The following is a 61,000-nucleotide window of genomic DNA, read 5'->3' as shown; positions in this document are numbered from 1 at the left end:
GAGGATCTCACTACGCTTACCCTGACTCTGACCCTAACCCTAACCCTAACCCTAACCCTAACCCTAACCCTAACCCTAACCCTAACCCTAACCCTAACCCTAACCCTAACCCTAACCCTAACCCTAACCCTAACCCTAACCCTAACCCTAACCCAAGCCCCATGGACCCCCCCCCCGGTGAGCCCTGCAAATGCGTCCCCCCGGCAACCGCACCCCGCACACTTGGTTCCCCCTTCATTTTGGTTCCCCCCCCGGTGCGCCCTGCAAATGCGTCCCCCCGGCAACCGCACCCCGCACACTTGGTTCCCCCCTCATTTTAGTTCCCCTCCTGGTGCGCCCCGCAAATGCGTCCCCCCGGCAACCGCACCCCGCACACTTGGTTCCCCCTTCATTTTGTTCCTCCCCCGGAGCGCCCCGCAAATGCGTCCCCCTGGCAAGCGCACCCTGCACACTTGGTTTTCCCCTCATTTTGGTTCCCCTTAACCCTTGGGGTCCCCCCAAGCCCCATGGACCCCCCCCCCCCTTGGTGCCCACCCCCAATTTTGTACCCCCCGCCGTCCTACCCGTGCCCGCAGCAGCCGCTCGTGCTCCGCCAGCGCCTCCCACACCCGACGCTGCATCTCGGCCAGGTGGAGGCAGGCGCTGGGGGGGGGGAATAAATTGGGGGGGGTCAATTTGGGGGGGGTCTGGGGGCATTTGGGGGGCTGAGGGCGCCTTTAGGGGGCGGAGGGGACTGGTTTTCACCTGTAGGACTCGGCGTCGAGCCCCCCCGGGGGCCGCTGCAGGGCCAGGATGCCTGGGGGGCTGCGGGGGGGGGCATGTCAGCACCCCCCAGACCGAAACCCCAAAACCACCGCCGTTGACCCCAAAACCGCCGCCGTTGACCCCAAGGTGGCCGCTGGTGACGCCGGTAGGGCCACCGGGCGCCCCGCGGGCCACTGGGAGCGGAAGACGGGCATGAAGCTGCCGGTGGACGGCGGCCACGCTAAAATGCTAGGTCAGCCGCGGGTTGGGGCTCTGGGGGGGGGGGCACCCCATAGGGTCACAACCCCCCAAACCCCCCCCAGCCCCATAGAGACCCCCCCCAGCCCCACAGATCCCACCCCAAACCCTGTAGGTGCTCCCCCAAACCCTACAGGCACCTTCTCCAAATGTTCCCCACAACCTCCCAGCCCCACAAGTACAATGTGTCCGGGCGGCGCCGCGCTAAAATGTGTCCGGGCGGCGCCGCGCTAAAATGTGTCCGGGCGGCGCCGCGCTTAAATGTGTCCGGGCGGCGCCGCGCTAAAATGTGTCTGGGCGGCGTCGCGCTAAAATGTGCCCTAACCCTAACCCTAACCCTAACCCTGCATTTCCAGGCATGCTCTGGGCACCCAACATGGCCTCCCGGAAGCCTGGTGCCGGAAAACTATATTTACCAGCATTCCTTGGACAGCCGGCACAGCCAAGCACGGGCCGAGTTTTCAAGAATTACATTTACCAGCACGCACTGTAACCCTAGCCCTTACCGCCTTTACAAAAAAGCCTCAAGCCCTAACCCTAAAAATCCTCGAAACCCCTACAGACATAACCCAAAATATTTACCACACTAAACACCTGAAGACCTATGCCTAAAACTCCTAACCCAATAAATTAAGACGTTCAAATCCAAAGCCCACAAAATTAAGACGTTCAAAACCCAAGCCCAAAAAATATGAATCTCAAAACCTCAACCCAAAAACTAAAACCTAAAAACCCAAAAACCTAAACCCAAAAATGCTCCAAACACTAATCCAAAAAAATAAGACGCTCAAAGCACTAACACAAAATATTAAGATGCTCAAAACCCTAACGCAAAAAATTAAGATGCTCCAAACCCTAACCCAAAAAATTAGGACACTCAAAACCCTAACCCTGGAGAACCTAACCTGAAAAAATAAATAAATTAATTAATAAATAAATAAATAAATAAAAATAAAATTTAAAAACCCTAACCCTAAATAATTGACCAACAAGAAAACCCTAAGACCCTAACCCTAAAAAACCTTTCAACACTACAACCCATAAACTCTAAAACCCTAACACACAAACCCTGAAAAACTTAAAACCTTAACCCCCAAATCCCTAAAATACTAACCGTTAAAAATCCAAACCTAAACAACTTAAAATCCTAAACATAAACCCTGAGAACACTTACCCTGAAACCCAACCCTAGTGCCCTACCCCTGAAACCTTAAAAGCGTCAATCAATCTTTGGAAAATAACATAGGCTCAGGAGAGGATCTCACTACGCTTACCCTGACTCTGACCCTAACCCTAACCCTAAGCCTAACCCTAACCCTAACCCTAACCCTAACCCTAACCCTAACCCTAACCCTAACCCTATCCCTAACCCTAACCCTAACCCTAACCCTAACCCTAACCCTAACCCAAGCCCCATGGACCCCCCCCCGGTGCGCACCGCAAATGCGTCCCCCCGGCAACCGCACCCCGCACACTTGGTTCCCCCCTCATTTTGGTTCCTCCCCCGGTGTGCCCCGCAAATGCGTCCCCCCGGCAACCGCACCCCACACACTTGGTTCCCCCCTCATTTTGGTTCCCCTCCTGGTGCGCCCCGCAAATGCGTCCCCCCGGCAACCGCACCCCGCACACTTGGTTCCCCCTTCATTTTGTTCCTCCCCCGGAGCGCCCCGCAAATGCGTCCCCCTGGCAAGCGCACCCTGCACACTTGGTTTTCCCCTCATTTTGGTTCCCCTTAACCCTTGGGGTCCCCCCAAGCCCCATGGACCCCCCCCCCCTTGGTGCCCACCCCCAATTTTGTACCCCCCGCCGTCCTACCCGTGCCCGCAGCAGCCGCTCGTGCTCCGCCAGCGCCTCCCGCACCCGACGCTGCATCTCGGCCAGGTGGAGGCAGGCGCTGGGGGGGGGGGAATAAATTGGGGGGGGTCAATTTGGGGGGGGTCTGGGGGCATTTGGGGGGCTGGGGGCGCCTTTAGGGGGCAGAGGGGACTGGTTCTCACCTGTAGGACTCGGCGTCGAGCCCCCCCGGGGGCAGCTGCAGGGCCAGGATGCCCGGGGGGGTGCGGGGGGGGGCATGTCAGCACCCCCCAGACCGAAACCCCAAAACCGCTGCCGTCGACCCCAAAACTGCCGCCGTTGACCCCAAGGTGGCCGCTGGTGACGCCGGTAGGGCCACCGGGCGCCCCGCGGGCCACTGGGAGCGGAAGACGGGCATGAAGCTGCCGGTGGACGGCGGCCACGCTAAAATGCTAGGTCAGCCGCGGGTTGGGGCTCTGGGGGGGGCACCCCATAGGGTCACATCCCCCCCAAAACCCCCCCGGCCCCATAGAGACCCCCCCCAGCCCCACAGATCCCACCCCAAACCCTGTAGGTGCTCCCCCAAACCCTACAGGCACCTTCTCCAAATGTTCCCCACAACCTCCCAGCCCCACAAGTACAATGTGTCCGGGCGGCGCCGCGCTAAAATGTGTCCGGGCGGCGCCGCGCTTAAATGTGCCCGGGCGGCGCCGCACTTAAATGTGTCCGGGCGGCGCCGCGCTAAAATGTGCCCTAACCCTAACCCTAACCCTAACCCTGCATTTCCAGGCATGCTCTGGGCACCCAACATGGCCTCCCGGAAGCCTGGTGCCGGAAAACTATATTTACCAGCATTCCTTGGACAGCCGGCACAGCCAAGTACGGGCCGAGTATTCAAGAATTACATTTACCAGCACGCACTGTAACCCTAGCCCTTACCGCCTTTACAAAAAAGCCTCAAGCCCTAACCCTAAAAATCCTCGAAACCCCTACAGACATAACCCAAAATATTTACCACACTAAACACCTGAAGACCTATGCCTAAAACTCCTAACCCAATAAATTAAGACATTCAAATCCAAAGCCCACAAAATTAAGACGTTCAAATCCCAAGCCCAAAAAATATGAATCTCAATACCTCAACCCAAAAACTAAAACCTAAAAACCCAAAAACCTAAACCCAAAAACGCTCCAAACACTAATCCAAAAAAATAAGACGCTCAAAGCACTAACACAAAATATTAAGATGCTCAAAATCCTAACGCAAAAAATTAAGATGCTCCAAACCCTAACCCAAAAAATTAGGACACTCAAAACCCTAACCCTGGAGAACCTAACCTGAAAAAATAAATAAATAAATAAATAAATAAATAAATAAATAAATAAATAAAAATAAAATTTAAAAACCCTAACCCTAAATAATTGACCAACAAGAAAACCCTAAGACCCTAACCCTAAAAAACCTTTCAACACTACAACCCATAAACTCTAAAACCCTAACACACAAACCCTGAAAAACTTAAAACCTTAACCCCCAAATCCCTAAAATACTAACCGTTAAAAATCCAAACCTAAACAACTTAAAATCCTAAACATAAACCCTGAGAACACTTACCCTGAAACCCAACCCTAGTGCCCTACCCCTGAAACCTTAAAAGCGTCAATCAATCTTTGGAAAATAACATAGGCTCAGGAGAGGATCTCACTACGCTTACCCTGACTCTGACCCTAACCCTAACCCTAAGCCTAACCCTAACCCTAACCCTAACCCTAACCCTAACCCTAACCCTATCCCTAACCCTAACCCTAACCCTAACCCTAACCCTAACCCTAACCCTAACCCTAACCCAAGCCCCATGGACCCCCCCCCGGTGCGCACCGCAAATGCGTCCCCCCGGCAACCGCACCCCGCACACTTGGTTCCCCCCTCATTTTGGTTCCTCCCCCGGTGTGCCCCGCAAATGCGTCCCCCCGGCAACCGCACCCCGCACACTTGGTTCCCCCCTCATTTTGGTTCCCCTCCTGGTGCGCCCCGCAAATGCGTCCCCCCGGCAACCGCACCCCGCACACTTGGTTCCCCCTTCATTTTGTTCCTCCCCCGGAGCGCCCCGCAAATGCGTCCCCCTGGCAAGCGCACCCTGCACACTTGGTTTTCCCCTCATTTTGGTTCCCCTTAACCCTTGGGGTCCCCCCAAGCCCCATGGACCCCCCCCCCCTTGGTGCCCACCCCCAATTTTGTACCCCCCGCCGTCCTACCCGTGCCCGCAGCAGCCGCTCGTGCTCCGCCAGCGCCTCCCGCACCCGACGCTGCATCTCGGCCAGGTGGAGGCAGGCACTGGGGGGGGGGGAATAAATTGGGGGGGGTCAATTTGGGGGGGGTCTGGGGGCATTTGGGGGGCTGGGGGCGCCTTTAGGGGGCAGAGGGGACTGGTTCTCACCTGTAGGACTCGGCGTCGAGCCCCCCCGGGGGCAGCTGCAGGGCCAGGATGCCCGGGGGGGTGCGGGGGGGGGCATGTCAGCACCCCCCAGACCGAAACCCCAAAACCGCTGCCGTCGACCCCAAAACTGCCGCCGTTGACCCCAAGGTGGCCGCTGGTGACGCCGGTAGGGCCACCGGGCGCCCCGCGGGCCACTGGGAGCGGAAGACGGGCATGAAGCTGCCGGTGGACGGCGGCCACGCTAAAATGCTAGGTCAGCCGCGGGTTGGGGCTCTGGGGGGGGCACCCCATAGGGTCACATCCCCCCCAAAACCCCCCCGGCCCCATAGAGACCCCCCCCAGCCCCACAGATCCCACCCCAAACCCTGTAGGTGCTCCCCCAAACCCTACAGGCACCTTCTCCAAATGTTCCCCACAACCTCCCAGCCCCACAAGTACAATGTGTCCGGGCGGCGCCGCGCTAAAATGTGTCCGGGCGGCGCCGCGCTTAAATGTGCCCGGGCGGCGCCGCGCTTAAATGTGTCCGGGCGGCGCCGCGCTAAAATGTGCCCTAACCCTAACCCTAACCCTAACCCTGCATTTCCAGGCATGCTCTGGGCACCCAACATGGCCTCCCGGAAGCCTGGTGCCGGAAAACTATATTTACCAGCATTCCTTGGACAGCCGGCACAGCCAAGTACGGGCCGAGTATTCAAGAATTACATTTACCAGCACGCACTGTAACCCTAGCCCTTACCGCCTTTACAAAAAAGCCTCAAGCCCTAACCCTAAAAATCCTCGAAACCCCTACAGACATAACCCAAAATATTTACCACACTAAACACCTGAAGACCTATGCCTAAAACTCCTAACCCAATAAATTAAGACATTCAAATCCAAAGCCCACAAAATTAAGACGTTCAAATCCCAAGCCCAAAAAATATGAATCTCAATACCTCAACCCAAAAACTAAAACCTAAAAACCCAAAAACCTAAACCCAAAAACGCTCCAAACACTAATCCAAAAAAATAAGACGCTCAAAGTACTAACACAAAATATTAAGATGCTCAAAACCCTAACGCAAAAAATTAAGATGCTCCAAACCCTAACCCAAAAAATTAGGACACTCAAAACCCTAACCCTGGAGAACCTAACCTGAAAAAATAAATAAATTAATTAATAAATAAATAAATAAATAAAAATAAAATTTAAAAACCCTAACCCTAAATAATTGACCAACAAGAAAACCCTAAGACCCTAACCCTAAAAAACCTTTCAACACTACAACCCATAAACTCTAAAACCCTAACACACAAACCCTGAAAAACTTAAAACCTTAACCCCCAAATCCCTAAAATACTAACCGTTAAAAATCCAAACCTAAACAACTTAAAATCCTAAACATAAACCCTGAGAACACTTACCCTGAAACCCAACCCTAGTGCCCTACCCCTGAAACCTTAAAAGCGTCAATCAATCTTTGGAAAATAACATAGGCTCAGGAGAGGATCTCACTACGCTTACCCTGACTCTGACCCTAACCCTAAGCCTAACCCTAACCCTAACCCTAACTCTAACCCTAACCCTAACCCTAACCCTAACCCTAACCCTAACCCTAACCCTAACCCTAACCCTAACCCTAACCCAAGCCCCATGGACCCCCCCCCGGTGCGCACCGCAAATGCGTCCCCCTGGCAACCGCACCCCGCACACTTGGTTCCCCCCTCATTTTGGTTCCCCTCCTGGTGCGCCCCGCAAATGCGTCCCCCCGGCAACCGCACCCCGCACACTTGGTTCCCCCTTCATTTTGTTCCTCCCCCGGAGCGCCCCGCAAATGCGTCCCCCTGGCAAGCGCACCCTGCACACTTGGTTTTCCCCTCATTTTGGTTCCCCTTAACCCTTGGGGTCCCCCCAAGCCCCATGGACCCCCCCCCCCTTGGTGCCCACCCCCAATTTTGTACCCCCCGCCGTCCTACCCGTGCCCGCAGCAGCCGCTCGTGCTCCGCCAGCGCCTCCCGCACCCGACGCTGCATCTCGGCCAGGTGGAGGCAGGCGCTGGGGGGGGGGGAATAAATTGGGGGGGGTCAATTTGGGAGGGGTCTGGGGGCATTTGGGGGGCTGGGGGCGCCTTTAGGGGGCAGAGGGGACTGGTTCTCACCTGTAGGACTCGGCGTCGAGCCCCCCCGGGGGCAGCTGCAGGGCCAGGATGCCCGGGGGGGTGCGGGGGGGGGCATGTCAGCACCCCCCAGACCGAAACCCCAAAACCGCTGCCGTCGACCCCAAAACTGCCGCCGTTGACCCCAAGGTGGCCGCTGGTGACGCCGGTAGGGCCACCGGGCGCCCCGCGGGCCACTGGGAGCGGAAGACGGGCATGAAGCTGCCGGTGGACGGCGGCCACGCTAAAATGCTAGGTCAGCCGCGGGTTGGGGCTCTGGGGGGGGCACCCCATAGGGTCACATCCCCCCCAAAACCCCCCCGGCCCCATAGAGACCCCCCCCAGCCCCACAGATCCCACCCCAAACCCTGTAGGTGCTCCCCCAAACCCTACAGGCACCTTCTCCAAATGTTCCCCACAACCTCCCAGCCCCACAAGTACAATGTGTCCGGGCGGCGCCGCGCTAAAATGTGTCCGGGCGGCGCCGCGCTTAAATGTGCCCGGGCGGCGCCGCGCTAAAATGTGCCCTAACCCTAACCCTAACCCTAACCCTGCATTTCCAGGCATGCTCTGGGCACCCAACATGGCCTCCCGGAAGCCTGGTGCCGGAAAACTATATTTACCAGCATTCCTTGGACAGCCGGCACAGCCAAGTACGGGCCGAGTATTCAAGAATTACATTTACCAGCACGCACTGTAACCCTAGCCCTTACCGCCTTCACAAAAAAGCCTCAAGCCCTAACCCTAAAAATCCTCGAAACCCCTACAGACATAACCCAAAATATTTACCACACTAAACACCTGAAGACCTATGCCTAAAACTCCTAACCCAATAAATTAAGACATTCAAATCCAAAGCCCACAAAATTAAGACGTTCAAATCCCAAGCCCAAAAAATATGAATCTCAAAACCTCAACCCAAAAACTAAAACCTAAAAACCCAAAAACCTAAACCCAAAAACGCTCCAAACACTAATCCAAAAAAATAAGACGCTCAAAGCACTAACACAAAATATTAAGATGCTCAAAATCCTAACGCAAAAAATTAAGATGCTCCAAACCCTAACCCAAAAAATTAGGACACTCAAAACCCTAACCCTGGAGAACCTAACCTGAAAAAATAAATAAATAAATAAATAAATAAATAAATAAATAAAAATAAAATTTAAAAACCCTAACCCTAAATAATTGACCAACAAGAAAACCCTAAGACCCTAACCCTAAAAAACCTTTCAACACTACAACCCATAAACTCTAAAACCCTAACACACTAACCCTGAAAAACTTAAAACCTTAACCCCCAAATCCCTAAAATACTAACCGTTAAAAATCCAAACCTAAACAACTTAAAATCCTAAATATAAACCCTGAGAACACTTACCCTGAAACCCAACCCTAGTGCCCTACCCCTGAAACCTTAAAAGCGTCAATCAATCTTTGGAAAATAACATAGGCTCAGGAGAGGATCTCACTACGCTTACCCTGACTCTGACCCTAACCCTAACCCTAACCCTAACCCTAACCCTAACCCTAACCCTAACCCTAACCCTAACCCTAACCCAAGCCCCATGGACCATCCCCCGGTGCGCACCGCAAATGCGTCCCCCCGGCAACCGCACCCCGCACACTTGGTTCCCCCCTCATTTTGGTTCCTCCCCCGGTGCGCCCCGCAAATGCGTCCCCCTGGCAACCGCACCCCGCACACTTGGTTCCCCCCTCATTTTAGTTCCCCTCCTGGTGCGCCCCGCAAATGCGTCCCCCCAGCAACCGCACCCCGCACACTTGGTTCCCACCTCATTTTGGTTCCTCCCCCGGTGCGCCCCGCAAATGCGTCCCCCTGGCAAGCGCACCTTGCACACTTGGTTTTCCCCTCATTTTGGTTCCACCCAACCCTTAGGGTCCCCACAAGCCCCATGGACCCCCCCCCCCTTGGTGCCCCCCCCCAATTTTGTACCCCCCGCCGTCCTACCCGTGCCCGCAGCAGCCGCTCGCGCTCCGCCAGCACCTCCCGCACCCGACGCTGCATCTCGGCCAGGTGGAGGCAGGCGCTGGGGGGGGGGAATAAATTGGGGGGGGTCAATTTGGGGAGGGTCTGGGGGCATTTGGGGGGCTGGGGGCGCCTTTAGGGGGCAGAGGGGACTGGTTCTCACCTGTAGGACTCGGCGTCGAGCCCCCCCGGGGGCAGCTGCACTGACTCTGACCCTAACCCTAACCCTAACCCTAACCCTAAGCCTAACCCTAACCCTAACCCTAACCCTAACCCTAACCCTAACCCTAACCCTAACCCTAACCCTAACCCTAACCCTAACCCTAACCCTAACCCTAACCCTAACCCTAACCCTAACCCAAGCCCCATGGACCCCCCCCCGGTGCGCCCTGCAAATGCGTCCCCCCGGCAACCGCACCCCGCACACTTGGTTCCCCCCTCATTTTGGTTCCCCTCCTGGTGCGCCCCGCAAATGCGTCCCCCCGGCAACCGCACCCCGCACACTTGGTTCCCACCTCATTTTGGTTCCTCCCCCGGAGCGCCCCGCAAATGCTTCCCCCTGGCAAGTGCACCCCGCACACTTGGTTTTCCCCTCATTTTGGTTCCCCCCAACCCTTGGGGTCCCCACAAGCCCCATGGACCACCCCCCCTTGGTACCCCCCCCAATTTTGTACCCCCCGCCGTCCTACCCGTGCCTGCAGCAGCCGCTCGCGCTCCGCCAGCGCCTCCCGCACCCGACGCTGCATCTCGGCCAGGTGGAGGCAGGCGCTGGGGGGGGGGGGAATAAATTGGGGGGAATCAATTTGGGGGGGGTCTGGGGGCATTTGGGGGGCTGGGGGCGCCTTTAGGGGGCAGAGGGGACTGGTTCTCACCTGTAGGACTCGGCGTCGAGCCCCCCCGGGGGCAGCTGCAGGGCCAGGATGCCTGGGGGGGTGCGGGGGGGGGCATGTCAGCACCCCCCAGACCGAAACCCCAAAACCGCTGCCGTTGACCCCAAAACCGCCGCCGTTGACCCCAAGGTGGCCGCTGGTGACGCCGGTAGGGCCACCGGGCGCCCCGCGGGCCACTGGGAGCGGAAGACGGGCATGAAGCTGCCGGTGGACGGCGGCCACGCTAAAATGCTAGGTCAGCCGCGGGTTGGGGCTCTGGGGGGGGCACCCCATAGGGTCACATCCCCCCCAAAACCCCCCCGGCCCCATAGAGACCCCCCCCAGCCCCACAGATCCCACCCCAAACCCTGTAGGTGCTCCCCCAAACCCTACAGGCACCTTCTCCAGATGTTCCCCACAACCTCCCAGCCCCAAGAGTACAATGTGTCCGGGCGGCGCCGCACTAAAATGTGTCCGGGCGGCGCCGCGCTTAAATGTGCCCGGGCGGCGCCGCGCTTAAATGTGTCCGGGCGGCGCCGCGCTAAAATGTGCCCTAACCCTAACCCTAACCCTAACCCTGCATTTCCAGGCATGCTCTGGGCACCCAACATGGCCTCCCGGAAGCCTGGTGCCGGAAAACTATATTTACCAGCATTCCTTGGACAGCCGGCACAGCCAAGTACGGGCCGAGTTTTCAAGAATTACATTTACCAGCACGCACTGTAACCCTAGCCCTTACCGCCTTTACAAAAAAGCCTCAAGCCCTAACCCTAAAAATCCTCGAAACCCCTACAGACATAACCCAAAATATTTACCACACTAAACACCTGAAGACCTATGCCTAAAACTCCTAACCCAATAAATTAAGACATTCAAATCCAAAGCCCACAAAATTAAGACGTTCAAATCCCAAGCCCAAAAAATATGAATCTCAATACCTCAACCCAAAAACTAAAACCTAAAAACCCAAAAACCTAAACCCAAAAACGCTCCAAACACTAATCCAAAAAAATAAGACGCTCAAAGCACTAACACAAAATATTAAGATGCTCAAAATCCTAACGCAAAAAATTAAGATGCTCCAAACCCTAACCCAAAAAATTAGGACACTCAAAACCCTAACCCTGGAGAACCTAACCTGAAAAAATAAATAAATTAATAAATAAATAAATAAATAAAAAAAAATAAAATTTAAAAACCCTAACCCTAAATAATTGACCAACAAGAAAACCCTAAGACCCTAACCCTAAAAAACCTTTCAACACTACAACCCATAAACTCTAAAACCCTAACACACTAACCCTGAAAAACTTAAAACCTTAACCCCCAAATCCCTAAAATACTAACCGTTAAAAATCCAAACCTAAACAACTTAAAATCCTAAATATAAACCCTGAGAACACTTACCCTGAAACCCAACCCTAGTGCCCTACCCCTGAAACCTTAAAAGCGTCAATCAATCTTTGGAAAATAACATAGGCTCAGGAGAGGATCTCACTACGCTTACCCTGACTCTGACCCTAACCCTAACCCTAACCCTAACCCTAACCCTAACCCTAACCCTAACCCTAACCCTAACCCTAACCCTAACCCTAACCCAAGCCCCATGGACCCCCCCCGGTGCGCACCGCAAATGCGTCCCCCCGGCAACCGCACCCCGCACACTTGGTTCCCCCCTCATTTTGGTTCCTCCCCCGGTGCGCCCCGCAAATGCGTCCCCCTGGCAACCGCACCCCGCACACTTGGTTCCCCCCTCATTTTAGTTCCCCTCCTGGTGCGCCCCGCAAATGCGTCCCCCCAGCAACCGCACCCCGCACACTTGGTTCCCACCTCATTTTGGTTCCTCCCCCGGTGCGCCCCGCAAATGCGTCCCCCTGGCAAGCGCACCTTGCACACTTGGTTTTCCCCTCATTTTGGTTCCACCCAACCCTAAGGGTCCCCACAAGCCCATGGACCCCCCCCCCCTTGGTGCCCCCCCCCAATTTTGTACCCCCCGCCGTCCTACCCGTGCCCGCAGCAGCCGCTCGCGCTCCGCCAGCACCTCCCGCACCCGACGCTGCATCTCGGCCAGGTGGAGGCAGGCGCTGGGGGGGGGGAATAAATTGGGGGGGGTCAATTTGGGGAGGGTCTGGGGGCATTTGGGGGGCTGGGGGCGCCTTTAGGGGGCAGAGGGGACTGGTTCTCACCTGTAGGACTCGGCGTCGAGCCCCCCCGGGGGCAGCTGCACTGACTCTGACCCTAACCCTAACCCTAACCCTAACCCTAAGCCTAACCCTAACCCTAACCCTAACCCTAACCCTAACCCTAACCCTAACCCTAACCCTAACCCTAACCCTAACCCTAACCCTAACCCTAACCCTAACCCTAACCCTAACCCAAGCCCCATGGACCCCCCCCCGGTGCGCCCTGCAAATGCGTCCCCCCGGCAACCGCACCCCGCACACTTGGTTCCCCCCTCATTTTGGTTCCTCCCCCGGAGCGCCCCGCAAATGCTTCCCCCTGGCAAGTGCACCCCGCACACTTGGTTTTCCCCTCATTTTGGTTCCCCCCAACCCTTGGGGTCCCCACAAGCCCCATGGACCACCCCCCCTTGGTACCCCCCCCAATTTTGTACCCCCCGCCGTCCTACCCGTGCCTGCAGCAGCCGCTCGCGCTCCGCCAGCGCCTCCCGCACCCGACGCTGCATCTCGGCCAGGTGGAGGCAGGCGCTGGGGGGGGGGGGAATAAATTGGGGGGAATCAATTTGGGGGGGGTCTGGGGGCATTTGGGGGGCTGGGGGCGCCTTTAGGGGGCAGAGGGGACTGGTTCTCACCTGTAGGACTCGGCGTCGAGCCCCCCCGGGGGCAGCTGCAGGGCCAGGATGCCTGGGGGGGTGCGGGGGGGGGCATGTCAGCACCCCCCAGACCGAAACCCCAAAACCGCTGCCGTTGACCCCAAAACCGCCGCCGTTGACCCCAAGGTGGCCGCTGGTGACGCCGGTAGGGCCACCGGGCGCCCCGCGGGCCACTGGGAGCGGAAGACGGGCATGAAGCTGCCGGTGGACGGCGGCCACGCTAAAATGCTAGGTCAGCCGCGGGTTGGGGCTCTGGGGGGGGCACCCCATAGGGTCACATCCCCCCCAAAACCCCCCCGGCCCCATAGAGACCCCCCCCAGCCCCACAGATCCCACCCCAAACCCTGTAGGTGCTCCCCCAAACCCTACAGGCACCTTCTCCAGATGTTCCCCACAACCTCCCAGCCCCAAGAGTACAATGTGTCCGGGCGGCGCCGCACTAAAATGTGTCCGGGCGGCGCCGCGCTTAAATGTGCCCGGGCGGCGCCGCGCTTAAATGTGTCCGGGCAGCGCCGCGCTAAAATGTGCCCTAACCCTAACCCTAACCCTAACCCTGCATTTCCAGGCATGCTCTGGGCACCCAACATGGCCTCCCGGAAGCCTGGTGCCGGAAAACTATATTTACCAGCATTCCTTGGACAGCCGGCACAGCCAAGTACGGGCCGAGTTTTCAAGAATTACATTTACCAGCACGCACTGTAACCCTAGCCCTTACCGCCTTTACAAAAAAGCCTCAAGCCCTAACCCTAAAAATCCTCGAAACCCCTACAGACATAACCCAAAATATTTACCACACTAAACACCTGAAGACCTATGCCTAAAACTCCTAACCCAATAAATTAAGACATTCAAATCCAAAGCCCACAAAATTAAGACGTTCAAATCCCAAGCCCAAAAAATATGAATCTCAATACCTCAACCCAAAAACTAAAACCTAAAAACCCAAAAACCTAAACCCAAAAACGCTCCAAACACTAATCCAAAAAAATAAGACGCTCAAAGCACTAACACAAAATATTAAGATGCTCAAAATCCTAACGCAAAAAATTAAGATGCTCCAAACCCTAACCCAAAAAATTAGGACACTCAAAACCCTAACCCTGGAGAACCTAACCTGAAAAAATAAATAAATTAATAAATAAATAAATAAATAAAAAAAAATAAAATTTAAAAACCCTAACCCTAAATAATTGACCAACAAGAAAACCCTAAGACCCTAACCCTAAAAAACCTTTCAACACTACAACCCATAAACTCTAAAACCCTAACACACTAACCCTGAAAAACTTAAAACCTTAACCCCCAAATCCCTAAAATACTAACCGTTAAAAATCCAAACCTAAACAACTTAAAATCCTAAATATAAACCCTGAGAACACTTACCCTGAAACCCAACCCTAGTGCCCTACCCCTGAAACCTTAAAAGCGTCAATCAATCTTTGGAAAATAACATAGGCTCAGGAGAGGATCTCACTACGCTTACCCTGACTCTGACCCTAACCCTAACCCTAACCCTAACCCTAACCCTAACCCAAGCCCCATGGACCCCCCCCCGGTGCGCACCGCAAATGCGTCCCCCCGGCAACCGCACCCCGCACACTTGGTTCCCCCCTCATTTTGGTTCCTCCCCCGGTGCGCCCCGCAAATGCGTCCCCCTGGCAACCGCACCCCGCACACTTGGTTCCCCCCTCATTTTAGTTCCCCTCCTGGTGCGCCCCGCAAATGCGTCCCCCCAGCAACCGCACCCCGCACACTTGGTTCCCACCTCATTTTGGTTCCTCCCCCGGTGCGCCCCGCAAATGCGTCCCCCTGGCAAGCGCACCTTGCACACTTGGTTTTCCCCTCATTTTGGTTCCACCCAACCCTTAGGGTCCCCACAAGCCCCATGGACCCCCCCCCCCTTGGTGCCCCCCCCCAATTTTGTACCCCCCGCCGTCCTACCCGTGCCCGCAGCAGCCGCTCGCGCTCCGCCAGCACCTCCCGCACCCGACGCTGCATCTCGGCCAGGTGGAGGCAGGCGCTGGGGGGGGGGAATAAATTGGGGGGGGTCAATTTGGGGAGGGTCTGGGGGCATTTGGGGGGCTGGGGGCGCCTTTAGGGGGCAGAGGGGACTGGTTCTCACCTGTAGGACTCGGCGTCGAGCCCCCCCGGGGGCAGCTGCACTGACTCTGACCCTAACCCTAACCCTAACCCTAACCCTAACCCTAACCCTAACCCTAACCCTAACCCTAACCCAAGCCCCATGGACCCCCCCCCGGTGCGCCCTGCAAATGCGTCCCCCCGGCAACCGCACCCCGCACACTTGGTTCCCCCCTCATTTTGGTTCCCCTCCTGGTGCGCCCCGCAAATGCGTCCCCCCGGCAACCGCACCCCGCACACTTGGTTCCCCCCTCATTTTGGTTCCTCCCCCGGAGCGCCCCGCAAATGCTTCCCCCTGGCAAGTGCACCCCGCACACTTGGTTTTCCCCTCATTTTGGTTCCCCCCAACCCTTGGGGTCCCCACAAGCCCCATGGACCACCCCCCCTTGGTACCCCCCCCAATTTTGTACCCCCCGCCGTCCTACCCGTGCCTGCAGCAGCCGCTCGCGCTCCGCCAGCGCCTCCCGCACCCGACGCTGCATCTCGGCCAGGTGGAGGCAGGCGCTGGGGGGGGGGGGAATAAATTGGGGGGAATCAATTTGGGGGGGGTCTGGGGGCATTTGGGGGGCTGGGGGCGCCTTTAGGGGGCAGAGGGGACTGGTTCTCACCTGTAGGACTCGGCGTCGAGCCCCCCCGGGGGCAGCTGCAGGGCCAGGATGCCTGGGGGGGTGCGGGGGGGGGCATGTCAGCACCCCCCAGACCGAAACCCCAAAACCGCTGCCGTTGACCCCAAAACCGCCGCCGTTGACCCCAAGGTGGCCGCTGGTGACGCCGGTAGGGCCACCGGGCGCCCCGCGGGCCACTGGGAGCGGAAGACGGGCATGAAGCTGCCGGTGGACGGCGGCCACGCTAAAATGCTAGGTCAGCCGCGGGTTGGGGCTCTGGGGGGGGCACCCCATAGGGTCACATCCCCCCCAAAACCCCCCCGGCCCCATAGAGACCCCCCCCAGCCCCACAGATCCCACCCCAAACCCTGTAGGTGCTCCCCCAAACCCTACAGGCACCTTCTCCAGATGTTCCCCACAACCTCCCAGCCCCAAGAGTACAATGTGTCCGGGCGGCGCCGCACTAAAATGTGTCCGGGCGGCGCCGCGCTTAAATGTGCCCGGGCGGCGCCGCGCTTAAATGTGTCCGGGCGGCGCCGCGCTAAAATGTGCCCTAACCCTAACCCCAACCCTAACCCTGCATTTCCAGGCATGCTCTGGGCACCCAACATGGCCTCCCGGAAGCCTGGTGCCGGAAAACTATATTTACCAGCATTCCTTGGACAGCCGGCACAGCCAAGCAAGGGCCGAGTTTTCAAGAATTACATTTACCAGCACGCACTGTAACCCTAGCCCTTACCGCCTTCACAAAAAAGCCTCAAGCCCTAACCCTAAAAATCCTCGAAACCCCTACAGACATAACCCAAAATATTTACCACACTAAACACCTGAAGACCTATGCCTAAAACTCCTAACCCAATAAATTAAGACATTCAAATCCAAAGCCCACAAAATTAAGACGTTCAAATCCCAAGCCCAAAAAATATGAATCTCAAAACCTCAACCCAAAAACTAAAACCTAAAAACCCAAAAACCTAAACCCAAAAACGCTCCAAACACTAATCCAAAAAAATAAGATGCTCAAAGCACTAACACAAAATATTAAGATGCTCAAAATCCTAACGCAAAAAATTAAGATGCTCCAAACCCTAACCCAAAAAATTAGGACACTCAAAACCCTAACCCTGGAGAACCTAACCTGAAAAAATAAATAAATTAATAAATAAATAAATAAATAAATAAAAATAAAATTTAAAAACCCTAACCCTAAATAATTGACCAACAAGAAAACCCTAAGACCCTAACCCTAAAAAACCTTTCAACACTACAACCCATAAACTCTAAAACCCTAACACACTAACCCTGAAAAACTTAAAACCTTAACCCCCAAATCCCTAAAATACTAACCGTTAAAAATCCAAACCTAAACAACTTAAAATCCTAAATATAAACCCTGAGAACACTTACCCTGAAACCCAACCCTAGTGCCCTACCCCTGAAACCTTAAAAGCGTCAATCAATCTTTGGAAAATAACATAGGCTCAGGAGAGGATCTCACTACGCTTACCCTGACTCTGACCCTAACCCTAACCCTAACCCTAACCCTAACCCTAACCCTAACCCTAACCCTAACCCTAACCCTAACCCTAACCCTAACCCTAACCCTAACCCTAACCCTAACCCAAGCCCCATGGACCCCCCCCGGTGCGCACCGCAAATGCGTCCCCCCGGCAACCGCACCCCGCACACTTGGTTCCCCCCTCATTTTGGTTCCTCCCCCGGTGCGCCCCGCAAATGCGTCCCCCTGGCAACCGCACCCCGCACACTTGGTTCCCCCCTCATTTTGGTTCCCCTCCTGGTGCGCCCCGCAAATGCGTCCCCCCAGCAGCCGCACCCCGCACACTTGGTTCCCACCTCATTTTGGTTCCTCCCCCGGTGCGCCCCGCAAATGCGTCCCCCTGGCAAGCGCACCTTGCACACTTGGTTTTCCCCTCATTTTGGTTCCACCCAACCCTTAGGGTCCCCACAAGCCCCATGGACCCCCCCCCCCTTGGTGCCCCCCCCCAATTTTGTACCCCCCGCCGTCCTACCCGTGCCCGCAGCAGCCGCTCGCGCTCCGCCAGCACCTCCCGCACCCGACGCTGCATCTCGGCCAGGTGGAGGCAGGCGCTGGGGGGGGGGAATAAATTGGGGGGGGTCAATTTGGGGAGGGTCTGGGGGCATTTGGGGGGCTGGGGGCGCCTTTAGGGGGCAGAGGGGACTGGTTCTCACCTGTAGGACTCGGCGTCGAGCCCCCCCGGGGGCAGCTGCAATGACTCTGACCCTAACCCTAACCCTAAGCCTAACCCTAACCCTAAGCCTAACCCTAACCCTAACCCTAACCCTAACCCTAACCCTAACCCTAACCCTAACCCTAACCCTAACCCTAACCCTAACCCAAGCCCCATGGACCCCCCCCCGGTGCGCTCCGCAAATGCGTCCCCCCGGCAACCGCACCCCGCACACTTGGTTCCCCCCTCATTTTGGTTCCCCTCCTGGTGCGCCCCGCAAATGCGTCCCCCCGGCAACCGCACCCCGCACACTTGGTTCCCCCCTCATTTTGGTTCCTCCCCCGGAGCGCCCCGCAAATGCTTCCCCCTGGCAAGTGCACCCCGCACACTTGGTTTTCCCCTCATTTTGGTTCCCCCCAACCCTTGGGGTCCCCACAAGCCCCATGGACCACCCCCCCTTGGTACCCCCCCCAATTTTGTACCCCCCGCCGTCCTACCCGTGCCTGCAGCAGCCGCTCGCGCTCCGCCAGCGCCTCCCGCACCCGACGCTGCATCTCGGCCAGGTGGAGGCAGGCGCTGGGGGGGGGGGGAATAAATTGGGGGGAATCAATTTGGGGGGGGTCTGGGGGCATTTGGGGGGCTGGGGGCGCCTTTAGGGGGCAGAGGGGACTGGTTCTCACCTGTAGGACTCGGCGTCGAGCCCCCCCGGGGGCAGCTGCAGGGCCAGGATGCCTGGGGGGGTGCGGGGGGGGGCATGTCAGCACCCCCCAGACCGAAACCCCAAAACCGCTGCCGTTGACCCCAAAACCGCCGCCGTTGACCCCAAGGTGGCCGCTGGTGACGCCGGTAGGGCCACCGGGCGCCCCGCGGGCCACTGGGAGCGGAAGACGGGCATGAAGCTGCCGGTGGACGGCGGCCACGCTAAAATGCTAGGTCAGCCGCGGGTTGGGGCTCTGGGGGGGGCACCCCATAGGGTCACATCCCCCCCAAAACCCCCCCGGCCCCATAGAGACCCCCCCCAGCCCCACAGATCCCACCCCAAACCCTGTAGGTGCTCCCCCAAACCCTACAGGCACCTTCTCCAGATGTTCCCCACAACCTCCCAGCCCCAAGAGTACAATGTGTCCGGGCGGCGCCGCACTAAAATGTGTCCGGGCGGCGCCGCGCTTAAATGTGCCCGGGCGGCGCCGCGCTTAAATGTGTCCGGGCGGCGCCGCGCTAAAATGTGCCCTAACCCTAACCCTAACCCTAACCCTAACCCTGCATTTCCAGGCATGCTCTGGGCACCCAACATGGCCTCCCGGAAGCCTGGTGCCGGAAAACTATATTTACCAGCATTCCTTGGACAGCCGGCACAGCCAAGTACGGGCCGAGTTTTCAAGAATTACATTTACCAGCACGCACTGTAACCCTAGCCCTTACCGCCTTCACAAAAAAGCCTCAAGCCCTAACCCTAAAAATCCTCGAAACCCCTACAGACATAACCCAAAATATTTACCACACTAAACACCTGAAGACCTATGCCTAAAACTCCTAACCCAATAAATTAAGACATTCAAATCCAAAGCCCACAAAATTAAGACGTTCAAATCCCAAGCCCAAAAAATATGAATCTCAAAACCTCAACCCAAAAACTAAAACCTAAAAACCCAAAAACCTAAACCCAAAAACGCTCCAAACACTAATCCAAAAAAATAAGACGCTCAAAGCACTAACACAAAATATTAAGATGCTCAAAATCCTAACGCAAAAAATTAAGATGCTCCAAACCCTAACCCAAAAAATTAGGACACTCAAAACCCTAACCCTGGAGAACCTAACCTGAAAAAATAAATAAATTAATTAATAAATAAATAAATAAATAAAAATAAAATTTAAAAACCCTAACCCTAAATAATTGACCAACAAGAAAACCCTAAGACCCTAACCCTAAAAAACCTTTCAACACTACAACCCATAAACTCTAAAACCCTAACACACTAACCCTGAAAAACTTAAAACCTTAACCCCCAAATCCCTAAAATACTAACCGTTAAAAATCCAAACCTAAACAACTTAAAATCCTAAATATAAACCCTGAGAACACTTACCCTGAAACCCAACCCTAGTGCCCTACCCCTGAAACCTTAAAAGCGTCAATCAATCTTTGGAAAATAACATAGGCTCAGGAGAGGATCTCACTACGCTTACCCTGACTCTGACCCTAACCCTAACCCTAACCCTAACCCTAACCCTAACCCTAACCCTAACCCTAACCCTAACCCTAACCCTAACCCTAACCCAAGCCCCATGGACCCCCCCCGGTGCGCACCGCAAATGCGTCCCCCCGGCAACCGCACCCCGCACACTTGGTTCCCCCCTCATTTTGGTTCCTCCCCCGGTGCGCCCCGCAAATGCGTCCCCCTGGCAACCGCACCCCGCACACTTGGTTCCCCCCTCATTTTAGTTCCCCTCCTGGTGCGCCCCGCAAATGCGTCCCCCCAGCAAACGCACCCCGCACACTTGGTTCCCACCTCATTTTGGTTCCTCCCCCGGTGCGCCCCGCAAATGCGTCCCCCTGGCAAGCGCACCTTGCACACTTGGTTTTCCCCTCATTTTGGTTCCACCCAACCCTTAGGGTCCCCACAAGCCCCATGGACCCCCCCCCCCTTGGTACCCCCCCCCAATTTTGTACCCCCCGCCGTCCTACCCGTGCCCGCAGCAGCCGCTCGCGCTCCGCCAGCACCTCCCGCACCCGACGCTGCATCTCGGCCAGGTGGAGGCAGGCGCTGGGGGGGGGGAATAAATTGGGGGGGGTCAATTTGGGGAGGGTCTGGGGGCATTTGGGGGGCTGGGGGCGCCTTTAGGGGGCAGAGGGGACTGGTTCTCACCTGTAGGACTCGGCGTCGAGCCCCCCCGGGGGCAGCTGCACTGACTCTGACCCTAACCCTAACCCTAAGCCTAACCCTAACCCTAACCCTAACCCTAACCCTAACCCTAACCCTAACCCTAACCCTAACCCTAACCCTAACCCTAACCCTAACCCTAACCCTAACCCTAACCCTAACCCTAACCCTAACCCAAGCCCCATGGACCCCCCCCCGGTGCGCCCTGCAAATGCGTCCCCCCGGCAACCGCACCCCGCACACTTGGTTCCCCCCTCATTTTGGTTCCCCTCCTGGTGCGCCCCGCAAATGCGTCCCCCCGGCAACCGCACCCCGCACACTTGGTTCCCCCCTCATTTTGGTTCCTCCCCCGGAGCGCCCCGCAAATGCTTCCCCCTGGCAAGTGCACCCCGCACACTTGGTTTTCCCCTCATTTTGGTTCCCCCCAACCCTTGGGGTCCCCACAAGCCCCATGGACCACCCCCCCTTGGTACCCCCCCCAATTTTGTACCCCCCGCCGTCCTACCCGTGCCTGCAGCAGCCGCTCGCGCTCCGCCAGCGCCTCCCGCACCCGACGCTGCATCTCGGCCAGGTGGAGGCAGGCGCTGGGGGGGGGGGGAATAAATTGGGGGGAATCAATTTGGGGGGGGTCTGGGGGCATTTGGGGGGCTGGGGGCGCCTTTAGGGGGCAGAGGGGACTGGTTCTCACCTGTAGGACTCGGCGTCGAGCCCCCCCGGGGGCAGCTGCAGGGCCAGGATGCCTGGGGGGGTGCGGGGGGGGGCATGTCAGCACCCCCCAGACCGAAACCCCAAAACCGCTGCCGTTGACCCCAAAACCGCCGCCGTTGACCCCAAGGTGGCCGCTGGTGACGCCGGTAGGGCCACCGGGCGCCCCGCGGGCCACTGGGAGCGGAAGACGGGCATGAAGCTGCCGGTGGACGGCGGCCACGCTAAAATGCTAGGTCAGCCGCGGGTTGGGGCTCTGGGGGGGGCACCCCATAGGGTCACATCCCCCCCAAAACCCCCCCGGCCCCATAGAGACCCCCCCCAGCCCCACAGATCCCACCCCAAACCCTGTAGGTGCTCCCCCAAACCCTACAGGCACCTTCTCCAGATGTTCCCCACAACCTCCCAGCCCCAAGAGTACAATGTGTCCGGGCGGCGCCGCACTAAAATGTGTCCGGGCGGCGCCGCGCTTAAATGTGCCCGGGCGGCGCCGCGCTTAAATGTGTCCGGGCGGCGCCGCGCTAAAATGTGCCCTAACCCTAACCCCAACCCTAACCCTGCATTTCCAGGCATGCTCTGGGCACCCAACATGGCCTCCCGGAAGCCTGGTGCCGGAAAACTATATTTACCAGCATTCCTTGGACAGCCGGCACAGCCAAGCAAGGGCCGAGTTTTCAAGAATTACATTTACCAGCACGCACTGTAACCCTAGCCCTTACCGCCTTCACAAAAAAGCCTCAAGCCCTAACCCTAAAAATCCTCGAAACCCCTACAGACATAACCCAAAATATTTACCACACTAAACACCTGAAGACCTATGCCTAAAACTCCTAACCCAATAAATTAAGACATTCAAATCCAAAGCCCACAAAATTAAGACGTTCAAATCCCAAGCCCAAAAAATATGAATCTCAAAACCTCAACCCAAAAACTAAAACCTAAAAACCCAAAAACCTAAACCCAAAAACGCTCCAAACACTAATCCAAAAAAATAAGACGCTCAAAGCACTAACACAAAATATTAAGATGCTCAAAATCCTAACGCAAAAAATTAAGATGCTCCAAACCCTAACCCAAAAAATTAGGACACTCAAAACCCTAACCCTGGAGAACCTAACCTGAAAAAATAAATAAATTAATTAATAAATAAATAAATAAATAAAAATAAAATTTAAAAACCCTAACCCTAAATAATTGACCAACAAGAAAACCCTAAGACCCTAACCCTAAAAAACCTTTCAACACTACAACCCATAAACTCTAAAACCCTAACACACTAACCCTGAAAAACTTAAAACCTTAACCCCCAAATCCCTAAAATACTAACCGTTAAAAATCCAAACCTAAACAACTTAAAATCCTAAATATAAACCCTGAGAACACTTACCCTGAAACCCAACCCTAGTGCCCTACCCCTGAAACCTTAAAAGCGTCAATCAATCTTTGGAAAATAACATAGGCTCAGGAGAGGATCTCACTACGCTTACCCTGACTCTGACCCTAACCCTAACCCTAACCCTAACCCTAACCCTAACCCTAACCCTAACCCTAACCCTAACCCTAACCCTAACCCTAACCCTAACCCTAACCCTAACCCAAGCCCCATGGACCCCCCCCGGTGCGCACCGCAAATGCGTCCCCCCGGCAACCGCACCCCGCACACTTGGTTCCCCCCTCATTTTGGTTCCTCCCCCGGTGCGCCCCGCAAATGCGTCCCCCTGGCAACCGCACCCCGCACACTTGGTTCCCCCCTCATTTTGGTTCCCCTCCTGGTGCGCCCCGCAAATGCGTCCCCCCAGCAGCCGCACCCCGCACACTTGGTTCCCACCTCATTTTGGTTCCTCCCCCGGTGCGCCCCGCAAATGCGTCCCCCTGGCAAGTGCACCTTGCACACTTGGTTTTCCCCTCATTTTGGTTCCACCCAACCCTTAGGGTCCCCACAAGCCCCATGGACCCCCCCCCCCTTGGTGCCCCCCCCCAATTTTGTACCCCCCGCCGTCCTACCCGTGCCCGCAGCAGCCGCTCGCGCTCCGCCAGCACCTCCCGCACCCGACGCTGCATCTCGGCCAGGTGGAGGCAGGCGCTGGGGGGGGGGAATAAATTGGGGGGGGTCAATTTGGGGAGGGTCTGGGGGCATTTGGGGGGCTGGGGGCGCCTTTAGGGGGCAGAGGGGACTGGTTCTCACCTGTAGGACTCGGCGTCGAGCCCCCCCGGGGGCAGCTGCACTGACTCTGACCCTAACCCTAACCCTAACCCTAACCCTAACCCTAACCCTAACCCTAACCCTAACCCTAACCCTAACCCTAACCCTAACCCTAACCCTAACCCTAACCCAAGCCCCATGGACCCCCCCCCGGTGCGCCCCGCAAATGCGTCCCCCCGGCAACCGCACCCCGCACACTTGGTTCCCCCCTCATTTTGGTTCCCCTCCTGGTGCGCCCCGCAAATGCGTCCCCCCGGCAACCGCACCCCGCACACTTGGTTCCCCCCTCATTTTGGTTCCTCCCCCGGAGCGCCCCGCAAATGCTTCCCCCTGGCAAGTGCACCCCGCACACTTGGTTTTCCCCTCATTTTGGTTCCCCCCAACCCTTGGGGTCCCCACAAGCCCCATGGACCACCCCCCCTTGGTACCCCCCCCAATTTTGTACCCCCCGCCGTCCTACCCGTGCCTGCAGCAGCCGCTCGCGCTCCGCCAGCGCCTCCCGCACCCGACGCTGCATCTCGGCCAGGTGGAGGCAGGCGCTGGGGGGGGGGGGAATAAATTGGGGGGAATCAATTTGGGGGGGGTCTGGGGGCATTTGGGGGGCTGGGGGCGCCTTTAGGGGGCAGAGGGGACTGGTTCTCACCTGTAGGACTCGGCGTCGAGCCCCCCCGGGGGCAGCTGCAGGGCCAGGATGCCTGGGGGGGTGCGGGGGGGGGCATGTCAGCACCCCCCAGACCGAAACCCCAAAACCGCTGCCGTTGACCCCAAAACCGCCGCCGTTGACCCCAAGGTGGCCGCTGGTGACGCCGGTAGGGCCACCGGGCGCCCCGCGGGCCACTGGGAGCGGAAGACGGGCATGAAGCTGCCGGTGGACGGCGGCCACGCTAAAATGCTAGGTCAGCCGCGGGTTGGGGCTCTGGGGGGGGCACCCCATAGGGTCACATCCCCCCCAAAACCCCCCCGGCCCCATAGAGACCCCCCCCAGCCCCACAGATCCCACCCCAAACCCTGTAGGTGCTCCCCCAAACCCTACAGGCACCTTCTCCAGATGTTCCCCACAACCTCCCAGCCCCAAGAGTACAATGTGTCCGGGCGGCGCCGCACTAAAATGTGTCCGGGCGGCGCCGCGCTTAAATGTGCCCGGGCGGCGCCGCGCTTAAATGTGTCCGGGCGGCGCCGCGCTAAAATGTGCCCTAACCCTAACCCCAACCCTAACCCTGCATTTCCAGGCATGCTCTGGGCACCCAACATGGCCTCCCGGAAGCCTGGTGCCGGAAAACTATATTTACCAGCATTCCTTGGACAGCCGGCACAGCCAAGCAAGGGCCGAGTTTTCAAGAATTACATTTACCAGCACGCACTGTAACCCTAGCCCTTACCGCCTTCACAAAAAAGCCTCAAGCCCTAACCCTAAAAATCCTCGAAACCCCTACAGACATAACCCAAAATATTTACCACACTAAACACCTGAAGACCTATGCCTAAAACTCCTAACCCAATAAATTAAGACATTCAAATCCAAAGCCCACAAAATTAAGACGTTCAAATCCCAAGCCCAAAAAATATGAATCTCAAAACCTCAACCCAAAAACTAAAACCTAAAAACCCAAAAACCTAAACCCAAAAACGCTCCAAACACTAATCCAAAAAAATAAGACGCTCAAAGCACTAACACAAAATATTAAGATGCTCAAAATCCTAACGCAAAAAATTAAGATGCTCCAAACCCTAACCCAAAAAATTAGGACACTCAAAACCCTAACCCTGGAGAACCTAACCTGAAAAAATAAATAAATTAATTAATAAATAAATAAATAAATAAAAATAAAATTTAAAAACCCTAACCCTAAATAATTGACCAACAAGAAAACCCTAAGACCCTAACCCTAAAAAACCTTTCAACACTACAACCCATAAACTCTAAAACCCTAACACACTAACCCTGAAAAACTTAAAACCTTAACCCCCAAATCCCTAAAATACTAACCGTTAAAAATCCAAACCTAAACAACTTAAAATCCTAAATATAAACCCTGAGAACACTTACCCTGAAACCCAACCCTAGTGCCCTACCCCTGAAACCTTAAAAGCGTCAATCAATCTTTGGAAAATAACATAGGCTCAGGAGAGGATCTCACTACGCTTACCCTGACTCTGACCCTAACCCTAACCCTAACCCTAACCCTAACCCTAACCCTAACCCTAACCCTAACCCTAACCCTAACCCTAACCCTAACCCTAACCCTAACCCTAACCCTAACCCTAACCCTAACCCAAGCCCCATGGACCCCCCCCGGTGCGCACCGCAAATGCGTCCCCCCGGCAACCGCACCCCGCACACTTGGTTCCCCCCTCATTTTGGTTCCTCCCCCGGTGCGCCCCGCAAATGCGTCCCCCTGGCAACCGCACCCCGCACACTTGGTTCCCCCCTCATTTTGGTTCCCCTCCTGGTGCGCCCCGCAAATGCGTCCCCCCAGCAGCCGCACCCCGCACACTTGGTTCCCACCTCATTTTGGTTCCTCCCCCGGTGCGCCCCGCAAATGCGTCCCCCTGGCAAGCGCACCTTGCACACTTGGTTTTCCCCTCATTTTGGTTCCACCCAACCCTTAGGGTCCCCACAAGCCCCATGGACCCCCCCCCCCTTGGTGCCCCCCCCCAATTTTGTACCCCCCGCCGTCCTACCCGTGCCCGCAGCAGCCGCTCGCGCTCCGCCAGCACCTCCCGCACCCGACGCTGCATCTCGGCCAGGTGGAGGCAGGCGCTGGGGGGGGGGAATAAATTGGGGGGGGTCAATTTGGGGAGGGTCTGGGGGCATTTGGGGGGCTGGGGGCGCCTTTAGGGGGCAGAGGGGACTGGTTCTCACCTGTAGGACTCGGCGTCGAGCCCCCCCGGGGGCAGCTGCACTGACTCTGACCCTAACCCTAACCCTAACCCTAACCCTAACCCTAACCCTAACCCTAACCCTAACCCTAACCCTAACCCTAACCCTAACCCTAACCCTAACCCTAACCCTAACCCTAACCCTAACCCTAACCCTAACCCAAGCCCCATGGACCCCCCCCCGGTGCGCCCCGCAAATGCGTCCCCCCGGCAACCGCACCCCGCACACTTGGTTCCCCCCTCATTTTGGTTCCTCCCCCGGTGCGCCCCGCAAATGCGTCCCCCTGGCAACCGCACCCCGCACACTTGGTTCCCCCCTCATTTTGGTTCCCCTCCTGGTGCGCCCCGCAAATGCGTCCCCCCAGCAGCCGCACCCCGCACACTTGGTTCCCACCTCATTTTGGTTCCTCCCCCGGTGCGCCCCGCAAATGCGTCCCCCTGGCAAGCGCACCTTGCACACTTGGTTTTCCCCTCATTTTGGTTCCACCCAACCCTTAGGGTCCCCACAAGCCCCATGGACCCCCCCCCCCCTTGGTGCCCCCTCCCAATTTTGTACCCCCCGCCGTCCTACCCGTGCCCGCAGCAGCCGCTCGCGCTCCGCCAGCACCTCCCGCACCCGACGCTGCATCTCGGCCAGGTGGAGGCAGGCGCTGGGGGGGGGGAATAAATTGGGGGGGGTCAATTTGGGGAGGGTCTGGGGGCATTTGGGGGGCTGGGGGCGCCTTTAGGGGGCAGAGGGGACTGGTTCTCACCTGTAGGACTCGGCGTCGAGCCCCCCCGGGGGCAGCTGCACTGACTCTGACCCTAACCCTAACCCTAACCCTAAGCCTAACCCTAACCCTAACCCTAACCCTAACCCTAACCCTAACCCTAACCCTAACCCTAACCCTAACCCTAACCCTAACCCTAACCCTAACCCTAACCCTAACCCAAGCCCCATGGACCCCCCCCCGGTGCGCCCCGCAAATGCGTCCCCCCGGCAACCGCACCCCGCACACTTGGTTCCCCCCTCATTTTGGTTCCCCTCCTGGTGCGCCCCGCAAATGCGTCCCCCCGGCAACCGCACCCCGCACACTTGGTTCCCCCCTCATTTTGGTTCCTCCCCCGGAGCGCCCCGCAAATGCTTCCCCCTGGCAAGTGCACCCCGCACACTTGGTTTTCCCCTCATTTTGGTTCCCCCCAACCCTTGGGGTCCCCACAAGCCCCATGGACCACCCCCCCTTGGTACCCCCCCCAATTTTGTACCCCCCGCCGTCCTACCCGTGCCTGCAGCAGCCGCTCGCGCTCCGCCAGCGCCTCCCGCACCCGACGCTGCATCTCGGCCAGGTGGAGGCAGGCGCTGGGGGGGGGGGGAATAAATTGGGGGGAATCAATTTGGGGGGGGTCTGGGGGCATTTGGGGGGCTGGGGGCGCCTTTAGGGGGCAGAGGGGACTGGTTCTCACCTGTAGGACTCGGCGTCGAGCCCCCCCGGGGGCAGCTGCAGGGCCAGGATGCCTGGGGGGGTGCGGGGGGGGGCATGTCAGCACCCCCCAGACCGAAACCCCAAAACCGCTGCCGTTGACCCCAAAACCGCCGCCGTTGACCCCAAGGTGGCCGCTGGTGACGCCGGTAGGGCCACCGGGCGCCCCGCGGGCCACTGGGAGCGGAAGACGGGCATGAAGCTGCCGGTGGACGGCGGCCACGCTAAAATGCTAGGTCAGCCGCGGGTTGGGGCTCTGGGGGGGGCACCCCATAGGGTCACATCCCCCCCAAAACCCCCCCGGCCCCATAGAGACCCCCCCCAGCCCCACAGATCCCACCCCAAACCCTGTAGGTGCTCCCCCAAACCCTACAGGCACCTTCTCCAGATGTTCCCCACAACCTCCCAGCCCCAAGAGTACAATGTGTCCGGGCGGCGCCGCACTAAAATGTGTCCGGGCGGCGCCGCGCTTAAATGTGCCCGGGCGGCGCCGCGCTTAAATGTGTCCGGGCGTCGCCGCGCTAAAATGTGCCCTAACCCTAACCCCAACCCTAACCCTGCATTTCCAGGCATGCTCTGGGCACCCAACATGGCCTCCCGGAAGCCTGGTGCCGGAAAACTATATTTACCAGCATTCCTTGGACAGCCGGCACAGCCAAGCAAGGGCCGAGTTTTCAAGAATTACATTTACCAGCACGCACTGTAACCCTAGCCCTTACCGCCTTCACAAAAAAGCCTCAAGCCCTAACCCTAAAAATCCTCGAAACCCCTACAGACATAACCCAAAATATTTACCACACTAAACACCTGAAGACCTATGCCTAAAACTCCTAACCCAATAAATTAAGACATTCAAATCCAAAGCCCACAAAATTAAGACGTTCAAATCCCAAGCCCAAAAAATATGAATCTCAAAACCTCAACCCAAAAACTAAAACCTAAAAACCCAAAAACCTAAACCCAAAAACGCTCCAAACACTAATCCAAAAAAATAAGACGCTCAAAGCACTAACACAAAATATTAAGATGCTCAAAATCCTAACGCAAAAAATTAAGATGCTCCAAACCCTAACCCAAAAAATTAGGACACTCAAAACCCTAACCCTGGAGAACCTAACCTGAAAAAATAAATAAATTAATAAATAAATAAATAAATAAATAAAAATAAAATTTAAAAACCCTAACCCTAAATAATTGACCAACAAGAAAACCCTAAGACCCTAACCCTAAAAAACCTTTCAACACTACAACCCATAAACTCTAAAACCCTAACACACTAACCCTGAAAAACTTAAAACCTTAACCCCCAAATCCCTAAAATACTAACCGTTAAAAATCCAAACCTAAACAACTTAAAATCCTAAATATAAACCCTGAGAACACTTACCCTGAAACCCAACCCTAGTGCCCTACCCCTGAAACCTTAAAAGCGTCAATCAATCTTTGGAAAATAACATAGGCTCAGGAGAGGATCTCACTACGCTTACCCTGACTCTGACCCTAACCCTAACCCTAACCCTAACCCTAACCCTAACCCTAACCCTAACCCTAACCCTAACCCTAACCCTAACCCAAGCCCCATGGACCCCCCCCGGTGCGCACCGCAAATGCGTCCCCCCGGCAACCGCACCCCGCACACTTGGTTCCCCCCTCATTTTGGTTCCTCCCCCGGTGCGCCCCGCAAATGCGTCCCCCTGGCAACCGCACCCCGCACACTTGGTTCCCCCCTCATTTTGGTTCCCCTCCTGGTGCGCCCCGCAAATGCGTCCCCCCAGCAGCCGCACCCCGCACACTTGGTTCCCACCTCATTTTGGTTCCTCCCCCGGTGCGCCCCGCAAATGCGTCCCCCTGGCAAGCGCACCTTGCACACTTGGTTTTCCCCTCATTTTGGTTCCACCCAACCCTTAGGGTCCCCACAAGCCCCATGGACCCCCCCCCCCTTGGTGCCCCCCCCCAATTTTGTACCCCCCGCCGTCCTACCCGTGCCCGCAGCAGCCGCTCGCGCTCCGCCAGCACCTCCCGCACCCGACGCTGCATCTCGGCCAGGTGGAGGCAGGCGCTGGGGGGGGGGAATAAATTGGGGGGGGTCAATTTGGGGAGGGTCTGGGGGCATTTGGGGGGCTGGGGGCGCCTTTAGGGGGCAGAGGGGACTGGTTCTCACCTGTAGGACTCGGCGTCGAGCCCCCCTGGGGGCAGCTGCACTGACTCTGACCCTAACCCTAACCCTAACCCTAAGCCTAAGCCTAACCCTAACCCTAACCCTAACCCTAACCCTAACCCTAACCCTAACCCTAACCCTAACCCTAACCCTAACCCTAACCCTAACCCAAGCCCCATGGACCCCCCCCCGGTGCGCCCCGCAAATGCGTCCCCCCGGCAACCGCACCCCGCACACTTGGTTCCCCCCTCATTTTGGTTCCTCCCCCGGAGCGCCCCGCAAATGCTTCCCCCTGGCAAGTGCACCCCGCACACTTGGTTTTCCCCTCATTTTGGTTCCCCCCAACCCTTGGGGTCCCCACAAGCCCCATGGACCACCCCCCCTTGGTACCCCCCCCAATTTTGTACCCCCCGCCGTCCTACCCGTGCCTGCAGCAGCCGCTCGCGCTCCGCCAGCGCCTCCCGCACCCGACGCTGCATCTCGGCCAGGTGGAGGCAGGCGCTGGGGGGGGGGGGAATAAATTGGGGGGAATCAATTTGGGGGGGGTCTGGGGGCATTTGGGGGGCTGGGGGCGCCTTTAGGGGGCAGAGGGGACTGGTTCTCACCTGTAGGACTCGGCGTCGAGCCCCCCCGGGGGCAGCTGCAGGGCCAGGATGCCTGGGGGGGTGCGGGGGGGGGCATGTCAGCACCCCCCAGACCGAAACCCCAAAACCGCTGCCGTTGACCCCAAAACCGCCGCCGTTGACCCCAAGGTGGCCGCTGGTGACGCCGGTAGGGCCACCGGGCGCCCCGCGGGCCACTGGGAGCGGAAGACGGGCATGAAGCTGCCGGTGGACGGCGGCCACGCTAAAATGCTAGGTCAGCCGCGGGTTGGGGCTCTGGGGGGGGCACCCCATAGGGTCACATCCCCCCCAAAACCCCCCCGGCCCCATAGAGACCCCCCCCAGCCCCACAGATCCCACCCCAAACCCTGTAGGTGCTCCCCCAAACCCTACAGGCACCTTCTCCAGATGTTCCCCACAACCTCCCAGCCCCAAGAGTACAATGTGTCCGGGCGGCGCCGCACTAAAATGTGTCCGGGCGGCGCCGCGCTTAAATGTGCCCGGGCGGCGCCGCGCTTAAATGTGTCCGGGCGTCGCCGCGCTAAAATGTGCCCTAACCCTAACCCCAACCCTAACCCTGCATTTCCAGGCATGCTCTGGGCACCCAACATGGCCTCCCGGAAGCCTGGTGCCGGAAAACTATATTTACCAGCATTCCTTGGACAGCCGGCACAGCCAAGCAAGGGCCGAGTTTTCAAGAATTACATTTACCAGCACGCACTGTAACCCTAGCCCTTACCGCCTTCACAAAAAAGCCTCAAGCCCTAACCCTAAAAATCCTCGAAACCCCTACAGACATAACCCAAAATATTTACCACACTAAACACCTGAAGACCTATGCCTAAAACTCCTAACCCAATAAATTAAGACATTCAAATCCAAAGCCCACAAAATTAAGACGTTCAAATCCCAAGCCCAAAAAATATGAATCTCAAAACCTCAACCCAAAAACTAAAACCTAAAAACCCAAAAACCTAAACCCAAAAACGCTCCAAACACTAATCCAAAAAAATAAGACGCTCAAAGCACTAACACAAAATATTAAGATGCTCAAAATCCTAACGCAAAAAATTAAGATGCTCCAAACCCTAACCCAAAAAATTAGGACACTCAAAACCCTAACCCTGGAGAACCTAACCTGAAAAAATAAATAAATTAATAAATAAATAAATAAATAAATAAAAATAAAATTTAAAAACCCTAACCCTAAATAATTGACCAACAAGAAAACCCTAAGACCCTAACCCTAAAAAACCTTTCAACACTACAACCCATAAACTCTAAAACCCTAACACACTAACCCTGAAAAACTTAAAACCTTAACCCCCAAATCCCTAAAATACTAACCGTTAAAAATCCAAACCTAAACAACTTAAAATCCTAAATATAAACCCTGAGAACACTTACCCTGAAACCCAACCCTAGTGCCCTACCCCTGAAACCTTAAAAGCGTCAATCAATCTTTGGAAAATAACATAGGCTCAGGAGAGGATCTCACTACGCTTACCCTGACTCTGACCCTAACCCTAACCCTAACCCTAACCCTAACCCTAACCCTAACCCTAACCCTAACCCTAACCCTAACCCTAACCCTAACCCAAGCCCCATGGACCCCCCCCGGTGCGCACCGCAAATGCGTCCCCCCGGCAACCGCACCCCGCACACTTGGTTCCCCCCTCATTTTGGTTCCTCCCCCGGTGCGCCCCGCAAATGCGTCCCCCTGGCAACCGCACCCCGCACACTTGGTTCCCCCCTCATTTTGGTTCCCCTCCTGGTGCGCCCCGCAAATGCGTCCCCCCAGCAGCCGCACCCCGCACACTTGGTTCCCACCTCATTTTGGTTCCTCCCCCGGTGCGCCCCGCAAATGCGTCCCCCTGGCAAGCGCACCTTGCACACTTGGTTTTCCCCTCATTTTGGTTCCACCCAACCCTTAGGGTCCCCACAAGCCCCATGGACCCCCCCCCCCTTGGTGCCCCCCCCCAATTTTGTACCCCCCGCCGTCCTACCCGTGCCCGCAGCAGCCGCTCGCGCTCCGCCAGCACCTCCCGCACCCGACGCTGCATCTCGGCCAGGTGGAGGCAGGCGCTGGGGGGGGGGAATAAATTGGGGAGGGTCAATTTGGGGAGGGTCTGGGGGCATTTGGGGGGCTGGGGGCGCCTTTAGGGGGCAGAGGGGACTGGTTCTCACCTGTAGGACTCGGCGTCGAGCCCCCCCGGGGGCAGCTGCACTGACTCTGACCCTAACCCTAACCCTAACCCTAAGCCTAACCCTAACCCTAACCCTAACCCTAACCCTAACCCTAACCCTAACCCTAACCCTAACCCTAACCCTAACCCTAACCCTAACCCTAACCCTAACCCTAACCCTAACCCTAACCCTAACCCTAACCCTAACCCAAGCCCCATGGACCCCCCCCCGGTGCGCCCCGCAAATGCGTCCCCCCGGCAACCGCACCCCGCACACTTGGTTCCCCCCTCATTTTGGTTCCTCCCCCGGTGCGCCCCGCAAATGCGTCCCCCTGGCAACCGCACCCCGCACACTTGGTTCCCCCCTCATTTTGGTTCCCCTCCTGGTGCGCCCCGCAAATGCGTCCCCCCAGCAGCCGCACCCCGCACACTTGGTTCCCACCTCATTTTGGTTCCTCCCCCGGTGCGCCCCGCAAATGCGTCCCCCTGGCAAGCGCACCTTGCACACTTGGTTTTCCCCTCATTTTGGTTCCACCCAACCCTTAGGGTCCCCACAAGCCCCATGGACCCCCCCCCCCTTGGTGCCCCCCCCCAATTTTGTACCCCCCGCCGTCCTACCCGTGCCCGCAGCAGCCGCTCGCGCTCCGCCAGCACCTCCCGCACCCGACGCTGCATCTCGGCCAGGTGGAGGCAGGCGCTGGGGGGGGGGAATAAATTGGGGGGGGTCAATTTGGGGAGGGTCTGGGGGCATTTGGGGGGCTGGGGGCGCCTTTAGGGGGCAGAGGGGACTGGTTCTCACCTGTAGGACTCGGCGTCGAGCCCCCCCGGGGGCAGCTGCACTGACTCTGACCCTAACCCTAACCCTAACCCTAACCCTAACCCTAAGCCTAACCCTAACCCTAACCCTAACCCTAACCCTAACCCTAACCCTAACCCTAACCCTAACCCTAACCCTAACCCTAACCCAAGCCCCATGGACCCCCCCCCGGTGCGCCCCGCAAATGCGTCCCCCCGGCAACCGCACCCCGCACACTTGGTTCCCCCCTCATTTTGGTTCCCCTCCTGGTGCGCCCCGCAAATGCGTCCCCCCGGCAACCGCACCCCGCACACTTGGTTCCCCCCTCATTTTGGTTCCTCCCCCGGAGCGCCCCGCAAATGCTTCCCCCTGGCAAGTGCACCCCGCACACTTGGTTTTCCCCTCATTTTGGTTCCCCCCAACCCTTGGGGTCCCCACAAGCCCCATGGACCACCCCCCCTTGGTACCCCCCCCAATTTTGTACCCCCCGCCGTCCTACCCGTGCCTGCAGCAGCCGCTCGCGCTCCGCCAGCGCCTCCCGCACCCGACGCTGCATCTCGGCCAGGTGGAGGCAGGCGCTGGGGGGGGGGGGAATAAATTGGGGGGAATCAATTTGGGGGGGGTCTGGGGGCATTTGGGGGGCTGGGGGCGCCTTTAGGGGGCAGAGGGGACTGGTTCTCACCTGTAGGACTCGGCGTCGAGCCCCCCCGGGGGCAGCTGCAGGGCCAGGATGCCTGGGGGGGTGCGGGGGGGGGCATGTCAGCACCCCCCAGACCGAAACCCCAAAACCGCTGCCGTTGACCCCAAAACCGCCGCCGTTGACCCCAAGGTGGCCGCTGGTGACGCCGGTAGGGCCACCGGGCGCCCCGCGGGCCACTGGGAGCGGAAGACGGGCATGAAGCTGCCGGTGGACGGCGGCCACGCTAAAATGCTAGGTCAGCCGCGGGTTGGGGCTCTGGGGGGGGCACCCCATAGGGTCACATCCCCCCCAAAACCCCCCCGGCCCCATAGAGACCCCCCCCAGCCCCACAGATCCCACCCCAAACCCTGTAGGTGCTCCCCCAAACCCTACAGGCACCTTCTCCAGATGTTCCCCACAACCTCCCAGCCCCAAGAGTACAATGTGTCCGGGCGGCGCCGCACTAAAATGTGTCCGGGCGGCGCCGCGCTTAAATGTGCCCGGGCGGCGCCGCGCTTAAATGTGTCCGGGCGGCGCCGCGCTAAAATGTGCCCTAACCCTAACCCCAACCCTAACCCTGCATTTCCAGGCATGCTCTGGGCACCCAACATGGCCTCCCGGAAGCCTGGTGCCGGAAAACTATATTTACCAGCATTCCTTGGACAGCCGGCACAGCCAAGCAAGGGCCGAGTTTTCAAGAATTACATTTACCAGCACGCACTGTAACCCTAGCCCTTACCGCCTTCACAAAAAAGCCTCAAGCCCTAACCCTAAAAATCCTCGAAACCCCTACAGACATAACCCAAAATATTTACCACACTAAACACCTGAAGACCTATGCCTAAAACTCCTAACCCAATAAATTAAGACATTCAAATCCAAAGCCCACAAAATTAAGACGTTCAAATCCCAAGCCCAAAAAATATGAATCTCAAAACCTCAACCCAAAAACTAAAACCTAAAAACCCAAAAACCTAAACCCAAAAACGCTCCAAACACTAATCCAAAAAAATAAGACGCTCAAAGCACTAACACAAAATATTAAGATGCTCAAAATCCTAACGCAAAAAATTAAGATGCTCCAAACCCTAACCCAAAAAATTAGGACACTCAAAACCCTAACCCTGGAGAACCTAACCTGAAAAAATAAATAAATTAATTAATAAATAAATAAATAAATAAAAATAAAATTTAAAAACCCTAACCCTAAATAATTGACCAACAAGAAAACCCTAAGACCCTAACCCTAAAAAACCTTTCAACACTACAACCCATAAACTCTAAAACCCTAACACACTAACCCTGAAAAACTTAAAACCTTAACCCCCAAATCCCTAAAATACTAACCGTTAAAAATCCAAACCTAAACAACTTAAAATCCTAAATATAAACCCTGAGAACACTTACCCTGAAACCCAACCCTAGTGCCCTACCCCTGAAACCTTAAAAGCGTCAATCAATCTTTGGAAAATAACATAGGCTCAGGAGAGGATCTCACTACGCTTACCCTGACTCTGACCCTAACCCTAACCCTAACCCTAACCCTAACCCTAACCCTAACCCTAACCCTAACCCTAACCCTAACCCTAACCCTAACCCTAACCCAAGCCCCATGGACCCCCCCCGGTGCGCACCGCAAATGCGTCCCCCCGGCAACCGCACCCCGCACACTTGGTTCCCCCCTCATTTTGGTTCCTCCCCCGGTGCGCCCCGCAAATGCGTCCCCCTGGCAACCGCACCCCGCACACTTGGTTCCCCCCTCATTTTGGTTCCCCTCCTGGTGCGCCCCGCAAATGCGTCCCCCCAGCAGCCGCACCCCGCACACTTGGTTCCCCCCTCATTTTGGTTCCCCTCCTGGTGCGCCCCGCAAATGCGTCCCCCCAGCAGCCGCACCCCGCACACTTGGTTCCCACCTCATTTTGGTTCCTCCCCCGGTGCGCCCCGCAAATGCGTCCCCCTGGCAAGCGCACCTTGCACACTTGGTTTTCCCCTCATTTTGGTTCCACCCAACCCTTAGGGTCCCCACAAGCCCCATGGACCCCCCCCCCTTGGTGCCCCCCCCCAATTTTGTACCCCCCGCCGTCCTACCCGTGCCCGCAGCAGCCGCTCGCGCTCCGCCAGCACCTCCCGCACCCGACGCTGCATCTCGGCCAGGTGGAGGCAGGCGCTGGGGGGGGGGAATAAATTGGGGGGGGTCAATTTGGGGAGGGTCTGGGGGCATTTGGGGGGCTGGGGGCGCCTTTAGGGGGCAGAGGGGACTGGTTCTCACCTGTAGGACTCGGCGTCGAGCCCCCCCGGGGGCAGCTGCACTGACTCTGACCCTAACCCTAACCCTAACCCTAACCCTAAGCCTAACCCTAACCCTAACCCTAACCCTAACCCTAACCCTAACCCTAACCCTAACCCTAACCCTAACCCTAACCCTAACCCTAACCCAAGCCCCATGGACCCCCCCCCGGTGCGCCCCGCAAATGCGTCCCCCCGGCAACCGCACCCCGCACACTTGGTTCCCCCCTCATTTTGGTTCCCCTCCTGGTGCGCCCCGCAAATGCGTCCCCCCGGCAACCGCACCCCGCACACTTGGTTCCCCCCTCATTTTGGTTCCTCCCCCGGAGCGCCCCGCAAATGCTTCCCCCTGGCAAGTGCACCCCGCACACTTGGTTTTCCCCTCATTTTGGTTCCCCCCAACCCTTGGGGTCCCCACAAGCCCCATGGACCACCCCCCCTTGGTACCCCCCCCAATTTTGTACCCCCCGCCGTCCTACCCGTGCCTGCAGCAGCCGCTCGCGCTCCGCCAGCGCCTCCCGCACCCGACGCTGCATCTCGGCCAGGTGGAGGCAGGCGCTGGGGGGGGGGGGAATAAATTGGGGGGAATCAATTTGGGGGGGGTCTGGGGGCATTTGGGGGGCTGGGGGCGCCTTTAGGGGGCAGAGGGGACTGGTTCTCACCTGTAGGACTCGGCGTCGAGCCCCCCCGGGGGCAGCTGCAGGGCCAGGATGCCTGGGGGGGTGCGGGGGGGGGCATGTCAGCACCCCCCAGACCGAAACCCCAAAACCGCTGCCGTTGACCCCAAAACCGCCGCCGTTGACCCCAAGGTGGCCGCTGGTGACGCCGGTAGGGCCACCGGGCGCCCCGCGGGCCACTGGGAGCGGAAGACGGGCATGAAGCTGCCGGTGGACGGCGGCCACGCTAAAATGCTAGGTCAGCCGCGGGTTGGGGCTCTGGGGGGGGCACCCCATAGGGTCACATCCCCCCCAAAACCCCCCCGGCCCCATAGAGACCCCCCCCAGCCCCACAGATCCCACCCCAAACCCTGTAGGTGCTCCCCCAAACCCTACAGGCACCTTCTCCAGATGTTCCCCACAACCTCCCAGCCCCAAGAGTACAATGTGTCCGGGCGGCGCCGCACTAAAATGTGTCCGGGCGGCGCCGCGCTTAAATGTGCCCGGGCGGCGCCGCGCTTAAATGTGTCCGGGCGGCGCCGCGCTAAAATGTGCCCTAACCCTAACCCCAACCCTAACCCTGCATTTCCAGGCATGCTCTGGGCACCCAACATGGCCTCCCGGAAGCCTGGTGCCGGAAAACTATATTTACCAGCATTCCTTGGACAGCCGGCACAGCCAAGCAAGGGCCGAGTTTTCAAGAATTACATTTACCAGCACGCACTGTAACCCTAGCCCTTACCGCCTTCACAAAAAAGCCTCAAGCCCTAACCCTAAAAATCCTCGAAACCCCTACAGACATAACCCAAAATATTTACCACACTAAACACCTGAAGACCTATGCCTAAAACTCCTAACCCAATAAATTAAGACATTCAAATCCAAAGCCCACAAAATTAAGACGTTCAAATCCCAAGCCCAAAAAATATGAATCTCAAAACCTCAACCCAAAAACTAAAACCTAAAAACCCAAAAACCTAAACCCAAAAACGCTCCAAACACTAATCCAAAAAAATAAGACGCTCAAAGCACTAACACAAAATATTAAGATGCTCAAAATCCTAACGCAAAAAATTAAGATGCTCCAAACCCTAACCCAAAAAATTAGGACACTCAAAACCCTAACCCTGGAGAACCTAACCTGAAAAAATAAATAAATTAATTAATAAATAAATAAATAAATAAAAATAAAATTTAAAAACCCTAACCCTAAATAATTGACCAACAAGAAAACCCTAAGACCCTAACCCTAAAAAACCTTTCAACACTACAACCCATAAACTCTAAAACCCTAACACACTAACCCTGAAAAACTTAAAACCTTAACCCCCAAATCCCTAAAATACTAACCGTTAAAAATCCAAACCTAAACAACTTAAAATCCTAAATATAAACCCTGAGAACACTTACCCTGAAACCCAACCCTAGTGCCCTACCCCTGAAACCTTAAAAGCGTCAATCAATCTTTGGAAAATAACATAGGCTCAGGAGAGGATCTCACTACGCTTACCCTGACTCTGACCCTAACCCTAACCCTAACCCTAACCCTAACCCTAACCCTAACCCTAACCCTAACCCTAACCCTAACCCTAACCCTAACCCTAACCCTAACCCTAACCCAAGCCCCATGGACCCCCCCCGGTGCGCACCGCAAATGCGTCCCCCCGGCAACCGCACCCCGCACACTTGGTTCCCCCCTCATTTTGGTTCCTCCCCCGGTGCGCCCCGCAAATGCGTCCCCCTGGCAACCGCACCCCGCACACTTGGTTCCCCCCTCATTTTGGTTCCCCTCCTGGTGCGCCCCGCAAATGCGTCCCCCCAGCAGCCGCACCCCGCACACTTGGTTCCCACCTCATTTTGGTTCCTCCCCCGGTGCGCCCCGCAAATGCGTCCCCCTGGCAAGCGCACCTTGCACACTTGGTTTTCCCCTCATTTTGGTTCCACCCAACCCTTAGGGTCCCCACAAGCCCCATGGACCCCCCCCCCCTTGGTGCCCCCCCCCAATTTTGTACCCCCCGCCGTCCTACCCGTGCCCGCAGCAGCCGCTCGCGCTCCGCCAGCACCTCCCGCACCCGACGCTGCATCTCGGCCAGGTGGAGGCAGGCGCTGGGGGGGGGGAATAAATTGGGGGGGGTCAATTTGGGGAGGGTCTGGGGGCATTTGGGGGGCTGGGGGCGCCTTTAGGGGGCAGAGGGGACTGGTTCTCACCTGTAGGACTCGGCGTCGAGCCCCCCCGGGGGCAGCTGCACTGACTCTGACCCTAACCCTAAACCTAACCCTAAGCCTAACCCTAACCCTAACCCTAACCCTAACCCTAACCCTAACCCTAACCCTAACCCTAACCCTAACCCTAACCCTAACCCTAACCCTAACCCTAACCCTAACCCTAACCCAAGCCCCATGGACCCCACCCCGGTGCGCCCCGCAAATGCGTCCCCCCGGCAACCGCACCCCGCACACTTGGTTCCCCCCTCCTTTTGGTTCCCCTCCTGGTGCGCCCCGCAAATGCGTCCCCCCGGCAACCGCACCCCGCACACTTGGTTCCCCCCTCATTTTGGTTCCTCCCCCGGAGCGCCCCGCAAATGCTTCCCCCTGGCAAGTGCACCCCGCACACTTGGTTTTCCCCTCATTTTGGTTCCCCCCAACCCTTGGGGTCCCCACAAGCCCCATGGACCACCCCCCCTTGGTACCCCCCCCCAATTTTGTACCCCCCGCCGTCCTACCCGTGCCTGCAGCAGCCGCTCGCGCTCCGCCAGCGCCTCCCGCACCCGACGCTGCATCTCGGCCAGGTGGAGGCAGGCGCTGGGGGGGGGGGGAATAAATTGGGGGGAATCAATTTGGGGGGGGTCTGGGGGCATTTGGGGGGCTGGGGGCGCCTTTAGGGGGCAGAGGGGACTGGTTCTCACCTGTAGGACTCGGCGTCGAGCCCCCCCGGGGGCAGCTGCAGGGCCAGGATGCCTGGGGGGGTGCGGGGGGGGGCATGTCAGCACCCCCCAGACCGAAACCCCAAAACCGCTGCCGTTGACCCCAAAACCGCCGCCGTTGACCCCAAGGTGGCCGCTGGTGACGCCGGTAGGGCCACCGGGCGCCCCGCGGGCCACTGGGAGCGGAAGACGGGCATGAAGCTGCCGGTGGACGGCGGCCACGCTAAAATGCTAGGTCAGCCGCGGGTTGGGGCTCTGGGGGGGGCACCCCATAGGGTCACATCCCCCCCAAAACCCCCCCGGCCCCATAGAGACCCCCCCCAGCCCCACAGATCCCACCCCAAACCCTGTAGGTGCTCCCCCAAACCCTACAGGCACCTTCTCCAGATGTTCCCCACAACCTCCCAGCCCCAAGAGTACAATGTGTCCGGGCGGCGCCGCACTAAAATGTGTCCGGGCGGCGCCGCGCTTAAATGTGCCCGGGCGGCGCCGCGCTTAAATGTGTCCGGGCGGCGCCGCGCTAAAATGTGCCCTAACCCTAACCCCAACCCTAACCCTGCATTTCCAGGCATGCTCTGGGCACCCAACATGGCCTCCCGGAAGCCTGGTGCCGGAAAACTATATTTACCAGCATTCCTTGGACAGCCGGCACAGCCAAGCAAGGGCCGAGTTTTCAAGAATTACATTTACCAGCACGCACTGTAACCCTAGCCCTTACCGCCTTCACAAAAAAGCCTCAAGCCCTAACCCTAAAAATCCTCGAAACCCCTACAGACATAACCCAAAATATTTACCACACTAAACACCTGAAGACCTATGCCTAAAACTCCTAACCCAATAAATTAAGACATTCAAATCCAAAGCCCACAAAATTAAGACGTTCAAATCCCAAGCCCAAAAAATATGAATCTCAAAACCTCAACCCAAAAACTAAAACCTAAAAACCCAAAAACCTAAACCCAAAAACGCTCCAAACACTAATCCAAAAAAATAAGACGCTCAAAGCACTAACACAAAATATTAAGATGCTCAAAATCCTAACGCAAAAAATTAAGATGCTCCAAACCCTAACCCAAAAAATTAGGACACTCAAAACCCTAACCCTGGAGAACCTAACCTGAAAAAATAAATAAATTAATTAATAAATAAATAAATAAATAAAAATAAAATTTAAAAACCCTAACCCTAAATAATTGACCAACAAGAAAACCCTAAGACCCTAACCCTAAAAAACCTTTCAACACTACAACCCATAAACTCTAAAACCCTAACACACTAACCCTGAAAAACTTAAAACCTTAACCCCCAAATCCCTAAAATACTAACCGTTAAAAATCCAAACCTAAACAACTTAAAATCCTAAATATAAACCCTGAGAACACTTACCCTGAAACCCAACCCTAGTGCCCTACCCCTGAAACCTTAAAAGCGTCAATCAATCTTTGGAAAATAACATAGGCTCAGGAGAGGATCTCACTACGCTTACCCTGACTCTGACCCTAACCCTAACCCTAACCCTAACCCTAACCCTAACCCTAACCCTAACCCTAACCCTAACCCTAACCCTAACCCTAACCCTAACCCTAACCCAAGCCCCATGGACCCCCCCCGGTGCGCACCGCAAATGCGTCCCCCCGGCAACCGCACCCCGCACACTTGGTTCCCCCCTCATTTTGGTTCCTCCCCCGGTGCGCCCCGCAAATGCGTCCCCCTGGCAACCGCACCCCGCACACTTGGTTCCCCCCTCATTTTGGTTCCCCTCCTGGTGCGCCCCGCAAATGCGTCCCCCCAGCAGCCGCACCCCGCACACTTGGTTCCCACCTCATTTTGGTTCCTCCCCCGGTGCGCCCCGCAAATGCGTCCCCCTGGCAAGCGCACCTTGCACACTTGGTTTTCCCCTCATTTTGGTTCCACCCAACCCTTAGGGTCCCCACAAGCCCCATGGACCCCCCCCCCCTTGGTGCCCCCCCCCAATTTTGTACCCCCCGCCGTCCTACCCGTGCCCGCAGCAGCCGCTCGCGCTCCGCCAGCACCTCCCGCACCCGACGCTGCATCTCGGCCAGGTGGAGGCAGGCGCTGGGGGGGGGGAATAAATTGGGGGGGGTCAATTTGGGGAGGGTCTGGGGGCATTTGGGGGGCTGGGGGCGCCTTTAGGGGGCAGAGGGGACTGGTTCTCACCTGTAGGACTCGGCGTCGAGCCCCCCCGGGGGCAGCTGCACTGACTCTGACCCTAACCCTAACCCTAACCCTAAGCCTAACCCTAACCCTAACCCTAACCCTAACCCTAACCCTAAGCCTAACCCTAACCCTAACCCTAACCCTAACCCTAACCCTAACCCTAACCCTAACCCTAACCCTAACCCTAACCCTAACCCTAACCCTAACCCTAACCCAAGCCCCATGGACCCCCCCCCGGTGCGCCCCGCAAATGCGTCCCCCAGGCAACCGCACCCCGCACACTTGGTTCCCCCCTCATTTTGGTTCCTCCCCCGGTGCGCCCCGCAAATGCGTCCCCCTGGCAACCGCACCCCGCACACTTGGTTCCCCCCTCATTTTGGTTCCCCTCCTGGTGCGCCCCGCAAATGCGTCCCCCCAGCAGCCGCACCCCGCACACTTGGTTCCCACCTCATTTTGGTTCCTCCCCCGGTGCGCCCCGCAAATGCGTCCCCCTGGCAAGCGCACCTTGCACACTTGGTTTTCCCCTCATTTTGGTTCCACCCAACCCTTAGGGTCCCCACAAGCCCCATGGACCCCCCCCCCCTTGGTGCCCCCCCCCAATTTTGTACCCCCCGCCGTCCTACCCGTGCCCGCAGCAGCCGCTCGCGCTCCGCCAGCACCTCCCGCACCCGACGCTGCATCTCGGCCAGGTGGAGGCAGGCGCTGGGGGGGGGGAATAAATTGGGGGGGGTCAATTTGGGGAGGGTCTGGGGGCATTTGGGGGGCTGGGGGCGCCTTTAGGGGGCAGAGGGGACTGGTTCTCACCTGTAGGACTCGGCGTCGAGCCCCCCCGGGGGCAGCTGCACTGACTCTGACCCTAACCCTAACCCTAACCCTAACCCTAACCCTAAGCCTAACCCTAACCCTAACCCTAACCCTAACCCTAACCCTAACCCTAACCCTAACCCTAACCCTAACCCTAACCCTAACCCTAACCCTAACCCTAACCCAAGCCCCATGGACCCCCCCCGGTGCGCCCCGCAAATGCGTCCCCCCGGCAACCGCACCCCGCACACTTGGTTCCCCCCTCATTTTGGTTCCCCTCCTGGTGCGCCCCGCAAATGCGTCCCCCCGGCAACCGCACCCCGCACACTTGGTTCCCCCCTCATTTTGGTTCCTCCCCCGGAGCGCCCCGCAAATGCTTCCCCCTGGCAAGTGCACCCCGCACACTTGGTTTTCCCCTCATTTTGGTTCCCCCCAACCCTTGGGGTCCCCACAAGCCCCATGGACCACCCCCCCTTGGTACCCCCCCCAATTTTGTACCCCCCGCCGTCCTACCCGTGCCTGCAGCAGCCGCTCGCGCTCCGCCAGCGCCTCCCGCACCCGACGCTGCATCTCGGCCAGGTGGAGGCAGGCGCTGGGGGGGGGGGGAATAAATTGGGGGGAATCAATTTGGGGGGGGTCTGGGGGCATTTGGGGGGCTGGGGGCGCCTTTAGGGGGCAGAGGGGACTGGTTCTCACCTGTAGGACTCGGCGTCGAGCCCCCCCGGGGGCAGCTGCAGGGCCAGGATGCCTGGGGGGGTGCGGGGGGGGGCATGTCAGCACCCCCCAGACCGAAACCCCAAAACCGCTGCCGTTGACCCCAAAACCGCCGCCGTTGACCCCAAGGTGGCCGCTGGTGACGCCGGTAGGGCCACCGGGCGCCCCGCGGGCCACTGGGAGCGGAAGACGGGCATGAAGCTGCCGGTGGACGGCGGCCACGCTAAAATGCTAGGTCAGCCGCGGGTTGGGGCTCTGGGGGGGGCACCCCATAGGGTCACATCCCCCCCAAAACCCCCCCGGCCCCATAGAGACCCCCCCCAGCCCCACAGATCCCACCCCAAACCCTGTAGGTGCTCCCCCAAACCCTACAGGCACCTTCTCCAGATGTTCCCCACAACCTCCCAGCCCCAAGAGTACAATGTGTCCGGGCGGCGCCGCACTAAAATGTGTCCGGGCGGCGCCGCGCTTAAATGTGCCCGGGCGGCGCCGCGCTTAAATGTGTCCGGGCGGCGCCGCGCTAAAATGTGCCCTAACCCTAACCCCAACCCTAACCCTGCATTTCCAGGCATGCTCTGGGCACCCAACATGGCCTCCCGGAAGCCTGGTGCCGGAAAACTATATTTACCAGCATTCCTTGGACAGCCGGCACAGCCAAGCAAGGGCCGAGTTTTCAAGAATTACATTTACCAGCACGCACTGTAACCCTAGCCCTTACCGCCTTCACAAAAAAGCCTCAAGCCCTAACCCTAAAAATCCTCGAAACCCCTACAGACATAACCCAAAATATTTACCACACTAAACACCTGAAGACCTATGCCTAAAACTCCTAACCCAATAAATTAAGACATTCAAATCCAAAGCCCACAAAATTAAGACGTTCAAATCCCAAGCCCAAAAAATATGAATCTCAAAACCTCAACCCAAAAACTAAAACCTAAAAACCCAAAAACCTAAACCCAAAAACGCTCCAAACACTAATCCAAAAAAATAAGACGCTCAAAGCACTAACACAAAATATTAAGATGCTCAAAATCCTAACGCAAAAAATTAAGATGCTCCAAACCCTAACCCAAAAAATTAGGACACTCAAAACCCTAACCCTGGAGAACCTAACCTGAAAAAATAAATAAATTAATTAATAAATAAATAAATAAATAAAAATAAAATTTAAAAACCCTAACCCTAAATAATTGACCAACAAGAAAACCCTAAGACCCTAACCCTAAAAAACCTTTCAACACTACAACCCATAAACTCTAAAACCCTAACACACTAACCCTGAAAAACTTAAAACCTTAACCCCCAAATCCCTAAAATACTAACCGTTAAAAATCCAAACCTAAACAACTTAAAATCCTAAATATAAACCCTGAGAACACTTACCCTGAAACCCAACCCTAGTGCCCTACCCCTGAAACCTTAAAAGCGTCAATCAATCTTTGGAAAATAACATAGGCTCAGGAGAGGATCTCACTACGCTTACCCTGACTCTGACCCTAACCCTAACCCTAACCCTAACCCTAACCCTAACCCTAACCCTAACCCTAACCCTAACCCTAACCCTAACCCTAACCCTAACCCTAACCCTAACCCTAACCCTAACCCAAGCCCCATGGAACCCCCCGGTGCGCACCGCAAATGCGTCCCCCCGGCAACCGCACCCCGCACACTTGGTTCCCCCCTCATTTTGGTTCCTCCCCCGGTGCACCCCGCAAATGCGTCCCCCTGGCAACCGCACCCCGCACACTTGGTTCCCCCCTCATTTTGGTTCCCCTCCTGGTGCGCCCCGCAAATGCGTCCCCCCAGCAGCCGCACCCCGCACACTTGGTTCCCACCTCATTTTGGTTCCTCCCCCGGTGCGCCCCGCAAATGCGTCCCCCTGGCAAGCGCACCTTGCACACTTGGTTTTCCCCTCATTTTGGTTCCACCCAACCCTTAGGGTCCCCACAAGCCCCATGGACCCCCCCCCCTTGGTGCCCCCCCCCAATTTTGTACCCCCCGCCGTCCTACCCGTGCCCGCAGCAGCCGCTCGCGCTCCGCCAGCACCTCCCGCACCCGACGCTGCATCTCGGCCAGGTGGAGGCAGGCGCTGGGGGGGGGGAATAAATTGGGGGGGGTCAATTTGGGGAGGGTCTGGGGGCATTTGGGGGGCTGGGGGCGCCTTTAGGGGGCAGAGGGGACTGGTTCTCACCTGTAGGACTCGGCGTCGAGCCCCCCCGGGGGCAGCTGCACTGACTCTGACCCTAACCCTAACCCTAACCCTAAGCCTAACCCTAACCCTAACCCTAACCCTAACCCTAACCCTAACCCTAACCCTAACCCTAACCCTAACCCTAACCCTAACCCTAACCCTAACCCAAGCCCCATGGACCCCCCCCCCGGTGCGCCCCGCAAATGCGTCCCCCCGGCAACCGCACCCCGCACACTTGGTTCCCCCCTCATTTTGGTTCCCCTCCTGGTGCGCCCCGCAAATGCGTCCCCCCGGCAACCGCACCCCGCACACTTGGTTCCCCCCTCATTTTGGTTCCTCCCCCGGAGCGCCCCGCAAATGCTTCCCCCTGGCAAGTGCACCCCGCACACTTGGTTTTCCCCTCATTTTGGTTCCCCCCAACCCTTGGGGTCCCCACAAGCCCCATGGACCACCCCCCCTTGGTACCCCCCCCAATTTTGTACCCCCCGCCGTCCTACCCGTGCCTGCAGCAGCCGCTCGCGCTCCGCCAGCGCCTCCCGCACCCGACGCTGCATCTCGGCCAGGTGGAGGCAGGCGCTGGGGGGGGGGGGAATAAATTGGGGGGAATCAATTTGGGGGGGGTCTGGGGGCATTTGGGGGGCTGGGGGCGCCTTTAGGGGGCAGAGGGGACTGGTTCTCACCTGTAGGACTCGGCGTCGAGCCCCCCCGGGGGCAGCTGCAGGGCCAGGATGCCTGGGGGGGTGCGGGGGGGGGCATGTCAGCACCCCCCAGACCGAAACCCCAAAACCGCTGCCGTTGACCCCAAAACCGCCGCCGTTGACCCCAAGGTGGCCGCTGGTGACGCCGGTAGGGCCACCGGGCGCCCCGCGGGCCACTGGGAGCGGAAGACGGGCATGAAGCTGCCGGTGGACGGCGGCCACGCTAAAATGCTAGGTCAGCCGCGGGTTGGGGCTCTGGGGGGGGCACCCCATAGGGTCACATCCCCCCCAAAACCCCCCCGGCCCCATAGAGACCCCCCCCAGCCCCACAGATCCCACCCCAAACCCTGTAGGTGCTCCCCCAAACCCTACAGGCACCTTCTCCAGATGTTCCCCACAACCTCCCAGCCCCAAGAGTACAATGTGTCCGGGCGGCGCCGCACTAAAATGTGTCCGGGCGGCGCCGCGCTTAAATGTGCCCGGGCGGCGCCGCGCTTAAATGTGTCCGGGCGGCGCCGCGCTAAAATGTGCCCTAACCCTAACCCCAACCCTAACCCTGCATTTCCAGGCATGCTCTGGGCACCCAACATGGCCTCCCGGAAGCCTGGTGCCGGAAAACTATATTTACCAGCATTCCTTGGACAGCCGGCACAGCCAAGCAAGGGCCGAGTTTTCAAGAATTACATTTACCAGCACGCACTGTAACCCTAGCCCTTACCGCCTTCACAAAAAAGCCTCAAGCCCTAACCCTAAAAATCCTCGAAACCCCTACAGACATAACCCAAAATATTTACCACACTAAACACCTGAAGACCTATGCCTAAAACTCCTAACCCAATAAATTAAGACATTCAAATCCAAAGCCCACAAAATTAAGACGTTCAAATCCCAAGCCCAAAAAATATGAATCTCAAAACCTCAACCCAAAAACTAAAACCTAAAAACCCAAAAACCTAAACCCAAAAACGCTCCAAACACTAATCCAAAAAAATAAGACGCTCAAAGCACTAACACAAAATATTAAGATGCTCAAAATCCTAACGCAAAAAATTAAGATGCTCCAAACCCTAACCCAAAAAATTAGGACACTCAAAACCCTAACCCTGGAGAACCTAACCTGAAAAAATAAATAAATTAATTAATAAATAAATAAATAAATAAAAATAAAATTTAAAAACCCTAACCCTAAATAATTGACCAACAAGAAAACCCTAAGACCCTAACCCTAAAAAACCTTTCAACACTACAACCCATAAACTCTAAAACCCTAACACACTAACCCTGAAAAACTTAAAACCTTAACCCCCAAATCCCTAAAATACTAACCGTTAAAAATCCAAACCTAAACAACTTAAAATCCTAAATATAAACCCTGAGAACACTTACCCTGAAACCCAACCCTAGTGCCCTACCCCTGAAACCTTAAAAGCGTCAATCAATCTTTGGAAAATAACATAGGCTCAGGAGAGGATCTCACTACGCTTACCCTGACTCTGACCCTAACCCTAACCCTAACCCTAACCCTAACCCTAACCCTAACCCTAACCCTAACCCTAACCCTAACCCTAACCCTAACCCTAACCCTAACCCTAACCCTAACCCAAGCCCCATGGACCCCCCCCGGTGCGCACCGCAAATGCGTCCCCCCGGCAACCGCACCCCGCACACTTGGTTCCCCCCTCATTTTGGTTCCTCCCCCGGTGCGCCCCGCAAATGCGTCCCCCTGGCAACCGCACCCCGCACACTTGGTTCCCCCCTCATTTTGGTTCCCCTCCTGGTGCGCCCCGCAAATGCGTCCCCCCAGCAGCCGCACCCCGCACACTTGGTTCCCACCTCATTTTGGTTCCTCCCCCGGTGCGCCCCGCAAATGCGTCCCCCTGGCAAGCGCACCTTGCACACTTGGTTTTCCCCTCATTTTGGTTCCACCCAACCCTTAGGGTCCCCACAAGCCCCATGGACCCCCCCCCCCTTGGTGCCCCCCCCCAATTTTGTACCCCCCGCCGTCCTACCCGTGCCCGCAGCAGCCGCTCGCGCTCCGCCAGCACCTCCCGCACCCGACGCTGCATCTCGGCCAGGTGGAGGCAGGCGCTGGGGGGGGGGGAATAAATTGGGGGGGGTCAATTTGGGGGGGGTCTGGGGGCATTTGGGGGGCTGGGGGCGCCTTTAGGGGGCGGAGGGGACTGGTTCTCACCTGTAGGACTCGGCGTCGAGCCCCCCCGGGGGCAGCTGCAGGGCCAGGATGCCTGGGGGGGTGCGGGGGGGGGCATGTCAGCACCCCCCAGACCGAAACCCCAAAACCGCTGCCGTCGACCCCAAAACTGCCGCCGTTGACCCCAAGGTGGCCGCTGGTGACGCCGGTAGGGCCACCGGGCGCCCCGCGGGCCACTGGGAGCGGAAGACGGGCATGAAGCTGCCGGTGGACGGCGGCCACGCTAAAATGCTAGGTCAGCCGCGGGTTGGGGCTCTGGGGGGGGCACCCCATAGGGTCACATCCCCCCCAAAACCCCCCCGGCCCCATAGAGACCCCCCCCAGCCCCACAGATCCCACCCCAAACCCTGTAGGTGCTCCCCCAAACCCTACAGGCACCTTCTCCAGATGTTCCCCACAACCTCCCAGCCCCAAGAGTACAATGTGTCCGGGCGGCGCCGCACTAAAATGTGTCCGGGCGGCGCCGCGCTTAAATGTGCCCGGGCGGCGCCGCGCTTAAATGTGTCCGGGCGGCGTAGCGCTAAAATGTGCCCTAACCCTAACCCCAACCCTAACCCTGCATTTCCAGGCATGCTCTGGGCACCCAACATGGCCTCCCGGAAGCCTGGTGCCGGAAAACTATATTTACCAGCATTCCTTGGACAGCCGGCACAGCCAAGCACGGGCCGAGTTTTCAAGAATTACATTTACCAGCACGCACTGTAACCCTAGCCCTTACCGCCTTTACAAAAAAGCCTCAAGCCCTAACCCTAAAAATCCTCGAAACCCCTACAGACATAACCCAAAATATTTACCACACTAAACACCTGAAGACCTATGCCTAAAACTCCTAACCCAATAAATTAAGACATTCAAATCCAAAGCCCACAAAATTAAGACGTTCAAATCCCAAGCCCAAAAAATATGAATCTCAAAACCTCAACCCAAAAACTAAAACCTAAAAACCCAAAAACCTAAACCCAAAAACGCTCCAAACACTAATCCAAAAAAATAAGACGCTCAAAGCACTAACACAAAATATTAAGATGCTCAAAATCCTAACGCAAAAAATTAAGATGCTCCAAACCCTAACCCAAAAAATTAGGACACTCAAAACCCTAACCCTGGAGAACCTAACCTGAAAAAATAAATAAATTAATTAATAAATAAATAAATAAATAAAAATAAAATTTAAAAACCCTAACCCTAAATAATTGACCAACAAGAAAACCCTAAGACCCTAACCCTAAAAAACCTTTCAACACTACAACCCATAAACTCTAAAACCCTAACACACTAACCCTGAAAAACTTAAAACCTTAACCCCCAAATCCCTAAAATACTAACCGTTAAAAATCCAAACCTAAACAACTTAAAATCCTAAACATAAACCCTGAGAACACTTACCCTGAAACCCAACCCTAGTGCCCTACCCCTGAAACCTTAAAAGCGTCAATCAATCTTTGGAAAATAACATAGGCTCAGGAGAGGATCTCACTACGCTTACCCAGACTCTGACTCTGACCGTGACCCTAACCCTAACCCTACCCCTAACCCTAAGCCTAACCCTCTAACCCTAACCCTAACACTAACCCAAAACCTAAACCTAACCCTAACTCTACCCATAACCCTAACCCCTAACCATAAACCTAACCCCCTAACCCTAACCCTAACCCTAACCCTAATCCTAACCCTAATCCTTACCCTAACCCTAACCCTAACCCTAACCGTAACCCTAACCCTAACCAACCAATGAATGACAGATACCGGTATCTTTACAGATTGTTTAAAGCTTTAGAAACACATCCCACTGGTGACAACTGCCAATCACCCAATCACAGGACACTGGCATGGGATCAGATCCAATTTTTTCAAATACCACAGTACCCCCATGACATTTTGGGTGAATTACAAATAATACATTTGTATTTGTAATTTGGGGTGAAATACAATAATTCCACTTAAACATTTTTAACTTATGATAGAAAGTAAGTTTAAGTAACTTGTCTAGAGGTGACCAAACATAAAGTAGTGATAGAATAAAACACGTAAACCTGTTTCAGTTCCTTGCTCTGACCATTATAATGCCTCTTGAAAGAAGTAAAAGCTGCTCAGTAAAGAAAACAAAGCGAGCTCCCTACAGTACAGACAGCTCCCCGCTTGCCCTAAGATTCTCCATGTAGTTATGTACAAACTACTATGTGTTGATCACAGAAGACAGCTTTGTGATCTTGGTTCTGTTCAAGGAGATGCATTGCTGCCCTTACCAATGTAGAGAGACATTACTTTGAGATAAAGTATATGCATTCCAGATTTCCTGACACTTACTAAAGCTACTGAAGGGTCCAAATTCATGATCTTCATTCTATGTGGGGCTTCCTGGCAGTGGAAACTCTCATCGTCAACCGGGCCATTTTCTTCTGAATCTACAAAGCTTTGAGTGGTGTGAGGGTCCAGATAGATCAGCTCATTGCCTGGATGGGTAAAAGCCGTATGTTAAAAATAAGCAAGTGACATTAATAAGCACTTGGTCCAGAACTGTAAAATAGAAATTAGATTGCCATCGCAGTCAGTATAATCTAGACTTTCCAGCTAGGGATTCTTTAAGAGAATCGGAAGGTTTAGACACAACGTTTCCCACAGGGTATTTAGTATAACTTCCTATTGTGACCTATTACTGTAATTTTTTGGTTGGTTATGTTCTATCTTTGTCACATACTTTTATTTTTCCATGTGAGATCCAGTACTTTTTTTTTTTTTTTTTTTTTTTTAAATCTCAAGTGTTGTAAACACTAACATTTGACAGATTAAAAGGTACAGGATGTTCACAGATGCAATCTGTAATCCCATTAGGCATTCATTCAGAAATTGGAACAAAAAAGCCTAACTAAAACAGGTTAGGTTTTACAAAAGGACAAAATAGGGTTGCAAGATTTTGGCCCAAAGTGGGGTGAAATCTGAAGGAATGCATTTTAAATTAATTAGAGCAATACTTAATAACAGAAGGTATGCAAAAGGTGAAAAAGATACTGCTATCAGAAACAGTTTTGAAATACAAGAAAATAAAAGTGACATTTGACCAATACACTTGTCAAATGCTATCAGCTATTCTTAGTATGCTGCTCTTGTTGATGTCATCACTTATTTTTACACCTAGCTTTGCTGTTAACTTTCTGCTCCTGTTAAGGATCATCTCATACTGTTTCTAAACTCTTTTAGATATGCTTCTTCATTTATTTTATTCTATTCTCATCTTTCTTTACTTCTAGAGGTTCACGCTTAGACTCCTTACTATTTCCCCTTCAAAAAATGTTCTCTTTTGATCATCTGCACATTTGGAATAAGTTTCTTTTTTCCTTACCTAAAAATCCTATGAAATAATAGGCATTATTTGGTTTCCCTCCTAATGCTCCCAAAGACTGTGGCATCTTAAAGCATTCCTAGGAGTTCAAAAGGAATAAAGGAAATTGTAATTCATTTCTTTACTGACATCACAGATACCCAAACTTATTTGACAGTAATGAGCAATGAATTGAAAGGAAACCTTACTTTAAATGCATCAATATATACGGGATTTATGTGATTTATCCCTAGTCGTAGAGGTATAATAAGCAAGAGGGGTTTCCAGCCTGTGCAGAGTCCTCCTGCGTTCTTGCTTCGGCCAAGAGCACTTCTGTGCAAATGTGCACTGCTGTGGGACGCGCTGCTGCTCTGAGGAGGGCACCAGCACATTTTTTCTGCGGGAATAAAACTAGAAATCAGTCAACGCACAGAGGAACACAAAGCAGATCTTCCTCTCAGTAGTGAATTAAGCTAGTTTGCCAGGGATCTTTATAGGGCACCCAAGACAAAACGAGCCGGGCATGGCAATTACAGCTATTTAGTAGAAGTAATTCTAGCAGACAGTATGTGCTGGCACGTCCAAGTGAGACGTTAGATAAATGATTGGGGGATGACAATTTAAGACTGCAGTGACATGTACTATTAATGTTATTAATAGTGTCAAGCTTTGCCTATAAAACGCCAGAGAAATGAAATGGCAGCAATGATGACAGTAGAAATTCTTCAAGGAGCTCTTCACATCCAGTGATGTGAGCACGAAGTTGGCATCAGGGATCAGAAAAACACAACTGAGTTTGTATGTCCTTCTTCCCTCTTCTTACCCTTGCAAGACAAAGCCATGGCCCCCCAAGTATTTGTTCATGTTTAGATACATGCTGGCAAATGGAGTCAAATCAGAAACTGTTACCAGAAAACTGATGAGGTGTCATTTCCTGATGTCTTCAATGACCACCGTATTGCCCATAGATACATAAACTGCTAATGAATTCCATTCATCAAATAAAGCAAGCTTCCTAGAAAACATTAAGGTACTAATTAATATAAACTAGTTGGATCAAAAGGGTAGCTTTACACTCAGAACCATTTGATTTATTTTTTTTTTTTTCTTAAGAAAAAACATCCTTTCTGCATTTTTTAAAGTCTCCATGTAAGAAAAAGAAAACTTTAAACATTAAATGTTTAATATCTTTAGAAAAATAGGTACTGAGTGGTACCAGGAAAAACATATGCGCTGCACCATGTGCAAACTGTTTTGTCTTACTGCTAAGTGCAGTGACAGTAACAGTCCAACTACATCAAGTTTATTACTTTTTATTGCACTCGACAGTCTCTGCAATGGGTTCTTGCCCAGTTGTGTCTTTTCTCATCTGGAAAAGAAAAAAATTCCTATGCCAGTTTTGCAGATTACTTTTTGCTTAAGAAATTCCACTGAATTCAGTGGAATTACTTCTGCCTGAGCCTGCGTGCACAGCAGAAATGGGGCATTAAAAGCTAAATCAGCTAAGGGTTTGGGGCACCAAAACTTCAGTGGGAGACAGCAGCACACAGTTTTATGTCCACTTCTGCAAAATCCAAACCTTTGGGGAAGGGAGCTACACTCTTAAGCTGCACTGGCAGAATTAGCTGTTTCAAATAAGCCAGAAAGAAATGGGGGTGAGCGTTTCACCATGAAAAACTTGGCCATGAAAGATCTGGAGTCCAGGGCATGCTTCAGCTCCCCTCCCTCTTCAGATCATGTGCCTGTTCCAGGGTGTCAAAGACTTGCTGCTGAGCTCGCAGGACCTGTAGCCTAGCCCCTGCCTGAGGTAAGACACCTCCACGTACCCCTGGAGAACTGAGCAGCCTCAGTTCCTTTCAGTGTGGCTCCCAGACTATGAGGAGCTGCCCATCTTTATCCAGTAGCCTTGCTGGCAGAACTGCTGCTCAGAAAGGGAGGAATTGCAGCTCAGTTCCCTCCTCAGCCGAGATGGCTTCTCTCTGATGTTTCACACCACCACTCCGACCTACACGGTGGCACTCTCGACCTGCCAGAGCTGTGCCACTGTGCAGAAAGGAATATACATCTGTGGTGTGACTGGTGAGGGCATGCAGACGGCATAGCAGGAGACTTTCCTGCAGTTTCTTCTCCTCAGGCTCTTCCTTTATTAAAATTTAGAGGTCACCCATTCCCAACTCAGTACCTGCACACCGAGCTGTGGCATGACATTCCATGCTGCACTTGTAAAGAGATGGCAAGTACATTCCTGACTGTGGGACAGGGGGAGATGCAGCCTTCAAAACTCTGCCTGGGCCTTGTCTTGGCTGCCCCAGGGGAGTACGTTCTGAATGAGACTGGTATGATCTCACTTACTTTAGTACTTGAGCAACTGTATTTGGTCCAAACCATTCTCCAATTGACTTCCCCTCTCCAACACCCACCTGTGCTGTTTTCAGAGTGAAAAAAAGACACACGTACACAAAATCAAAGAAAAATGAGACCATAAAGAATGTGGGAACAATATACAGTAAATACCGTGACTGTCAAACATTCTAGAGTAACTGCAATCTGTACTTAGCAATAACAATTATTTTCTCAATCTATGCTCTTTTCAAAACTTAGGGAGTGCCAGTTTCTTTAATAAACAAAAGGCTTCTAAACTACAATGAGAATTACAAGTTAACAAATGTTAGTGCCCTTTATTACAAATTACAGCAATAAGCTACAAGACTGTCTATTCTAACATTACTGACTCTGGTACCCAAGGCTTAAAGAGTTTATCAAGAGCTAGATTCTAGTACATGGCTTTATTTAGGTCTCAGGGAATGTTTCTGTACTACTAGTCTTTGCGCCCATCTGCATACCTTTTTATTTTTGTATAAGCATACACATTGTCTTCACATCCACTTTTTAAAATTATGAATTAACATACTGCAAATTAGTGATTCAACACAGTAGAAATTTCAGTGGAAAAAACCTGAAAGTTTATGTTTGTTCTTACCCATCTGGTGGATTGAATAACAGCAAGCCTTCCTGTCGAGAAAGCATCGTAGGATTCTGTGATATTCTTCTGGTTGTTTTTTGTGTTTTTCCCATTGCCAATCTGAAAGGAAAAATTGATATAGAATAAAAAATGGTGACGTTTTCATTACACTGATCAAATGTCTAGACAGCAGAAAGCTTTATAATGAGATGTTAAAAGACATTTCAATTCATCTCGAATATTTACATTTTGTGTAGAGCTCCTAGAATTCCAAGCTTGTTATTTATCATCAAGCTGCCCTTTATCATCATAGGCTAGATTGTAAAAACAGGGAAAATAAAACAAAACAAAAACATCAACTGCAAACATATTCTGACGGATCATGCTGCGTGTTGATAGCCATTCCAGTATCTATGAGCTTCCAAGATTATTTAAAAGTACAGGCTGTGTTTAGACCTTGTTGGATTTCTAAGCACCCATTAAATAACAACATAAGATCCATACAGAAAGTCCAAACACTCCACTGGCAGCATCCTGGGATGTGACATGCATGCTTAAGAGCTTGCACCAGGGGGGTTTGGACCTCGTGCTGCTGACAAGTGAGGAGTGAAGAGAAGGGTAAGAGCACTGTCCCACGGTGGCAGGTTTTCCCTTGGCCTCAACTTGGGTGTTACACTAAAAGGTTTATAAAATAATGGCGACAGGATTCCCCATTTGTTCTCCTTCTATGCCTATTTCTCTGCTTCAGGCTGGGATGATTTCACCCAGCTGAATATGAATTGATTCATTAGGAACTGTTACCAGGGCATCAAAGAAAGTCTCACTAATAAATTCAGGGTTTGTGCTTTTAATGGAGTACTTACGAAGAAGCGTCTGCAGACAATACCGAAGTTCCCTCAGGACCAGCACTCACCTCTCCCTAAGTGTCTGCAGATCAGTGCTTGGGCCAGCATCATCTGCCCGCATCGCAGCATACATCCCCAGACAGCGTCCGACGAAGGACCCGTGCCTCCTGTTAGGAAAGTTCAGCACAATCAGTGCAGGCTTTCAACTGGGTGCAGCACCACAGAGGACATTTCAGAGTGCTAGAAAACAGATAGGGCTGCTGAAGCCTCCATGAACTGTCCTACAGATAAAAGGCACAGAGCAAGACTTTGGTTCCATGCTCTTGGTCTAATTCTAATCTCTGCATTGCACAAATAAACAAAATTCATTTATTCCTTGTGGAGCTGACTTACTCTTTTCATTCTTCAAGCAGCATTCACAAACCATTTACTGCATGCTATACAACATGATCACCTGTTTACATACAGACATAAATAAACACTGATTTTAATAATTTTCATGTTTGCATAAACAGTTAAAATGACGCTCAAAATGCGCTAATACTCTAGAAATATTTTCCCAGCCTACGATGCCATCACTTATTTTGCTATTTAATTTAGAACAATGCAGCAAATCTGCAGTATACTCACCAATAGGCGAAAACTTTCTTCTATACGTAAACCACACGTAAACCACAGTAAACCACACGTGAACACACCTTGGCTTATTGTCTGACTTTGGCTTATGGTGCGTCTGTTGCTGTGTCCAGCACAGTGCAGCCCCTAAATTGCTACCAAAACCTTGCCACAAACCTCAATCCCCCTCTTAAAAGAGACCCTCTTGTTTGTTGCCCTTCTTTCGACACTCTCTAACAGTTTTATGTCTTCATACATATATATACAACAAAACATCAAAGAGCTCAGCAAGGTCCACCAAGGAAAGGAAGCAATGCAGGAGAAAGAAGACAGGACAACAGGGAGAATGGGCAGCATAAGGGAGGAGGCAGCCAGTGGCCTTAAAAACAAAGCCTAAAAAATAACTTCCACTAGTGGGACATAGTGAATTGGAGCTCTGGGGTCTGCATCTAGAGATGTCTTTTCTATTTATCGTCTTGTTGCGGAGATGGGTCCTCTGGCTTTGGTTGTGTTTTTTCATGTTGGGCAATTATCTCCCAAGAAGAACCCCCTGTTGGACAGAAAGGTAGAGGTGTGCTCCAGAAACACAGTGATGGCAAGGAGTCCTCCACTTCATTCTGGCATTTTTTTCCAGCTGGAAGCATTCCCAGTTGTCAACGGAATTGGTTTTGAGGAGTAGGAAAGACAGCATTGCTGGATTTCTGCTTTCTCCTCCATCCTATCAGACCACATCATGAGAGTTGTCTTTGTTTGATGTTCTTATGTCGCGTTCTGTTATTCTATATTTTTTTCTCTCTTATGTGATTTTATGTTCTTCTGTTACGTTATGTTCTTATGTTCACAACAGGACTCCTTGCCAACACCGCCTCACAGACACCTGGGCCAAAGAGCAGGGCCTTGAGCGGCTAGCTCACCATGACAGAGCTCATTTCCTTCCCAGTAGCTGCCAGGTGCCCTCTGGGGGCATTTCGGGGCTACAGCATGGGAAGACTTCCTTGGGGTGGGAAGCCATTGGGCTAGGAAATGGGCAATGTTCCCTAGGAAGGAAATCCCTGGGAAGCAAAAGCCTTGGGATGGGAAGTCTTGAATGGGGTGGGTACCATTCCCTGGGGAAGGAAGTGCTTGGAGAAGTCCTCCAAGAGAGGGGAATTCTTTGGGACGAGGTCTCTTTGGCTGAAGAAACGCTTCGTGTTGATGGGGCAGATTTCGTCTGGGTTGCTGGGAATGTGCCATGCGGTGAAATGGCAAGGATGGGCACTGCCGCTGAGGCCGAGAAGCTGGTCCTGGGCTGGGCAAGCCTTGGGCCGGGCAAGTGGTGGTGTGGAAGCGTCCTGGGCATGGCAAGTGCTGCGTGGGAGGGAAAGCCTGCTGGGGATGGCCAAGTCTTGCGCTGGGCAGCCTGCTTGGCTCCAAAGCCTGCAGTCCTCCCCAAGATGTCGGCGAGGGGCTGGTCAGCCGTTGGGACGGAACCCCCGTTGCCCGCGTTCCCCAAGCAACCGCCCCACTCTCCAGCCACCATGGCAGGTCCAGCAGCCGGCTCCCGCTCCTCCTGGGGCTGCGGCCCTGCTGGCGAGCCCAGCGCCCCAGAGCTCAGCCCAGCGCCCTTTTTCCCACAGAGGGTTTTCCCAGACGGCTTCCGCGGCTTCCGCAGACGCAAAACTCCCCCTTCGTCGTCCCAGCCGTGCCGCCAACGGTGGCTGCCTGGCTGCTTCCCTCCCTCCCCGGAGCGATGGCGCTGCCCTTGCAGCCCCCCCAGGAACCCACCCTCCCCTCCGCACTGCCCCAGGCCACCGTCTGGCACGTGGTGCCGGGGGTCCAGGGGCAGGTGCTGCAGCTCCCCGCCAGGGTGCAGCTGCCACCTGGGGGGCACCTCCCAGCCCAGGGGCACCACCTGCAGCTTGGGCAGCTCCCCGCCGCCGCCGTGGGGCAGCTCCCTGCTGTGGGGCAGCTCCCCCACAGCGCTCCTGTGGGTGCCCCCAGTGTCTCCCAGCCCCTGCTGATGTGGACGGGGACGCTGGTGCCCCAGGATGGTGCTCCCCTCTGCTTGAGGCCCAGGGCCGTGCTCCATGGGGAGCTCCTGCACCCCGCAGGCACCTGCCTGCTTCAGGCCCCTGCCTACCCCGGCCCCCCACCACTCCTCGTGCCGGGGCCTCCGCTGCAGGGGCAGGCGCTCCCCGCGCCCCGCACCCTCAGCAGCAGCCGGGGGCAGCTGCCGGAGCCCTGCTTGCATGCCGTGGGGCTCAGCGAGGACCAGGGGTCCCCGCTGCCCGGCCCCACTCCCCCCAAGCCTGCCCAGGCTCCAGCGACCGCCAGCACCCAGACAGCGACGCCCGACGGTGAGTTTGGGGCTGGCCCAGCCGGCCGCTGGGCGCCCCACACCCAGGAGCCATGGCAAAGCTGGCAGCGGGGGATGCTTGGGGGATTGCATTGGCTTGCTTTTTCCTCAGCGGCGACACTTGCAGAGGTGCCTGAGGAGCCCCTGGAGCTGCTGGAGCTGGGCCCCGATGCCTTCGCCGAGGCCTTTCCGCAGCTGGCAGGGGACAGCCAGCAGCTGCAGCACCTGCAGGACCAGCTCCCGGCCGACCTGGACAGCTCCGGCTTGGAGGAGCTGCTCAGCTGCCTGGATGCCGTGGAGCCCCAGGACGCCTTCGCCGCTGTCCCCAGCAGTCCTGTCCTCAAGCGCTTCCTCTCGCAGCTGCCCGACCTCTGCGAGGACATCGAGGAGCCCAGCACACAGGGACTGGTAGCCACCAGAGCGCTGGGTGAGGTCCCCTCAAGCCCTGGGCTGCACCCCGACAAGGTGCAGGCTGGGCGGGCGCTGCAGACCCCTGCAGCTGCTGTGCCGCCACTCAGCTCCCCCCTCAAGCCTGCAGCCCGGCCCCAGCTCAGGAGAGCCCTGCCCAAAAGGCCCCCCCTGCAGGAATTCATCCCTGCCCGCAGGAGAACCCTGCCCCAGCCTCCCTTGGCTCCCCTCAAGAGGCGCCCCGACCCTGACTGCCTCCCTGCCCGCAAGAGACCCCTGCCCCAGCCTCCCCAGGCTCCCGTCCAGAGCCCCCCCGACCCTGACTTCCTCACTGCCCTCAGGAGAGCCCTGCCCAAGCCTCGCCTGAGTCCCCTCCAGAGCCCCCCCGACCCTGCCCGCAGGAGACCCATGCCCAAGCCTCTCCCCAAAAGGCCCCCCCAGCAGGAATTCATCCCTGCCCGCAACAGAACCCTGCCCCAGCCTCCCTTGGCTCCCCTCAAGAGGCCTCAACTTCTCCCAGCCCTCAGGAGAGCCCTGCCCAGTCCCCCTCGCAGTCCCCTCCAGAGCCCCCCGCTCTGGAGGGGACTGCCCACGCCTCTGCCCACGCAGCCGCGCACGCTGCAGCGTCCGGCGCAGCCCCGCGGGGACTACGTGCCCTGCGTGGGGCCCTGGGCGGGCGGCGACGCAGCGCCCACACCGCTGGAGGAGCAGGAGTCGTCGGTGCCCATCACTCCGCAGCAGCGTCCCGAGCAGGAGCGCCTCAAGAAGCTGGCCCAGGAGGAGCGGCAGCGGGCGGCCCACCACATGAAGATCGGCCCCGGGCAATTCTTCGAGCAGCGGCAGAAGGACCACGCCAGAGCCTACTCTTACGGCTACCCGTGACCGACCTCGGGCTTCTCCTCGACGGCCCCCGCAGCACCCAGGCCCGCTCAGCACGCAGGCAGGCAAAGAGACCTCTGCAGGCACCTGCTCCAGCTTCAGCCACGCTCCTCAGCCCTTGCCCCTCTCGCTTGCCCTCTCCCCTCTCTCGTGCTGGACCTACGCACTGCTTGCCACTCTCAGGGATGGGCAACGGCAAATGCCAATGGCAAATGCGCGCGCGCCTCACCCAGGAAGGTGGCAATGGCAAGCTGGGGGGATGCTGGCAGCAGCTGGGCTGGGAAAGCTTGCCCATGGCAACTGCTGCTTGGGACACCAAAGGGCTGAGAGACAAGACTTAGCTCTTCTTTCGGGGCATTGCTCTTCTTTGCTGCCTTCTGGATTACATTCCTCTCCTTAGGTGCTCAC

The 61,000-nt window shown here is 55.6% G+C and overlaps 2 long non-coding RNA genes across 2 annotated transcripts; both read right to left on the bottom strand.

Moving 5' to 3' along the window:
• Positions 1–51,378: 51,378 nt before the first annotated feature.
• LOC137849266 (uncharacterized) lies at positions 51,379–53,378 on the bottom strand. Its single transcript, XR_011091839.1, has 3 exons — positions 52,758–53,378; positions 52,570–52,648; positions 51,379–51,682 (listed from the first exon to the last, which is right to left on the bottom strand). It is a non-coding gene; the product is annotated as an uncharacterized lncRNA (long non-coding RNA).
• Positions 53,379–53,424: 46 nt separating this feature from the next.
• Positions 53,425–56,671, bottom strand: LOC137849267 (uncharacterized). Its single transcript, XR_011091841.1, has 4 exons — positions 56,424–56,671; positions 55,529–55,630; positions 54,901–54,973; positions 53,425–53,563 (listed from the first exon to the last, which is right to left on the bottom strand). It is a non-coding gene; the product is annotated as an uncharacterized lncRNA (long non-coding RNA).
• Between the last annotated feature and the right edge of the window lie 4,329 nt (positions 56,672–61,000).

This window comes from Anas acuta, unplaced genomic scaffold, assembly GCF_963932015.1.
Source record: "Anas acuta unplaced genomic scaffold, bAnaAcu1.1 SCAFFOLD_277, whole genome shotgun sequence".
NCBI classification, from domain to species: Eukaryota; Metazoa; Chordata; class Aves; order Anseriformes; family Anatidae; genus Anas; species Anas acuta.
This window is presented reverse-complemented; position numbering and strand designations above follow the sequence as displayed.